Here is a 71885-nt window from a genome sequence, read left to right as displayed (position 1 = left end):
TAAGATTACAGCCAAGAAAACCCTGAGGAGCACAGTTCTTCTCTGAAGTAAATGCGGTCACCATGAGTCAGAATCTACTAGTCAGTAACCGGTTTGGGTTTGGTTACAGAGCACTACATGGCAGACACCTGCTTCTCCCACACTCCATGCACATCTAATTCATCACAGGTCATGTTGGCTCCTCCTCACAAATGATTCCTGAATCCGGCCATTTCTCACCACCTTCCTGGTTGTCTTCCTCACTCACCTGGCTTACTGGAGGCCCCTTTACCAGTCTCCCTGCTTCCTCATTGGCAGTAGAGCAATCCTTTTTTATTTAAAAGCATCTCTGTCATACTTAAAATGCTCCAATGGCTTCCCATCTCACTCACTATAAAAGCCAAAGTCCTTACGATGGACCTTAGGATGCTTCCTGAACTATTCCCTCTCTTACCTGGCTGACGTTTCCCTGCTCTGCTCCAGCCATAGGACTCAGCTCTTTCTGGGACACACCAGCAGTCTTATGCCTCTTGGCCTTTTGCAACGCCTGCAGTGTTCTGTCTAGAACCCTGTTCTCCCAGAGTCTGCATGGCTTCTGCCCTCACTGTTCCTTCAAGTCTCTGCTGAAATGTCACCTCCTGAGAGGCCTTCCTTAATACCCCTCTGTCATCTCAAAGAATTTTGCAGGAGCCAGTTCGCTCACTGTCAGAAAACAGAGCTACAAACAGAGAAAACTAGAACGAATTCTGGGGTGAACTCATGGTTTCAATATAGAGAGACAGATATAGAAATAAGTACAGATGCAAATGGCATGCGTGTGTGTGTGTGTGTGTATTCTCTAGCTCAGAGTCCACTTGAGAGGTGGGCAGCAATAGTCCAATAGAAGCGAGCACTTCTCAGGCATACACAAATCTTGGCTTCTAAATACTATCCTCCACTAAAAAGAATCAGGGCCTTGAGGAGAAATGTTTGATCCTAGGACTGGGAGAGGAAAAGTACAACGCGAGCCTGGAACGTATTTTGTGCCAGAAAATAAGGAGGTGTGCAATAAATGATGGAACATGTCAAAATAATATAGGTGCTGCATGGGGTTGCCGTGAGTTGGGAGCCGCCCCCACAGCAGGCAACAACAACCACAACGCAAACCAAGCTTACTGAAAGAGTGTTTTCAGAGGAAGTGAAGACAACAACCCTAAAAGCTGGACCCTCACCTGGTCTCACCATTGAAGAGCACTTGTTCCCAAAATACACTATTCTTCACACTGACATTTTCCTGTTAACTTTCCACTGGGTGGCTGGGTGATTTTGCCTATTGTTTAGGCCTAATCAAGGGGATCCAGTGCCAATGCCAAGTCTCAGGTGGGTGACTTTTCCCGTCAGTGACTTGCTATTTAGCTGCTGAGGTTGAGTCTGGCCCCCTCATTCTTATCATTTTCAAGGAGTAAATGAATGGGAGAAAATAGAATCGTTGAATAAAGGGGTCAGCTTGAAGGGGCTTCCACTAGCCAAATCAGGGAAATTTGAGTATCAAAAGAGCTTATGATTAACAATCCATCGTTGAATAAAATAGGAATCCACTAGTCCATACAAATATAAATAAATTGATGAATGAATACATCGAACGTTTGATGAGGACCAAGATAATTTACATAGTTTCAAAATAACCAAACCAGCTGATGTCTAGTAGATTCCAATTCATGGCAGCGCTATGTGCGTCAGAGTAGAACTATGCTCCACGGGGTTTTCGATGGCTGATTTTCCAAAAGTAGGTGGCCAGGACTTTCTTCGAGGTACCTCTGGGTAGTCTTGAAACTTCAACTTTTGGGTTAGTAGCTGAATGTATTAACTGTTTGCACCACCTAGGGACTCCAACTTTTAAAATATCTTCCCATAAAATACATATTCATTACAAAGATAAGAAGAGTAACTTTACAGTAGAGAAATCTGGCCAACACCAACTTAATCAAGTGATTAAAGTTAATATCTCCAGTAACGAAATACTAAACGGAAATTCAGTGCCACCTGACAGGATGCAATGAGAAGAACATGACAAGATTTCTGTGAGATTTCTGCCAAAGATGCATAATCTGAATCAAATCATGAAGAAATATCAGACAAACCCAAAATGAGGAACATTCTACAAAATACTGGCCTGTAATCCTCAAAAAGGAGCCCTGGTGGAGCGACGGTTAAGCACTCAGCTGCTAACCATAGCCACCCATGGCTACACAGGAGAAAAGACCTGGTGATCTGCTTCCGTAAAGATTACAGCCTAGGAAAATCTATGAGGCAGTTCTACTCTGTCATACAGGGTTGCTAAAAATCAGAACCGACTCTATGGGACCTAGCAACAACGACCTTCAAAAGGAAAGTGAGGAACTGCTCTAAACTGAAAGACATTGAAGAAACATGACAACTGAATGCTGTGTGTGATTCTGGAGGGGATCTTTGTGCTCTAAAAAACATTATTTGGGGAAATGGCAAAATTAGAATGGAGTCTGAGGATTAGATGTGTCAGTATTGGCAGAATGACACAATTCTCCCACCAATCAGCACGAGGACCTTCATGACGCAATGATGTTTCCAGCAATGAAACCAATGTCTGGTATGGTTGCCACCGGGGCTGTCTCCCAACGTCCTTCTGCGCTATTGGCTGTGTCTTGTCCTCCACTTTCTCAATGAAGGGATTGGTCCCCACGTTAGGGGTGTGGAGTTTTGGTTTTCTTCTTGGACTTGGATTGTGCTTCTGGGGTTGCCCACGTGAGCTTCTGTCACACTCTGGGCTCTTGTTGGCAGCAGAGCCGGCAGCCCCGTGGTTCATAGAGTCCAACCACTTGCATCTGCAGTTCCTATGTCACCTTCCAGGCAAACATGAGGACTGGGAACATCCAGAAAGGTGGATTTCCTAAAACAAAAACTAGAACTTGAGCTGCAACATCTTTAATTTAGCTTTTTAGGGGTACAGCAGCTAGGGTCGAATTGGGGGATGTAAGCTATCAAATCTCGGGCTCAGAGTTTTGTAAATTGAAGCCCTAAAGTGAGGAATCATGGGGCTGGATGCAGAGGGAAACGCCCAAGCTCAGGAGCATTCCTCCCTATTGTTTTGCCTGTAGCAGTTAGAAGGGCTGGCTTTCCTGGGAAGCAAACTTCCCTGCTTCCAAAAAACACCAAGTGTAAGGGGGTAAACAAATGGTGGTGACAAAGTCACAATGACATCCTGTTGCGATGAATCCCACTCATGGCGACCCCATAGGACATAGTAGAGCTGCCCCACAAGGTTTCCAAAGAGCACCTGGTGGATTTGAACTGTGGACCTTCTGGTTAGCAGCCATAAGTTCCTAACCACTATACCACCAGGGCTTCCAACAAAGTCACGGGTACTGCTAATACTACTGAGTTTTGTTGACCACATCCATAATGAAAGGGAATGCTAAATTTCACTCAGAGGTTAGTGAATAAAGGTGTAATCCTTGTTTGTTTGTTTTGTTTTGTTTTGAGTCCAAGTTTACCAACTGATTGAGTTCTGGTTACAGAGCCAGGTGAAGGACCTCTGAGTTAGCATGTGGTGAGCTTGAAAGCTGAGGAATTCTTGTGGAGAAGACCCCTGCAGAAAGCCCAGGAAGGGAAGACGATGCGGGCCTGAATCAGGGCAGAGGCTGCGTGCACCGGGGTAAGTAATGAGGGAAAGCCTGCCAGACATGGTGATGGGTGGGACAGGGAGTTGGTGGTGGTTCTGGATACTTCGGGAGAGCAGTTCAGATGATGGATGTTTGCAATGTACATTGGTTTGGACAGGGGTGGGCCTGCTACTGTTTCAGCCCACCTTCCTTTAGGTTGTTCCCCCACAGCCACGTGGAGAGGACAGGGCCCTCTGGAAAGCATTGCCAACCCTCCAAAATACTCCCTCCACCTTTTTATCTCTGAAACTCCAGGAATAAAGATATATTCTCTAAAACTTCTTTGGTCCTTACCCTCATTAAAGTGCAAATCCCTTTGAGACAGCTGTTATTTACATCTTAATCTGAATGAGTTTATCCATTCTTCTTGAGAGTAATAGAGTTTGAGTTAGTGGTGAGGACCTTGGCTGCTAACCAGATGGTCAGCGGTTAGAATCTACCAGTCACTCCTTGGAAACCCCATGGGGCAGTTCTACTCTGACCTATAGGGTCACTATGAGTCGGAATCAACTCAGCAGCAATGGGTTTTTGGTTTTTGAGCTTAAGGGAGTGGATGGGTGCTAACCAGTTGCTGTCCAGTCTATTCAGACTCCTGGCGACCCCGCGCATGTCAGAGTAGAGCTCTGCTTCATAGGATTTTCACTGACTGACTTTCCAGAAGCAGATTTCCAGGGCTTTCTTTTGAGTCGCCTCTGGGTGGATTTGAAACTCCAACCTTTAGGTTAGCAGCCTAGCACATTAACCACTTGTACTGCGCAGGAACTACAGATGGGTGTTGTGAGGCTAAAAATGTACCCCCTCCCTAGTCACACGAGGCTGCATAAAGGGGTACCGCATGGAGCACTAACAGAAAATTTCCATTTCTAACACTCTCTTGCCTGGGACAGGCTGCACTACATACCCTCCCCAGCCCCCAGGGGTACTCTCTGGGTGGAGGGTGGAATGGGCCACACTGTAAGGAGGATTAGGAAAAATAGAATCAAAAAGTGATATCTCTAAGAAATTCGTGTGCAAAAGCACCTAGATGGAGTACAGCCAGTTGGATCCTAATTAACCTGTTTCAGTCACCTCTTCGGATCCCTGGTGGTGCAGTGGTTGAGAGCTATGGCTGGTAGACAAAAGGTCGGCAGTTCAAATCCACCAGTCACTCCTTGCAAACCCTATGGGGCAGTTCTTCTCTGTCCTATAGGGCCGCTATGAGTTGGAATCAACTCGACAGCAACAGATTTTTGGACTCACCTGTTTTGGAGCCCCTGGGAGTGCAAACGGTTAGCCCAATCAGCTGCCAACCAAAAGGTTGGAGGTTTGACACTACCTATGGGTGCCTTGGAAGAAAGGCTTGGTGATCTACTTTTTAAAAATCAGCCAATGAAAATCATATGGAGCACAGTTCTGCTCTGAAACACATAGGGTCACCATGAGTTGGAATTGACTCCATGTCAACTGATATTCACTTGTTTGGAGCCTCAAAGATGCCCAGAAGTGAGTCCTACATTCCATGTGGACTCCTTTTATCACAGAGAGAACTCAAAACCTACTCTTCTACCCTCTACCCACCTCCCTCATTTAGACGGAAAGCCCCCATTTAGCCCACAAGCTCTGTAAGTTTTTGGGTGGAGGGGAGTTAAGCAAGTCAAAGGCCTGCAAACCTGGTTATTTCTTCTGATTATAAAAGTAAAATCGTATGACTGTAAGACCCAAAGTGATTTACTATATTTCCCTCCAGTCCTTCTCCTATGTAGTTGTTACATGGCTGAGATCTTACCTACTAAATATGTATGCACTTTGGTATCCTGCTTTGAAACAAAGTAAAGCAAAGCAAAAGAAGAACCATAGGTTATATGATGCAATCATATTGCATAGAAAAAGGCCTGGAAAGATACACGCTAAACTGTGGAAGTGTGGAGGGCAATGAAAGGGGCTTTTCACTTTTTTACCTTTACTGACTTCAGAATTTCTTGAAAACATGTTCATTAAGTACATACTATTGTATGAGTTTCTTATTACTGCTGTGACAAATTACCACTAACTTAGTGGCTTCAAACAACACAAACTTGTTATCTCACAGTTCCCAAGTTAAGAAGTCCTGTAGGGGTCTTCCAAAACCAAACCAAACCCATTGCCGTTGAGTCAATTCCAACTCATAGCAACGCTGTAAGACAGAGTAGAGCTGCCTCACAGGGATTCCAAGGCTGTAGTCTTTACGGAAGTGGGTTCCAACTGCCAACCTTTTGGTTGGCAGTCAAGTGCTTAATCACTGTGCCATCAGGACTCCCTGACATGGGTCTTAAAAAAAAAAAAAAAAAACTGTTTGCCATTGAGTTGATTCCAACTCATAGCGAGCCTATATTGAGGAGCTCTGGTGGCGCTGTGGTTAAAGCTCTTGGCTGCTAACCAAAAGTTCACCAGTTTGAACCCACCAGCTGCTCCATGGGAGAATGATGTGGCAGTCTTTTTCCGTAAAGATTTATAGCTCTGGAAATCCTATGGGGCAGTTCTACTCCGTCCTATAGGGTTGCTAGGGTGACATGGGTCTTACTGGGCTAAAATCAAGGTGTGTTGGCAGGGCTGTGTTCCTTCTGGGGGCTCTAAGGAAGTATCCATTTCCTTGCCTTTTTCCAGCTTTTGGAGGCTGTCCACACTCCTTGGCTCATGGCCCCCTTCTTTCTTCAAAGCCAGCAATTGCATCTCCTTGCCCTCTGCTTCCACCGTCACATCTCCTTCTCTGTCTCCAGCTGTTCTGCCTTCCTCCTCTTTCACTTATAAGGACCCTCATGATTAATGCTGGGACCACCCAGATCATCCAGGATAATCTCCCCAACTCAATCTCTTGAATTTGATCAAAACTGCAAAGTCCCTTTTGCCATGTCAAGTAATATAGTTCCAGGTTCCAGGAATTAAAACATGGACATCTTTAGAGGGGCATGATTCTATTTACCGCACCTACTTTTGTAACTTAAAAAACAAACTTATAAAAAACCTTACATTGTAAAATTTTTCTCATCTTTAAAAATTCCTCATTATCATAATTTTTAACAATGCCTAATATTTAACTGTGGAGTCCCTGGGTGGCACAAATCGTTAAGTGCTCAGCTACTAACCAAAAGGTTGGTGGTTCAAGTCCACCCACAGGCACCTTGGAAGAAAAGCCTGGCAATATACTTCTGAAAGGTCACAGCCATTAAAAGCCCTACAGTGTGCAGTTCTTCTCTGAAACACATGGGGTCACTATGAGTTGAAATTGACTCAACAGCAAATTTTTTTTTTTTTTTAAATATTTCACTATAGGGATGTACCACAATGTACTTAACCAGACCCTCGGTCTGGGATGTTTCATTTGCTTCACATTTTTCACGAGTAAAAACGATGATTTTTGTGATGGACATCTTTGGGCCTTTTAGGAGATATACTGAATCAGAAAGGGGTTAGGAAAATGGACTCGGTTGTTGTCAGAAAGACCTGAGTTCAATTTCAGGCTCTGCCTCAAGTTATTAGCATCACTGGAGCCTTGGTTGTTTCACTGGCAAAAAGAAGATCCGTTCAACAGCTCTGACCTCATAGCATTTTTTAATAACAGCATCATTGAGATGTAATTCACATACCATACAACTCACCCATGTAAATTGTAAAATTCCATGGGTTTTAGCCTCATAGGGTTTTTGTAGGATCCAAGGTCTTGGTGTCAGGAAGAACCTGGCACACCAGACATACCGTAAGCACACAAATTGCCATCGCTATTAATTTTTTGTTTATAAGTTACATTATTTTCTTATATTCCTAAGAAGCAGTAATACAGGGTCAAAGCCTGTGAGCCTGTCAAACCTTTTGGAAATAGATCTTACGAAGATACAAGGTATTCTGATTGAGGGTTTTTTGTTTCTATTTGTTCAGTGTTTGGATAGAATTGGGAGAACAGGTGTTAGTATGAAATTGTTGAGCTATTTGACCCAAGATGTCCTCTTTTATTCCCTGTTGTGTAATCCTGAATTATGTGCACCCCCATACCCGACACAGAGTATTTGGGGGAAGTCAGTTCTGGTCCCCTGAGTTCCCTGCCCTGCAGGACAGCCAGCTCTCCCCCCCTACCCCCCACCCCCCACCGTCGGCAAGGGTTGCCTTGTTACCACTGCCAATTGACCATCCTAGCTCTGGCCAAACTGGCTGCACATCAGGCAGGCAGGAAGGAGAGGCAGTGTGTCTCCACCAGTTCCATGGAGCACCCAACCTACTTACTAACAAACCATAAAAACATATTCCACTTGGCCGTGGGAGGGCTGCCTGCTGATTTCAGGGTGAGTTAGTGAGCGTTAGCCAAATCCAGGAGTGTGTTGCACCAGAGTGGTGTGTGGGTGAAATCTCAGGTATCTTGGCAGGTGTGGGAGCAAGTTATGTGACATGGGTGTGGATTAGGTGGTGAGGAATGAGAGGAAGGTGCAGGGAGGAGGGGTGGGGTCAGAGGTGGGCGAGGGTGGAGGCGAGGGATGGGGCCCCAGCTGGACTGAGCATAGTAGTTAAACCTGTGGTTGGGAACCATTTTTGGGTCATGGCCTCCTTTGAGAATCTGATCGATGCTAAGGAAAGAATGCACACACAGAAGCTCATTCAGGAGCTGAAGATTAAGAACCTCTGATCTAGACTAGTTCATAGGGACTTGTCAGAAAAAAATCCTAAGACTGCGTTACCGGTATGAAAATGTTTGTGCCATCTTATTCAAGAGAAATTTAAGAATGTTTGCATGTTTGCGAATTAAATTCCAAAGTCTACTTATTTCCTAAGGAGCCCTGGTGGCACAACGGTTTAGCGATTGGCTGCTAACCTAAAAGTTAGCAGTTCAAACCCACCCAGTGGCTTCGAGGGAGAAAGACCTGGTGTTCTGCTGCCTTACAGCCAAGAAACCCTTATGGGGCAGTTCTACTGTCATATAGGGTCGCCTTGAGTTGGAATCAACTCGACGGCGACGGGTTTTTTTTTTTTTTTTTTTAATGAGTCAGAATCGACTCGACGATACCTGACAACACTTATTTAATAAATGCTCTATTTTCTTCCAGTTTTTATTTTGAAAATTTTCAAGTCTATCAACAAGTTGAAAGGCCCTGTACTCTTATCTGCACACTCACCAATTATTTTCATTTCTCCCCAGTTCTGTTCCTGCCCCCTTGTGCTTATGCCTCCACTCTCAGAGATCCATGTTTTTTTTGGAGAACCATTTGAGAGTAAGTTGCAGGTATTACGATACTTCATCCCTAAACACTTGGCATATAACACCTAAGATCAAGGGATTTGTCTGTATATGCACAATTGTCACACTCACAAAATTCAGCCTTGATACAATATTATTATGTAGCATACTCTGTCACATGGAGTCACTATGAGTCAAGATTGGCTCAACAGCATCCAATGACAGCACTATATCCTGTACTCAAATTTCCCCAGTAGTGCCAATAGTGCCTTTTTAGCTGTATTCTCCCTTCCTTCCTCCCTCCCTCCCGCCCCCTACTTTTATCCAGTATGTAATTCAGAATCAAACCTACTTCTAGTTAAGTCTCTCAGTCTCCTTCAATCAAGAATGCTACTCCAGGGTTTTTTTTTCCCCCCTGTGACATTGATGTTTTTGAAGAGTCCAGGCCAGTTGCTTTGCAGAATGTCCCTTAGTTTGGATTTGTCTGATTGTGTTCTGGTAATTAGATTTAGGTCAACATTTTTGGCAGGAGTAATACATGGGTGATTCGTGTTCCTTCTGGTACATCACACCAGAGGGTCAGTTGGTTCTATTTTTGATGATGTTAGTTTGGTCCACAGTTAAGGTAGTGACCTCCTGGTTCCCTATTGTAATTCCTAAGTAATCTATGGGGTAACATTGTATTCGTGACAACCTTCAACTGTGGCAGACACTGGGTATGCCAGCCGTGAGCATACAGACGCAGTCCTTGCTCCCCTGCTGTTTGGACAGTGAAGGAGACAGACAATAAGCTAGGAAATAAATTAATTAAATATGCAGTTTTCTGGAGGATGTGGATATAGAGAAGTATCATCTCTAGATAAAGTAGTCTTTAAGGTGAGACTTGAAGAGGAAAAAAGATCCAGTCAAGGGAAGGCAGGGGTCAAGGGGGGTAGAGGTGGCCCCTGGCCAATCTTGGAGGGTGGAAGGAACTAAAAGATGGGCGTGTGGTGGTCTTAGGGAGGAAAAACTGAGAGAAGAAAGACCCTGGGACTGGAAATAATGATACTGAGTAATTAGTGGCTATGAGTCAGAATCGACTTGACGGCAATGGGTTTGGGCTTTTTTTAAAAAAAAAATCCTAATTGAATGGTAGCAGGGGTGGTTTAGTGGTAGAATTTTTGCCTGTCATTCAGGAGACCAGGGTTTGATACCTGGCTAATGCACTCATGTGCAGCCCCCACCTGCCTGTCATTGGAAGGTTACATATTGCCATGATGCCAAACAGGTTTCAACAAAGCTTTCAGGCTAAGATGGACTAGTAAGACAGGCCTGGTGATTTACTTCTTAAAATCAGCCCAAAAAAGCCCTATGGATCACAATGGTCTAATTCAAAACAAATTCTGGGGATGGGGCAGGACTGGGCAGCATTTTGTTCTATTGTACGTGGGGCCGCCATAACTTGGAGGCCAACTTGAAGGCAGCTAACAACAATAACACCCTTACTGAGCACTTAGTATCTACCAGACACTGATCTAAATGTTTTACAAGGTTTAATTTAATTCTTCCCATGGCCCTGTAAAGTAAGTGCTCTTGTTGGCTTTGTGCTGTCAACTCTGCAACATAGTAATTGGCCCAAGGTCACAGAGCTTTTAAGTAGCAGAACTGGGATTCAAACTTGTATTGATCTGACTCCACAGTCTGTGCTCTTAACTATACCACAGAGTAGCGAGCAGTGTCTCACCTGGAAAACAGAATGTGAAAAGGGGTTGGAGTCAGAACAGCTTTGGCTGGGTGAGGAGGTTCTGTGATAGAAGACATGGGATGGCATAGCAAGACAGAAGGCCCAGAAGATCAAAGAGAAAGGAGGGTTCCGAGGTAGGAGGCAACAGAATAAAATAGGCCAAAGTTTGTTTGATCCATCCTCAGTCATCCTAAACCCCTGGCCTGTCCCTTCAGGTCAGACCCTCACACCTTTTCTTGCTCTCCCTCCTCCCAAACTAAAACAGGTATCTTCACAGTCTCAAACTATCTCCCCACAAATCACTTATTAATTACATAGGGGAAAATAGTAACTTTACAGTGGAGTAACCTGGCAGGCACCAGCTCAACCAAGTGACCAAAGTAACCATTCAGAGGGTGTTCAGGGAAAGTTCTGGAAGGGAACTGGGGGAAAAGTGTATGAGAAAGGTCTTGTGAGGAAGGCTTTGGATGAAGAGACACTAGGTCTGCGGGTGACAGTGCAGGGTCCAGAGGGGGAGTGGGTCCTCTGGGGGAGATGAAGTGACCTTGGGGTGGGGGGAAGTTCTGGGTGGGGAGAAGGAGTCACTGGGGAGAGACTTTATGGGAACAGTTTGGGTGACAGGAGGGTAAGAATAGGGTCAAGTATAGGAGGCCTTGAGGTGGGGAAACTCTGGGTGACTAGAGGGTGAGGGCTTGCGGTAAGGGTCTCCAGGACAATTTTGAAAGGGTCCGAAGGCTCCAGGGCAGCAGTCCGTGGGTGGGGAACGTCCTGGGGTAAGCGCGTCAGGACACCTGAGCATGGGGCGATTTGGACCCGGGAGGGGGGCGGCGGGTAGCCGGGGGCGGGGCCGGCGCCGCCCGGCGGGTCCCCCCGCGCTGCAGGGGGCGCTGTGAGCCCGGGCGGTGCCTGGCCCGGCGGCGGTCGCTCCTAGCGAGCGCGGCCCCTTTTCCGGGTTTCCTCCTCCTCTCCTCCTTCTTCGCCGCCGCCGCTGCCCCTTTCCCGGCCGGCGGCTGCCGCTGCTGTTGCTACCGTCGCTGCTGCCGCCACCTTGGGGCCACCAGCCGAACCGAGGCCGCTGCGGAGCGCGAGCGCCGCCCGCCCAGCCACCCCGCCGGCCGCTCCTGGGCCGGGCCGGCCAGGCCGGCGCCCCCCGCGCCCCCAGCCCGTCCGCCCCCGCGGGCCCGGCCTGGCGCGGCCGCCCGTCGCCACCGCCGCCGCGCTCCTCCTCCTCCTCCGGCGCCCCGCGGCCAGCCGCCGCCTCCGCCCGCCGCCCCGCGCCCCCTGCCGCGCCGCCGCCGCTGCTCTCTGCGCCCAGCGGCGCCCCCCGGTCCCGCCCGCCATGCCCGGCCCGGCCGCGGGCAGCAGGGCCCGGGTCTACGCCGAGGTGAACAGCCTGAGGAGCCGCGAGTACTGGGACTATGAGGCGCACGTCCCGAGCTGGGGGTAAAGCCGCCGCCGTCCCTCGCCGGCCCCCTGGCTCCCCCTCTCCCGCCCGGCTCCCTCTAGCGGGGACCGCACTCGTCCCCCGGCGATTCGCCGCTCCGCCTGCCCCTCTCCTGGGCCAGCTCTTCTCGGGTCTGGGGTGGGAGCAGCGTGCCTCCTCTCACGCATGTCCTTGTCCCCGTTTCCGACTCTCCCTTTTTTCCCACCTTTGCGAAGAACCCGTCTGCCTTCTCCAAGGAATGCTTTCTTCCTGGGGAGAAGTACAGGGTGCAGGGGCTAGAGCCTATGGAAGTGAGGGGGCAGCCCTTCCTCCTCGCACCTTTGGGTTTCTGCTGGGGTTGGAACTAAACAGCTGTCCCCCTGAGCTATTAAAATTCTCTGCTTTTTTCGTTTTTTCCTGAAATGGAGATAGATGGGTGAGAGAAAAATTTTTAAGGACGTCCAGATTCTCAAAGTAGGCGCTGTCTACCTTGAGGGTGTGAAATGAAGCAGGAGCGAGGGAGCCAGGGCTAGAGGGGCACCTTGTGGTCCTCCAGGATGGATGCTTTGGTCTCCCGCCAGACTGGCTCAGAGCGGTGCCTTCCTCCCTCATCCCCCCAAGTTATCAGGGACTAGTTAGGAGCTCTGTGCAGAGTGAAGGGAGCCAGGTCTATGTTGTGGCTTTCATTTAGGGATGTGTCGTGATGTGATGTATAGACACTTCCAAGTGCTTGATTAACGGAAGAGGCTGGATGAAGTGTATAGTGGACGTAGGCTTGGTTAACCCAAGTCCTGGCATTTATGTGTGTCTTTTGCCTTTCACAGTAATCAAGATGATTACCAACTGGTTCGAAAACTTGGTCGGGGAAAGTATAGTGAAGTATTTGAGGCCATTAACATCACCAACAATGAGAGAGTGGTTGTAAAAATTCTCAAGGTGAGTGTATTATGAGGGGCGTTAAAAATACTTTTTTTTCCACAGGTCAAAAGGATAGCTAGCCACTGCAGTCACATCCTAGAATAAGCAGTGCTGGCTCTCATTTTGCATATCATTTTTTGTCCGATGTCCCTCACTATTCCTTCCATCCCATTTTCCTGTGAATTTCCAAGAAAATATGCAGACTGATCTCAAATCTAAACATGATAGTTTAGGAACCATCCTTGATCTGAAATTTAAATTATGGGCTCCCAAAGCAAAAAATTCCAAAGGGACTCCATTTATTACGAAGTAAATGGATGTTCAGAGGAAAGAAAACCTTTTTCATGAGGCACCCATCAATCCAAGGGCAGCTGGAGCTTTTTGTCACCCTTGGTGCTCTGAGTTATTCCAGAAAGAACACTGGAAAAAATTGGAGCCACTTCAAAGATGAGTTTGAAGCTCAAGTGAAGGGAAACGCCTCAGTGGGTAGTCAAGTGTTTCTTCTACTTTAGTGGTAAAGTTTCAGGTGGGGTGGAAATGGTGAGCCAGTTATGCCGAAAAGGTTCATCGTTGTGTGTTAGCTAGTAAAAATGAAATTTGGAGCATAGGAGAGTGTATTTGTAATCACTGAGATGATAATTGGAACAAAATGGTCTTAAGATCTGGTTTAGTGGCATAAGTTTGATAACGATACACATTTTGTTATCTCATGAATGAAGACATTATCTTAATGAGCGTGAAGCATTGTCTAAACTTTCCTTTAGGTATGTGATCAGTTGTGTAGCTTTAATAATGTTTTACAGGGTGCACTGAAAAGTAACTCTTAAGATCTGTGATGGGCCCACATTATGGTCAGGTCATTTAATACCTGTACATACCATTTAGTGAAAGATTCAGAAGACTCAAGGGTAACATAAACACTTTACATACATGTAATTTCCAGTATGATCATTTTGCAAAGGTTTTGTCGAATAAGAATGTGAGATTAAAAATCTGTCTTAAGGGTAGTGGTAGCCCAGCTGTGTAGATAGTCCCTGTTGAATAGGAGGGGTCAGACTCATGGTGTCTGAAAATCACCTCTCGGCAAAGCGTTTGGCTCCATCACTCGGAACCATCCTAGTCTGGTGATGAAGGAGCAGAATAGCAGTAGAGAGAAATAGGCAGTTATTTGTGTTGTCAGAAACACTGGCGACAAGTTGATGTTAAAGGTGTGTAGTTGGACTTGCCTCTTCCCTAAATATGGGCTTCACCTAAAAAGTCACGGGTCCTTTTTTTTTTTTTTTTTTTAAAACAAATAAAATTTTCCCCAGAGGGGTCATCTGGGAAGCCATATAGTTTATTCCTTTATGTAGATAAGCCTAAATGTTTTTAATAAAAGCTGCTTCACATCTTTCTAGGAAGTAAGCAGGACATAAATTGAAATTAGAAATTTTCACATTCCACTACTATACATTCAGGAGAGTAAACTGCTGACTCTAAGGCAATTCTAGAAAAATGTCTAAACTTTTATGCAGTGACAGCACTTTTAGCATAAGCACGCAACCTCCCATGGTGTCCTTTTGAAAGAAATAGCAGTCAGGTGTAAGTGTAAATACCGGTGTGTTCATTTAGGACAGCATTACATTGCTCTTCTGTCGGCCTTCTAAAGAACTTCATAGGGCCAGTTGCTGGATTGTTTTTCCCCTGCTCTAAATATTTTCAGGATATGTTTAGGGAACCCAGTATGGAAGCTATAGGTTATTTTTACAAATGGGCAGCCTAGGCACAAAGAAACTTTTCTAACATCATTATGTTGAAATGACCCTTCACTCAAGCTCCTGTTCCCTATCTTTTCCTGTCTCTTACTGTTCTCTTTAGCACTGGTTTGTAGGGTCTTAACACTGGGCAGAGTCTTCTGGAGTAAAACTTGGGAGGCAGGCCCCCTTGATGCTCAAATTAATGGAGTGTGTTGTTTCTCATCTCATTTTGACGCATATTCTTTTTAGGGTGCAGTCTGGACCACCTCGTTTCCAGTGGTGAAAACTACACTCACTTTTTTCTATTTTTCAAAGCCTTGTGGCACTCTTATCCAGATTTTGTTCAGGGTGTAAAGATGGGGTAAGAAACCACTAATGGTATCGTTTGTGGTTTTGTTCTGACAGGCTGAATTAGAGTAAATTAAAAGCTTTTAAAAAAAAAAAAAGAAGGAAAGAAAGAACAGGGTCTGTATCCAAAGTTGTGCTCTTCTATTCACATCAGTTGGAGTTATGACTAAGATCTATACTGTTGTGGTGTTTGATGGTAGGAAATTAAGTCCTTAACAGAGTACCAGCTGCTAGTAATTTAGGGGAAGCAAGAAAAAACTTTATATAGGCCTACTATATATCTGCAGGAAGGAACTTGATGTTTTAATGTGCACATAGTGACAGAGAGGGAGGGTGCATTCCCTTTATATCAATAACACTTCCAGCCAGTTCTTGCCAGTACATGAGAGTGGTTGGATGATGAGTGATCACTGAGGAATTTTATGGCATTTACTTTTCGTCAGTAGATTTCCAAGTATTTTATTGATCGAAACATATTGGGGCTGTTAGGAGATTTTAGGAGTTTAGAAATTGGTGAGCAAGATTTTACTGTCTATCCTCCAGTGAAATTCTGAGGCTGAAATCAGTCAATAGGGAGGTTATATCTTCTTTGACAAATTGTTTCGAGGGAAAAAGAGAAGAAGAAGGGGAAATAGTACGAGTTTACATAGCAGGGCAGAAAGCCACTTTAATGCCTAGAGTTTCATCTTTTTATTCTAAAAAATCAAGTCTTCAGTTCATCTGTAGCACCTCTTAAGAAGATGTACACAGAAATAAAAGCATGTGGCTGCTTTTGACACCTTTCAACGTTTTGTGAGTACTGCCTACATATGGATTTCAGGCCTTCATGGGGTCCTTGTGATCCTTCAAATTAAACTGCTATTTCCTGAACAGAAGTTCAGAGCAATACCATTTTTAAAAATCAAGTGTACGGTGGTTTTGAACCGGTGTTACAGTGGCTTGGAAATTCCCATATAAGGCTGCCTGTTAATAGTCTTCTTTTATAGGCAGCCTGGCTACCAACCATTTTTCCCCAAAATTAATTCTCAAACTTTAAAAAAAAAAAAGATGGTAATACAAGTTAGTTTTTTAAGCATGTTTAGCATATTTGTAGAATTTTGTGTTGGTGGGAGGTGGTGTTAAAAGGGGGATGAGATGATGACAGATCCTTCTTAGTTACTTCGTAGTGAGCTGGGGACTGTTGGGGTTCTATCAGCTGGTGGTTTCCTTAAGCTGATAGTGTGCTTTCTCCTTTTATTTTTACTTTTTTTGGGTTGTAGGCTGTCTTATCCTCTGTTTACTTAGACATCTTCTTCCTGAAACAGGACATCAGTAATAAATTATCTAGATCTTGGGGTAATTCTAGTTTGCACACATGTTTTCATAATGATATATAAGTAGCTAGGACAGTATTATTAATCAAAGTATTACATTAAAAATAGAAATTTTAAGAGTTGTATGTGAACTAGTTGTTGCGGTTTCTAATATTGTGGGGTCAGAGATGAATAGTGTGGTTAATTTATCTATGTTGAACAGAATCACAGAATGTGAGGAGCTTAGAAAGCTTTAGAGCCCAAATTCTTTTTACATGTTATCCAGGACCCAGAAGGAGGATGCCATTTGCTCAGGGTCACGTGCTTTGGGTAGAAGCATTAGTTTTAGAACCCTCCGTACTCATCATGGAAACCCTGGTGGTGTAGAGCTGTGGCTGCTAACCAAAAGGTGGGCAGTTTGAATCCAGCAGGCACTCCTTGGAAACCATATGGGGGAGTTCTACTCTGTCCTGTAGGGTCGCTGTGAGTCAGAAGCGACTTGACGGCAGCAGGTCTGTTTTGGTTGGTTTATACTGGTCATAGAGTCTTGTTAAATGTGAGAAGCACAATTGGGACATTTGCTGGATATTTGATGTTTTGATGTAATGGACTGTACTAGAAGCGTTGAGGAACATTCACTAAAAGTCGACTAAAATTGATTTGTTTCTAATGATTTTTGGAGTTACTCTTCTGAAAGGGAATATCTGACTTTAGTAGGTTGCTAGTTGAAAGGTGGAATGGATGAATAGCCAGAGATCTATTGGGACCCAGACAGGGGTTCTCAGTGATTTAAATCTACAGCAGCATGTTTAATGCATACATGAAATTTTAATTTACTGTTCAGTATTTTTATGCTTTTTAAACTCGTACAGTTTTCCCAAGTTTCAACATGATAGCTGGCCAGAATTAGGACACTCGGTTTTTTTTTTTTTATAAGGTTTACCCATGTAATATATTAGAGTTCACTGGAGAATAAACCATGTCAAAAAGAATGTCTTGATTGAGTACCCATTTTTATGTGTAGAGCGTGGCCTAATTTCAGAATCTGCCACCTGATGGTCACGGTGATACAGTGTAAGAAGTACTATAAATGGGGGGCAAAGGACTTGGGTTCTAGAACCAGCTTCTCCATTTATATCCACTTGACCCTGTTTTCTCATCTGTAAAACGGCGGGTATGCCTTTCCTGGTTACCTCACAGTGTTGTTGGGAGAATCAAACGCGATATAGATAGATGGATAGGTAGGTAGAGGGATGACAGTGCTTTAGTAATCTACGAAGTGTTTATTCTTCCCAGAGGGAGTGTGTGCCAGAGAAGTAGACTGCCTGGATTTAGATGTTAACTCAGACACGTAGAAGCTCTATGACCTTGGGCAGTTACTTAAACTCTCTGTGCCTCAGTGTCCTTATGTTAAATGGCGTTCATAGTACTTTTATCTCAGAGGATTAAATGTGCTTAAAACAGTGCCTGGCACTTGGAAAGCAGTGAAATATAGTTCCAGTATTACAATTGGGCCAAGTGAATAATTTTAGAGGGCAGAACCACTGGTAGAAAGGGCTGTACCATTCTCTTGATAAGAGCCAAAAAGTCTGCTTCATGCCTGGCCTTTTTAATAAAATATTTTAAATGCTGAGAATAAACAGTTACTCTCAAGGAGTTTATAATACCATTGGAAAGATGGGACTTGAAAGAGGAAACGTTGCTGTGAATAAATAACATTGCTCAGATAATATGCTTACATTTAGGTTAGCTGCGGTGGGTTTTAGAGATGCTACCAAGGTAATAAAATAAATGCTGTTATCCAGGCTGAACTTTTCTTCCTTACTCCATCCTTCTGCATTCTTGGCAACCATTGTTTATTGTAATTGTTTATTGCAGGTGATGAAATTAGTATCTTGGGCAATAAAAGGTTGGTAGTGGGATAAAAGTAACCCTGGAATTGAAATTCTGAGCCATATTTCTGCCTGTCTTGAAATCATCGATTCCGTTGTGTTAATATTTGCCAGGTTTTATTGAGGTCATAATTCTTACGCCTTTGGTAGATATAAGTTTGCAAATTCCATCACCATTAAATGCTGGTAGTTCAGCTCTTTCTCAAATCTGACTTTTTTTTTTCCCTCCAAAGCAGCCCTGGGTAAATAAAGAGGACAGATAGTGCAGACTGTTGACTTTATCAACTTTTTACAAGCAGCCTGCGGCCTAATGTGTCTTCTGTTTTAGAATTTTAAAATGTTGGTAGATAAACAGTGCCTTACTCTTGGATTACTTGGAACAGGGTTTTCCTGAACAGCTGGCCTGGTCAGCACCTGGACAGAAACCTTCCAAAAAGGGTTTTTTCTTTTTAATTTTCAGAGCTCACACACAGAAAAAAACTTTATTATTATTATTTATTTATTTTTATTTTTATTGTACTTTAGATGCAGGTTTACAGAACAAACTAGTTTCTCATTCAACAGTTAGTACACCTATTGTTTTATGACATTGGCTAAGTACCCCACGACATGTCAACACTCTCCCTTCTCAACCTTGGGTTCCCTATTACCAGCATTCCTGTCCTCTCCTGCCTTCTAGTCCTTGCCCCAGGGCTCGTGTGCCCGTTTGGTCTCATTTTGTTTTGTGAGCCTGTCCAGTCTTTGGCTGCAGGGTGAACCTCGTGAGTGACTTCATTACTGAGCTGATAGGGTGTCCGGGGGCCATACTCTCAGGGTTTCTCCAAACTCTGTTAGGCCAGCAAGTCTGGTCTTTCGTTTTGAGTTAGAATTTTGTTCTGCATTTTTCTCCAGCTCTGTCTGGGACCTTCTATTATGAACCCTGTCAGAGCAGTCAGTGGTGGTAGCCAGGCACCATCTCGTTGTACTGGACTCAGTCTGGTGGAGGCCATGGTAGATGTGGCCCATTAGTCCTTTGGACTAATCTTTCCCTTGAATCTTTAGTTTTCTTCATTCTTCCTTGCTCCTGAAGGGGTGAGACCAGTGGAATATCTTAGATGGCTGCTCACAGACTTTTAAGACCCCAGACTCTACTCACCACAGTAGAATGTAAAACATTTTCTTTATAAACTGTGTTATGCCAGTTGAGCTAGATGTTCCCTGAGACCACAGTCTCCACAGCCCTCAGCCCAGGAATTCAGTCCCTCAGGGAGTTTGGATGTATCTATGGAGCTTCCATGACCTTGCCTTGTACAAGTGCACAGAAAATTTTAAATGTTTTTTCCCTCCCTTAAGTATTCTAGGAGCCCTCGTGGTGCATTGGTTAAGAGCATGGCTGCTAATGAAAAGGTCAGCAGTTCAAGTCCACCAGTCACTCCTTGGGAACTCTATGGGGCAGTTCTGGTCTGTCCTGTAGGGTCGATATGAGTCAAAATCAATGCGACAACAATAGGTTTGGTTTATTTTTGGTGTTAGGTGCCATTGAGTTGATTCTGATTTATAGTAACCCCATGTGACAGTAGAATGGTTGCCATAGGGTTTTCTCGGCTGTAATCTTTATGGGAGCAGTTTGCCAGGTCTTTCTCCTATGGAGCCACTGGGTGGATTCGAACCTCCAACCTTTTGGTTAGCAGCCGGGGGCTTAATTGTTGTGCCGCTAGAGCTCCTTATTTAATGGGTTACCCCCATACGAATTCACCAGTAGGAATGAAGGAAGGTTTTTTGGTGTATACGGGCTTCTGGTTACATTCATTTCTTTGTTACATTCCTACTGATCTGTAACTCCTTTCTAGTAGTGGATGACAGCTCTAGAATTTTATTACATTGAAAGCCATTGAATGATTTGGTAGCATTGACTGAGTTTATAGATAAAAGATGATGAGCCTTTGTTTTTCTTCTAACTTTTTTGACATAGTGTCAGATTTACAGAAAAATTGCATGAATGGTAGAATTCCTTATATCTTTTGCCCAGATTCCACAATTTTAGCATTTGCCTTATTCTTCTCTACCGCCCTTTCTTTCTCTCTCTTCTTTCTTTAATGTTGTATACGTACATACATGCATATAAATTAGGTACTAAAAAAAAACCCATTGCTGTTGAGTTGACTCCGACTCATAGGGACCCTATAGGACAGAGTAGAACTGCCCCATAGGGTTTATGGCTGGTGGATTTGAACTCCTGACCTTTTGGTTAGCAGCCAAACTCCTAACCACTTCACCACCAGGGCTCCACATATATGTATACATACATGTGAAAAATATTTTTTCCTAAAGTGCTTAAAAAAAGTGCTTAGAAGTATGTAAATTGCTTAAGTGTGTATTTCCTAAAAACAAGGACAATTTCTTGTATAACCCCAAGTTGCCATGATCATAATAATCAGGAAATTAACATTGATACAGTGCTATTATCTAATCTACAGCCTCCCTTCACTGTTGCCAGTGGTACTGATGATGTTCTTTATAGCAAAAGAAAATCTCAGATCCTATGTTGCAGTCAGTTGTCATATCTTTTTAATACGGAACAGTTGCTCAGTCTTCATGTATTTCACAAAATTGGCATTTTTGAAACAAATCAGAAAACCAAACCTGTTGCTGTTGAGTTGATTTTGACTCAGTGACCCTATAGGACAGAGTAGAATTGCTCTATAGGTTTTCCAAGGCTGTAATAATTACAGAAGCAGACTACATCTTTCCCCCACAGAGCAGCTGCTGGGTTCTAGCCACCAACCTTTCGGTTAACAGGTGAGTGCTTAAACCACTGTGCCACCAGGGCTCCTTTTTTGAAACTTATAGGCAAGTTATTTTGTAGTATGTCCTTCACATTGGGTCCCGGGGTATTTTTTAATCCATTTGTGCAGTGCTTTATTTTCCCAGAGCTCTGTAATTAGGAAGAAGGGAGTATGATTCTTAAGTGGAGATGGGGAAGGGACACAGCAACCAGACCTGCTTTGTTGAGAACCCTGACAAAGTGGAGAGAGTAGGCATGGTCATGGTAGCTGGCTTGGGAGGATGTGGCTGGATTCTAATCTCTCAGTTGAACACCTTGTTATAGGTGATACAAGTGGCTCCCTGTTTCATATTTTTCTCTCCCTTTTGTTACATGTTCAAAGCTGTATCTTCTGACTCACAGTGACCCTGTAGGACAGAGTAGAACTGCCCCATAGAGTTTCCAAGGAACAGCTGGTAGATTTGAAACTGCCGACCTTTTGGTTAGCAGCCAAGCTCTTTACCACTGTACCACCAGGGCTCCAAAGCTATATCTTAACCAAACCAAAAACCAAACCCACTGGTGTCGAGTTGTTTGCGACTCATAGCAATCCTATAGGACAGAGTAGAACTGCCCCATAGAGTTTCCAAGGAGCACCTGGTGTATTCAGACTGCCAAACTCTTGGTTAGCAGCCGTAGCACTTAACCGCTATGCCACCAAGGTTTCCAAATCTATATCTTAGTGACCAAGAAAAAATGAAGTTTCTCTGGTGCATGTATATGTTATGTCTCCCCCCACTACCACTGACACACACACACGCTTTTTTCGTCCTGTTAATTGTTTCATGGCAAACTCACTGGCCTGTTTTTGCCTGTGCTATTATAACAGTGTCCCGGTGATGGAATAGTCCTTTTCCTTCGTTAGCTTCTCCCTTTAGCCGCGCTTGGGAAACAGAAGCACAGTGGTTAATAGTGCGGCCTCTGGAGTCAGACCCACCTAGGTTTGAATCCTGTCCCTACTCCTTACTTGAACTGTTTGGCCTTGGGCAGATAGCTCAACTTTAGTTCCTCTCCTACATAGGGATTTTGTGAGGATTAAATATGCTTGTGTAAATTAAGCCCGGGTCCTACTGTTACTAAGTAAAAATTTGAAAATACTAAAGCTTACATTTCTTGGGTGCTTACTATGTTCCAGCCAATGTTCTAAGCGCTTTATCAAACATACTTGAATGTGATAGGCTCTTATTTTTCCAGAACTACCTTTATTCTTCTTCAAATTCTTTCACCCATCTAAGACAAGAAATAACATGTAATGCTGGTATTTCTAATTAAGTTTAAATTTTTCTATCAAGGAGATCACAAAGTTAGCAGATAACAGAGGTTTTCAATCACTGCTGTATCAGAGGTCAATATTCTCCTTCGCTGATCCAGCATCTCTTTCTCTTGGAGTGGGATCCGTTGGGAAATTTTACTGGCTGTGTGCTGATCTCAGATTCTGGATATTAAGGAAATGGGAGTGGCGACAGGAAACAGGAGCCAGCAGCTGGGAAACAAGTTTGTAACTCGATGTCAGTGAACTGGTCTTTACTCTTAGAGGACAAAATTACATGTAACTCATTGGAAGAGCAGTTGTCTTACCATTTTGTTTCAGTTTTTCCATTTGTGAGTGCCTGACATACCGCTGCTCAGAGCTATAACATTTTCCATTTGGCAGCTGTCAAGTAAGCAAGCATTTTATTTTTAAAGTGTGACATGGGTCTTCAGAATTTTTAAGTGCCCTGAATGTAGCTGCTTAAAGATCTGACAGTAAGCTATGTGAGTCTATAAATTATTTAACTTAATCTTAAGGCTTCTGTAGGCAAGCTCATTTTATCTCAGTTATGTTCTCTTCTAATAAAGGCATGCTCTTTAATACCACATGGTGCAGGGTACTACATTAACCATTTAATTGGCTAACATTGTTTTAAAAGTTTCATTTATTAACTTCAAAAGGAGTCTCACTTCTGATTACTCTTGTGTATTTAAGCCAGTGAAGAAAAAGAAGATAAAACGAGAGGTTAAGATTCTGGAGAACCTTCGTGGTGGAACAAATATCATTAAGCTGATTGACACTGTAAAGGACCCTGTGGTAGGTGCCTGATGGTTGGGGGAGTGCACTAGTGGACTGTTGTGTTTGTGTGTGTGTGTGTGTAAGTAACATACCGAAACGCAGACTAAGGAGGAGTATCATTAAATACTGGGATGATTGTGTTTGTCTTTGCTGCTGAATAGTTTTGAAAACCAGGAAAAATCCTGGTAGCCCGGTGATAACAGTAGTCATCACTGCTTTTGTGGAACCCTTCCCTGGGTTTGTAACCTCATAATTTGATTGATCCCACAAATGTTTGTTGGATATCTCCGTGCGGACACCTGGCATAGAGAGCTGGGCAGGTCACAGCCCCAGCGTGTGGGGAAGCAGTCTTGCTGTTTCTCATACTAGACTTTAACTGAGTATCTGCCACTAGGACTCATCTCATTTCTGCAGATAAAATGAAAATATTTTTGTTAAAAGGCTTAATTCTTAGGCATTGTAGACATCCTTATTAATGTTGTTTTCTCTCCCTGGGGAGTAACTTAACCTTAAGTTTTGTTGATTAGCCAAGGTTGAAGACTCCCCTCTCCACACTTTTGTAGCATTTCTTCTCCCATTTTTGTTCTCCACTTGCTCTGCCTCAGATATCTCCTTGCTGTCCTCCCGCGATAGCTTTTTGTTTATTTAAGACATAAGTCTTTGCTTCTGTCTGCTAAAGATACCCTCATAATAGCAAATATTCATTGAACGCTTACCACGTGCCAGGCACCGTTCTGAGTATTATAGCGCATCACGTAATCCTCACAGCACTCCATCAGGGTAGGCACCGTTATTGCCCACACCGTAAAGGTGAGAAAACTGCAGTCTGCAGAGGTTAAGTAAGTTGCCCAAGATTACACAGTATTGTCGAACTGAAGAATAAAGTTTTTTCCTTTTGGACCCTGAAAAGACTGAGAGGGATGGTTGTATGCCAGATTACAATTGACAATAAAAATAATATCCCAGCCTCATTAGCTCAGATTGGTCTTAAGGATGACTAACCCTGGGCTATATAATCTTGGAAAATGGTCTGCATTAAAAATAAGCATTGTCCATTTAAAAAGGGCACTGCATAAAAATGTGGATTTTAGGAGAATTTTTTTAATGTGAGCCAGTATACCATATTATACCAGAAGCATCTTCAGTTTGCTTTTTTTTTTTCAATTAACAGAACTTAATGATACCTGTCTTCTGTTTTTGCAGTGTGCTAAAGTTTGTGTGTGTGTGTATTTTACATGATATGTAAAACCAGTAAATTGAGGTAGACAAAAATCAACAGGGAACCCTTTCCCCTAACTTTTAGAGAAACAGGCTTGTTGCTCCACAGCCTGCAGAGAGATCTAGTGGTCTTAATAAAACACTTTAACCTTTGAGCTGGTGATGGATCATTTGATCACGGCTGCTGCTGGCACTGCTGCTTGGGCTCTGAGTTGTCCTAGCAAAGACCTGTGTGCATGTGCTGTGGCCTGTTTCCTAGGTAACTTTCACCTGCTTCCTTGAGCAAAACTTGCCAGCTGCAAAGATTTCCAATATGTTTTTCCTTTTTGCTTTCTATAGCCCTCTGAGCCCCTGCTTTTCTGGCGCTTTTGAAAACTTATTACCTCCAATTAGCATTATTTTACCTCACTTAAGTAAACCTGGTATTTGAAAATCTAGATGTACGCAAGGAAAAATTGAATGTGAGTTCTCATGCATTAAAAATTATAGTGCTTTTAAAATATTTGATTATGTATGAGTTTTTGGGAACATGTCTGTTTTGTAAGGTCAGACATTGTGTAATGTTCTCTAGCCAAGGCAGTAATTTTACATGGTGGCTTATTGGTAGTTTCATAGATGATTATATGAAATATTCCCAAGCCCTATGATGTTTCTGTCAAATGCGTCTGGCTTTAAACCAAGGTGAATATGCGTAACTCCTTTCGTAGTTGGCAAACCAGAACACTGTAGAGGATAAACTTTTATACAGCCTGCTAGGCTCATTGACATTTTTGATAAGTTGTTCAGAGAATGCATTCTTTTTTTTTACAAAAAACTTAGGAAAAATTTACAAAAGTAAAGTGACTCTCCATGTACCTGTCACCCAGCTTTAGCAGGTAATCAGCTCATAGCCAACCTTGTTTCAGCTCTACCCCGCCCACTTCCTACCTCCCGCCATCCCCAGCTATGTTTAAGCAAATCCCAGGTATCGAAAAACATCCAGAGAGCACTTTCTCGTCAGCTTCTTCCTGATGAGTACATGTTCTTTTTCATCTAAGTGGGATTGGGTTCGGGGGTGGGGGCAGTGTGGCAGAAGCAAATTAGGTGTCTTGTTTGAGTATTTAAAAGCATTACTGTTCTCTCTTGCAGTCGAAGACACCAGCTTTGGTGTTTGAATACATCAACAATACAGATTTTAAGGTGTGTATACCTTTTCTTCCTGGGGGAAACGGGGCGGGGGGGTAGAGAGGTGGTGATGCGTCCTGTTAGTGCTCCAGAACACAAGGGGGCGGGAAGGGTTTGGTGAGAGAGTACAGTATGGAGGACGGACAGGATGCAGAAGATGGTCAGGGTTCTTGCATTTGGTGAAATTACTCACCACCCTTGCCTGGCTGACTCTAGGAGCAGCTGCTGGGCTGGCTCTAAGCTGATCTCTCATCTGTAACACTCCTGTTTTAGGCAAAACAGCTCGGTTGATGTTAACTTTGATTTTTATGTAAATCTTAAATTGCTCACAGTGATAAATAATGCAGGGCGTTTGTGCAAAGAAGCAGTACATTGGATTCAGGCTGTCAGATCGTGAGCGAGTGTGTTCGTGCTCGCTGTATACAGAACAAATGATACACAGCGGCTAGTTTAGAGTCACTGTGTTAAAATAGCCCTGTCCTGGGTTATTTACATATTCTCATATGTGCTGTACATGCTATTTTAGATTTTGAAGTGTTCTTTTCAAAGGATAGTTTTAAACTGGTTTTTCATGAATTTGTTTTTGTTGTGGTTCAGACACTGAACCTCAGCCTTAACTTCTGATGAGATTTTTGGGGCCAGGCATATGGGACATGGTAGAAACCCATTTCTAGAGCATAATTTGAAAATCAATATCAAAACAAATAGTGGTGTTCATTTTCAGGGGCATATTGGAGAACTTGTAGGTGATTATAACTTGTATCAGTGAACAAGAGGCTTGTGATTTTGTTCTGATGGAAGCTAGGAACAAAACCAACCCAGCAGTTGAAAAATCCTCACATCAGGAGTGATGCTTTTGGGTGAAAATAAAAGAACTTCATTCTCACATAAATTTTTCTTAGACTCTGACTCTAAAATAAGGTTAATTAGTGGGAAAGAAGCAAAACAGGATGTTTTGACCTATAAAACAATTAATAGCAAGTTTATTAGCAATTATTATAGTTTATTGTACTATATGTATAATAATAATGCATCGCTTTTTCCATATGTAACAGGTATCCTTGTTAATGTGACTCCTTAAAGGTTAAATCAACAGTAAACTCTAGAAAAGTGGGGTGTGAGTGCTTAGCTGGTAGGGTAACGTGCTGATACACGTAGCTAATCAGGCCTTTGCTGTGAATGACCCAGGCTTATCAAGGTGTATGTGAATGGGGATGTGTGTGCATTTCCTGAGAGAAATAAACAGGCTTTGATGAAACCAAACATTTTCCTAATGGCCAGTTGAAAAGCTGATCTCATGAAACTTCGTAATGAAATCTGTTTCAAATGCCTGTACGTCATGACCGAGTTTTTACCAGTTGTCCGTTCACACCCATAAAATTTCACTGCAGCATTTTGTATTTCCTAAATTGACATCTGCTCTTTTGATTTAACAATACTTACGCTCCATTTTTTTTTTTTTTATGCTCAGTTGTCAGGAATTTTAATTCTCTAGAGAAATCTTATTTCTCTGGGGTCTTAACCCTCAAAGGGCATGTTTTGGTGACAGACATCCTCTAGTAGCTTCCTTAAAGGGATTATGGGAAACTAATGTTTTGTAAGGCTGTGCATGTCTGAAAACATCATTGTTTTATCCTCTCATTTAATTGTATTTGCTGGGTATACAATTCTAGGTTATAATTCATAATTTCCTCAGAATTTTGAAAGGATTGCTCTATTATTGCCACTAAAGTTACCCTGATTTTGGTTTCATCTTATGTGATCTGTTTTATTTCTTCTGGAAGCTTTTAGAATTTTTTTCTTCATTCATAGTCTTCTGAAATTTCACAATGATGTGCCTTTGTATGGGTCTCTCTTTTGTTCTGGATACTTGCTGGGCTTTTTCAATCTAGAAATCCATGCCTTTCCGGCTTGGAAAATTATTTTTAATGTTCTTTGATTTTCTTCCCTTTCTTTCGTCTTTGTTCTCACTTTGTAGAACTCATTCAGATGTTAGACTTCATATTTTAGAACTCCATTTTGTTCTCTGAACTTTATATAATGATATCCTGCTCTTTTATGTAATATCTTTCTCTCCCTGAGAATAATATATTTTTCCCCTTAAGTTTTCTTCTTCATGCCTTTTCTCTGTTTTACTTCCAAATTCTTTGTGTGTGTGTGTGTGTGTGTGTGTGCGCGCATGTGTGTAAAACAGACTTCTGTCTCTCTTAAAATTTTCTGAAATGTCGTGGTTCTTGAATGTCTGTTCACATTTTAGAGAAATGCTCTAAAAAGCTGATTGTAATCTCCTATCTCAAGGATACGCGCTTGGCTGCAGTAACACCAAGTTGAGGAGAGCAGTCGGGGTGCCACATAGCATTTTGTTCAATTCTCCTGTTTTCACTGTGGTGTTAACAAACCTATTTTCCTGATTTTAGCCCAGTTTGTTTACCCTCTTAGTGATACCTGGGGTCACCAATTCCTAAGCCTTTCTGTAGTTCTTTAGTTTGAGGGTGTTTGCTTCTTGCCCCCTGTTAGCAGACACTGTTAGCAGAATTTTCTACTTTTTAGGTCTGCTTAGTCAGCTGGACATCTGTTTTCTAGCTTCAAAATGTTGTTGCCTCTTCCATTCTTAGTTCTTCTGAGTCAATCACACACACCCACCCCTTTACTGTTATTTTAGAGGAGCTTCAGGAAGAAGCAGTGAGAGGATGTGTTCAGTCTGCCATGTTTAACCGGGGGTCCCTTTGGATGTTAAAGGATCATTAAACTGCAGGTTGTTGTTGTGTGCTGTCAGATCAATTCCGACTCATAGCAACCCTATATGATGAGTAGAACTGCCCCATAGGGTCTCCTAGGCCGTGATCTTTATGGGAGAAGATTGCCATATCTTTTCTCCGGCGGAGCCGCTTAGTGGGTTTGAACCACTGACCTTTAAGTTAGCTGCTGAGTGCTTAACCATTGTGCAACCTGGCCTGTGTCAGATAGCAGATGTGTATTTTGTTAGAGCAAATCATGGCAAAAAATTTATTTTCATTTCCAAATAGTGTAACACGTCACAAACAGGGAAATCAGTTGATTTAATGTCCTTGAGGTTTTTTTTTTTTTTTTTGTCCTGTGTCCATCTGATTAGGAAAGCTTGTTTTTATTTTTTTCGTTTACTGTTAAGTGTATTAATAACTGCTTTTAAGGTACTACCCAGAGGGTGTTTACCCCTGGTTTAATATTAGAGGTGGATCAACAGTGATAAAGCCTGCAGCCTGTTCTTTTCAGTATATTTTACTGATAAAATTGATATTATATTTTGATATATAATTCCCTTTTGTTGTAGGGTCTGATTTTGGTATCAGGGTTATACCAACTTCACAAAATAAGTTAACTAGCTTTTCTTGCTATTGAATCTGTTTGGATACTATATGTTTCTAAAATTGTCTACTTTGAACTTTAATGGGCTAAAGTTATTAGAATTCTCTTAGGACTTAATCTAATGTATCTGTAATTATGCCCTCCTTTACATTCCTATGGAGCCGTGGTGGCACAGTGGTTAAAAGTTTGGCCATCAACCAAAAGGTTGGCAGTTCGAATCCACCAGCAGCTCATTGGAAACCCTATAGGGCAGCTCCGCTCTGCTCTGTAGGATCGCTTTGAGTTGGAATCAACTGGATGACAGTGGGTTTTTTACATTCCTAATTCTCCTGCCATGCCCCTTCCCCCCTTTTTTAATTAGACTTGCTAAATATCTTTTATTTACCCTTTCAAAGAACTAGCTTTTGGTTTTATTGCTTGGGTATTGTTTTTGTTAGTTTTTCTATTTCATTCTGTTTTTACTCCTGTCTTATTTTTTTCCTTCAACTTTCTTTGGTTTCACTGTTTTTCTCCCTAACTTCTTGAAGTCTGAATTTCTTTCATTTGTTTCTGTCTTTCTTGATTGATAATAAGTATGCTTAAGCCTCTACAACCCCAAACGCCATTTTAGCTGCATTCCACAGCTAAATGCAGAAATGCAAACATTTTATGTGGAAACCTTTTAAACTTACTGAAAATTTGAAAGAGTAGTACAATCAATACCCTTATAGACTTCACCTCAGTTCACTGGTTGTTAATATTTTGTCACTTTGTAGTTACTTTTCTCGTGCTTGCATGCACACCCTCTCATTCTTTGTCTTTCTCTCTCTTGCTGAGTCATCTTAAAATAAGTTGCAGGCAGGCATCTGGATGCTTCACTCCTAAATACAGTAGCGCTGAAGCTAGGACATTTTCCTACATAACCACAGTACTATTAATACTCTGAGGAGCCCTGGTGGCACGAAGGTTGTGCGCTAGGTTGCTAACCAAAAGGTTGGTGGCTCAAAGCTACCCAGCGGCTCTGTGAGAGAAAGACCTGGCAATCTGTTTCTATAGATTACAGCCAAGAAAACCCTATGGGGCAGTTGCACTCTGTTACATAGGGGGCGTTATGAGTCAGGGGCTGACTTGATGGCACCCAGCAACAACATTAATATCTGAGCAGCTTATTATTAAAATGCCCTCTAACGTACAATACATTGTCCATATTCAGCTTGCCCATTAATTATTGTCCCAGTAATGTCCTTTATAGATACACGTTTATGACTTTATGATCCAGGATCTAACTGGGTTTTTTTTTAATTGTTGATTCCTAATATGATTGCAGTATGTCCAGCGAACATGATCTAAATGATACTGATTTGTAATTTGTTGGTAGTTGCTTTGTGACCTTAGTACATGGTCTTTTTTTTTTAATAATTGTTCCATTTATGCTTAAAAATAATGTTTGGTTTTTTTTTTAATGTTATCGTAGTAGTATATATATAATAAAGCATTTGCCCTTTTAACCATTTGTAAGTGTACAGTTCAGCCACAGTAACTACATTCACCATGTTGTGCACCGGTCACCCCGAACAGGAACCAGGTACCCCTTGAGCAATATAGGGTTGCTTTTTTCTGTAGAGTTTTATGTTATATGTGTTAGATCAAGCTTGGTAATTTTGTTTAAATCACGTCTAGCCTTACTAATTTTTCCTCTTGATATTTCACTGTATGATAGAGATGTTGGTTTGGTCAGTTGCCTCTCAAAATCATCAGTTATACTTCATGTACTTTAAAAGAACGTATGATGATACTTAGAACAAAAAACAAACCTTCAGAACAGAGGAAATGCCAGTCTTCTAAAGTTGTAATGAATAGTTAGAGCACCCTCCCAAATGCAAAAATATCTCAAGCTATGGTACCATTTTGAGGAAGAAGAAAGTTTCTGTTGAGACTGTGCTTCTTAGTTTTCTATGCCTCTGAAAGAGTATAAATAAAAATGAATATACATGTTAAGTAAAGTATTTCATTTGGACAGTTTAAAAGATTGGTAAGATCCTCTGAATTGGCTCCATCCTGAGAAGGCCCTTATTGATTCTTGGAGAATTTGTAAATCACTAACATAGAGGTAGGCCTTGACAAGCTGAGGTGGTGAGTTTGATGTTGAGAGGGTGAGTTCACAGACCAAATCAGTGAGGTTTCCTTAGTTTGAGAAGCGCATTTACTGCTATTATAGGTCATTGACAGTATTTTGTCATTTCTTTCTAAGAAAACATTAAGAAAATAAGTTACACTTTCAGGTGATTTGTAGTAACTTTGATTTGCTTAATTAAAGATTTGTTCTCCTACCATAAATTTCTAAAAATGTTGACCTTGGTTTTATGCTGGATCTTGTGGCTCTGTATTAACAATGCTTAAGCTAGTGACTGCAGCATTGTGTACCACAGTTTGAAATGGGTGCTTGCCTTTCATTTGGCACCCCACTCCCCTGCTTTTCCTTTCCCTATATGGGGACCACTGGGATTTCTGTACATAGACTGACCTGTTGCGCAGGGAATGAGCAAGTTGCTTGTGCAGAATAGGAGCTTGCTGTGTTGGTGGTTCCCACGTCTGGCTGGTGATCAGAGCTACCTGGGAACTTTTTCAAAGTGTGGCGTCCTCCTGGCCTCTTGACTGAGAATTATTGGGGACAGGGCCTTTGAATCTGTAGGAGATCGTGATGTGGCTGAGCCACAGCTGGAGTTTGAAGACCTCTGTATGTGTACGACAGGACTGAGGCCCACCTGGGAGCATTCCATTCTGATATCTGTGGTTTTAGACCAAGGAGGTCCCTCAGTCCATTGATCAAATTGCATTTTCTGCCATTCTCTGCCTCAGATTTCAAGGGCTAATTAAAAGCCCCAGGAAATGACTCCAGAAGTTCTCTACCGTGGTCCCTTTTAGAGTGGTCCTAGGGTAGAACTGATTTTTAGGGACATGCCTGTGTGTTTCAGGCTTTCAAGCCAAACTGAAATTGGCGAGTGGTTCTTCCTTACCACCTTTGTAATGATCTCCTGGGAAGCAGAGACTTATTTTGTTTTTTTTTATAAATCACTTACTTTATGAAAATGTAAGCAAAGCTTATTCCTGCCAACGTTTTGCAGTTGGTTGGTTAATAATGTTCTCTACGTAATTGGCTAAGAAGAGTGGAGGAAAAGTGTGGTTCTTGTGAAATTTCCCTTTCTGATTTGTTATGGACTCTTGGAATTTCTTTTTCTTGGAAGAAAGTTTTTATTTTGTCCTGAAAGACAAATACTTATTGACTGTCTTTGTGTGCAGGCCACAGACTCACCATAGATGGTGTGGGGTACGTAAAGCATAGTCTCTGCTCTGTGAGGACTTGAGTATGGTTGAGGAGTTTAATGTGCAAAAAATGGGTACGATACCGAGTTGAACAGTGGACCCTTGACATATTTGTGAAAGGGCGGGGGTAGAAATACTGAGTCACAGAATTGGTGACTGCTCTTAGCAGCAGCACCACTTTCTCCCCATCTTATGTGCCTGGCCCATAATCAGGAAATGGTGGCATGGGACTCTTGGGGTGTTGGCACAGTGAAGCAGTCTCATGGTTTATAACAAAGTGAGGAAATTACCTTAAGAACTTCTGGTCACTCACCTGATCAGAGTAGAACTGCCCCGTAGGGTTTCTAAGGAGTGGCTGGTGGATTCAAACTGCCGACCTTTTGGTTAGCAGCCACTCTCTTAGCCACAGTGCCACCAGACAGACAGTAAATGGTGTGAGGGATGAGAATTCAGAGAAGGGAGAGAGCACTGTCAGCTCTCTGGAGTCTTGATGGGATGGGTTGGGCTTCACATGCTAAGGGTGGGCCTTGCAGGTGGGGGATATGGAGGAAAGAGTAGAGGTGGCCAGTGCAGGCTTGTTTGGTCTGTGTGGGGGACTCCTGAGGCTGCAGTGGAGAGCATATCTGCAAAAGTTGGAGGAAGCCAGACTGTAGCCAAGGTGGTTAAGTGTTACAGATGGAGTTTGGCCTCCCCCCTCCCCCCCCCAAAAAACCTCCTGTGAATAGCAGCCTGTCGTTCAGGACTTTGAAGCCCTGGTGGTGTAGTGGTTAAGAGCTCGGCTGGTAACCAAAAGGTCAGCAGTTCAAATCCACCAGCTGTTACTTGGAAACCCTATGGGGCAGTTCTACTCTGTCCTGTAGGGTGGCTATGAGTTGGAATCGACTCGGCGGCACCTAACGACGACGACGACAAACCACGCTACATACAACTAATGTTTTTTGTATTGAATAAGGCGGATGTTGGTTGTAATAAGCTAGAGATACTACATTGGCAGTCTAAGGACATTTATTTTTATGCCTTAGACCATTTACATTGATACTTGGTTTAAATACCATGTGATATGAGAGGAAAGCCTTTCATAGATAATGTCCAGATGATAAAATAGCTCATACTGGTTTTCTGGAAATAAAACACACCAGCCCTCTGAGGGTTGGAAAATGATCTTTTCCCTTTCATGGCCTGCTTATTGACTTGAGGTTCAGTTTGGCACAGCCTCTGGGACTGATCTCCCTAACTCTGAGGGGTGGGGCTGATTTGACACCCATAGAGATGGTGTCTTCAGCCTGTGTCTGTACATACCAATTGTGGGTGTGCAGCTGAGTACTGGCATAGAAGCTTCCTTGCAGTGCAGAGCTGGAGAAGAAAAAAAAACTTGGGCACTTGATTGTTATGCAGCTGAAGCTCTCCTGAGCAGAAGTGGTGGCATGTTTATGCCACTCTGCTTAATTGCGGTTCAGCCCTAAGTGGGGTCAGTACTTAGTACTGGAGGAGTTCCAAAGCACCACTAGTGTCCTGGCCTGTAAATTTTAATTCCCTACAGTGCCCTGAGCTAGCAGCTATCTGAGGTTGATGAAATCAAGTATTCTTACTAAGCTGGAAGGGAGAATTAATTACTCTTGCCTAAAATGGGAAATTAGAGAAAGAATCTAAGTCCTGGTGTTCTTAGAAAATGTTAAATTTGATTCTTTGCAAATTTGATGTTTTCTTAAATATGGAGCCCTGGTGGCGTGGTGGTTAGGAGCTCCGGCTGCTAACCAAAAGGTTGGTGGTTCGAATCCACCAGCTGCTCCTTGAAAACCCTGTGGGGCAATTCTACTCTGTCCCATAGGGTCGCTGTGAGTCAGAAACAACCCAACAGCAACGGGTTTGGTTTTTTGGTTTGTTGTTGTTAGGTGCTGTCAAGTTGGTTCCGACTCATAGCAACCCTGTGCACAACAGAACGAAACACTGCCTGGTCCTGAGCCATCCTTACAATCGTTGTTATGCTTGAGCTCATTGTTGCGGCCACTGTGTCAGTCCACTTCAGTTGAGGGTCTTCCTCTTTTCTGCTGACTGTGTACTCTGCCAAGCATGATGTCCTTCTCCAGGGACTGATCACTCCTGACCAACATGTCCAAAGTATGTAAGACGCAGTCTCGCCATCCTTGCTTCTAAGGAGCATTCTGGTTGTACTTCTTCTAAGGCAGATTTGTTTGTTCTTTTGACAGTCCATGGTATATTCAATATTCTTCGCCAACACCACAGTTCAAAGGTGTCAGTTCTTCTTCGGTCTTCCTTATTCATTGTCCAGCTTTCACATGCATATGATGCAGTTGAAAATACCATGGCTTGGGTCAGGTGCACCTTAGTCTTCAAGGTGACATCTTTGCTCTTCAACACTTTAAAGAGGTCTTTTGCAGCAGATTTGCCCAATGCAATGTGTCTTTTGATTTCTTGACTGCTGCTTCCATGGCTGTTGATTGTGGATCCAAGTAAAATGAAATCCTTGACAACTTCAGTCTTTTCTCCATTTATCATGATGTTGCTTATTGGTACAGTTGTGAGGATTTTTGTTTTCTTTACACTGAGGAGCAATCCATACTGAAGGCTGTGGTCTTTGATCTTCATCAGAAAGTACTTCAAGTCCTCCGAGGTGGTGTCATCTGCATAACGCAGGTTGTTAATGAGTCTTCCTCCAATCCTGATGGCCCCGTTCTTCTTCATATAGTCCAGCTTCTAGGATTATTTGTTCAGCGTACAGATTGAATAGGTATGGTGAAAGAATACAACCCTGATGCACACCTTTCCTGACTTTAAACCAGTCAGCATCCCCTCGTTCTGTCTGAACAACTGACTTTTGATCTATGTAAAGGTTCCTCATGAGCACAATTAAGTGTTCTGGAATTCCCATTCTGTGCAACTTTATCCGTAATTTGTTGTGATCCACACAGTCAAATGCCTTTGCATAGTCAATAAAACACAGGTAAACATCCTTCTGGTATTCTCTGCTTTCAGCCAGGATCCATTTGACATCAGCAGTGATATCCCTGGTTCCACACCCTCTTCTGAAACGGGCCTGAGTTTCTGGCAGTTCCCTGTTAGTATACTGCTGCAGCCGTTTTTGAATGATCGTCAGCAAAATTTTGCTTGTGTATGATATTAACGATATTTTTTGGGTTTTATTTATATATAATATTTTTATGGATCAAAAATGTAAAAAATGGTACAGTGAAAAGCCTTCTTCATTCCCCTACTCTCAGCTGCCCATCCCCCCCACAAATAAACATGAAACCCGTTTTTATTGGTTTCTTCTATATCATTCTTGCAGATACAAACAAATATGAATATGGCATTTTACTCCCAGCACTTTTACACCGATGATAGCACATTGTATACACTGTTCTGTGCTCCTTGGAGAGATTCCCTATACAGCTTAAAGAGAGAAGCAAAAACAGTTTAATAAAGGTGTGATGATTACTTTTTTAGAAGGTGCTGCTTGGCCTGATGGGGAAAGAGATTTACTTGGAGTTGATTGAGTATCAAAGCTAGTAGTATAGTTTCTGACAAGATTTTATGATGATTTTAATGAACCTTGATGTGTAAAGATACCTTCCGTCATAGAAAGTGAAGCTGTAAATCTCCCAGTGGTTGGGTCTTTGGATTGTCAGTAATGAAAGTTTTGTTTTTATGTCAGTTTGTCCTGTGATCATTTTCTGCACCCCTATCTTTTTTGTAACATCTCACTCCACCACCACTGTTCTTTCTGTGTTTTTTTTTTTTTTTTTTTAGTTTCCATCAGTTATTGCCTGTGAGATGTTCTGTTTTTTCCCAGCCTGGAATTGATTTGGGGAGGGGTGGGGTGGATTTTTAGAAAGTCTCTTGCCATCTTCAGATGTTGTAACCCCTCATTTTCCTCATGTTTCTTTCACAAGCAGCCTGTCTTGCTACTATCTTCCGTATCAGCCAATGAAGTGGTTCAGAGCTCTGTATCTGCTGAGAACTCAGCTTTCTAAGTGAACTGTGGTGCTGCAGTGGGCTTAGTTTGTTGGCTGTGGTGTAAGGATATGAGGACAGTTAGACAACTTAGACTTCATTCATCTCCATAATAATGCAGTCGTGGGTGTAAAATCGTAGAGTATAAACAGCTGGTTTTTTAAGAAGATCGAGTTGGCCTAAATGTTTTTCTCCCTTGGGGCTCCCCCCCCTTTTTTTTTCCCCTCTTCTCTTGGAAACACTGAGGTCTTCGGCCCTCATCTTTACTCTTTGTCCACATTTGTTCCAGATCAGGTAGTAAAAAAATTATGGGATTTTTTTTTTTTTTTTAAATGACTTAAGTACTAAGTAAGTTGACAGAGAATGGCCCACCTTTGGGATGACAAGATGCGATGAGACTAAATTAACTTTCATGTTTTCTGTAATCTGTTCCAGCAACTCTACCAGATCCTGACAGACTTTGATATCCGGTTTTATATGTATGAACTACTTAAAGTAAGTGGCATTTGTGAACAGTGAACTTTCTCAGGCCTATTCACGAAAGGAGGAATTTTTGAGAGAACAGAGAACCCCAGCCAAATACTTCTTGATACCCAAGGATTTAATGAGACCCTTTTTAGTTCTGTTGAGGCCTCCATCGTGGAATCTTTACATAGAAACTTCCCAGTGGAATTGAGAAAGATGACCAGGTCAAGGGGTACTAGGGACATTATACCAGAGATTAGAACCTCCCTCTTCATAGCTCTTGTTGGCACTTGGGTTTTCTTTTTGTTGCTTAATTAATACTTATTTTATTAGTTAGTTTTCGCTGTATTAAAAATCACCCCAAACTTAATTACATTTTTAAAATGATTTGTTTTTTCTCACAATTCTGTGGGTTAGTTGGGTGGTTCTTTTTGGCCTGAGTCCGCTTGACTGGGGCAGGGTGGTCTAGGATGGCCTTGTTCACGTGTCTCTGTCCACTGGTCCCTCATCCTCCAGGAGGCTGGTCTCAGGCTTCTTACCATGGTGGCCTCAGTTACCTTTAGCAAGAGAAGGGCAAACTGGAACATATAAGTACTTTTTAAGCTTCTGCTTGTATCATGTGTGCTAATACCCGATTGGCCAGAGCAGGTTGTGTGATCAAGCCTAGGCTCAAAGGGCAGAGAATAGACTCCACCTCAAAATAGAAAGAGCATCAAAGTCACATTTTAGGGGGACTTGCATACAGGGATGACAGACTTTGTGGCCATCTTTTTTTTGCCATCTCTCAAAATCTCTTTGTGTGATACTACCAACCCTTCCCCTCTAGCCCCAGCTAGTTAACCCTGACATGCAGGGAGAAGTGATAGATGGATGGACCTTCTAGGAGACTTAGTAATCTCAAGCACTATGAAATTTTGAAGTGTTACTGATTGATGGAGGAATGGTCTTTTTTAGTCTGCCTAGGGTCACTATGTCTCACAGTTGATTCAGTGGTACCTAACAACAACAACAGGTAAACACTTGGCTGAAGAATTCTAAAAAGGTTTGTAAGATGGAAGAGACTTGTAATTCCTAAGCTTTTAGAGTTATGGATCACTGAGAATCTGATGAAAGCTGTGAACTCTACAACAATGAATGTATAGACAATACGAAGTTTTGCATGAAATTTTAGGGGGCTTGTGGATCTCAGGTTAAGAACCTCTGAGATAAGATGAAGATGACTAAGGTATTGGCATTACTGAAAAAAATTAAAGATGGATCTGTGGTAGAATTGTGAACAGTTCCTTGGACAAAACACCAGGTTGAATTAAGACAGAGCTTTATGAAATGGGGGCTTTTGAGGAACTAGCTCTGAAGTGAGTGTGTTTTCTTATAAACACTTGCACAACCCGCTTGTCATTAGGGAGAGCCAAGGCGGTGGGTTTAAGGGTCACTCTTCTGTCTAGTGGGTCTTTTTTTTTTTTGTCAGTAAGAACAGAAGGACAAAGAAGATAGAGGCTGATTTGTTCGACCTTTCTCCATGTCCTCTCCAGACTAAAATTGCAGGGCTTGGTGTGGAAGAGGTTCGCAGGGCCACGGTCCCATGAACTGCCAGCCTAACATCTTTCTTGGAGGTTCTCCTCAGAGAATCTGTGCATTCCCTCCATGAGAACTGCAGTCCAGATTTCACAATTGATTTTTTTTGAGTAGGGTATTGAGGTTTTTAGCCAGCACCTAAGGAAAAGATTTATAACCTAGCACAATTATCCTTAGGTCAAATAAAGACATCCCAGCAGTACAGATCTTCACAGGCCGGTCATTCATATGCACTGGTGTCTGATGTCCTTTCTGCTTTCTAGAGGTAGCAGCTGGGCAGTAAGGGCGTACTTCTTTCTGCTAATGAGGTATAGACTCCCAGGTGAAACTTGAAAAACGTTTTTCATGCTTAATGGTCAGAACCAGATTTTAAAACTGAAATAATTCCCCAAGGAATTGAAAAGCTTGTCAGTACCTCCACGGGGAGTCTGACTAGTAAACTTGGCAAAAAGAATTAATTACCTTATTGTATTTGTTCAGCCTCTGCTTTCAGCAGGTATTTTTCATGTCCCAGGTATTGTATGTGGTCCTAATTAGTTTATTCTTTGGGCAGAGAAAGGCTAGGCAAAATAACAGAATCAACCCTTGCTGGATTTTTCTACTTGAAAAGGGGGTGGGGAAGACGAAATATTTAACTTCATTTAAACTATGGGAGAAACTGAGGCTGAGGGCTGTACACTGACTGCGCAGAGACTCACTGGGTGCTTGTGCCAGAGCCTGGTCTCCTGATGTGGAAAAGTCTGCCCTCAGGAGCCCTGGTTTCGTAAGGCAGTGCCACAGAGCCTCTTCGGAATCTTGCTGTTGTAAAACAAAGAAAAAAATCATAAAGTGAAGTGGAGCTTACGTAAGCAAACTGAACCAGTCTTAAGTGTAGTGTTTTGGGTTTTTACATATGCGAAACCTTCACCCAGATCTACATGGAACGGCACTGTCCAGTAGAGTAGCTACCACCCACAGGTAGCTATTGAAATTAAGGAAAATAAAAAATGCCCTTCCGTTTTCGCACCAGCCACATTTCAAGTGCTCAATGGCCTTGTGTGGCTAGTAGCTACCATAAGAGATGATGCAGATACAGAATATTTCTGTCACTATAGAAAGTTATATCAGGCAGGGCTGGTAGAGAATATTACGAACACCCCAAACGACTTTCTTGTGCCCCTTCTCTTCAGTACCCACTCTCTGAATGTAGTAGTCTCATCTCTATCCCCCTAGTTTAGTTTTGCCCGTTCTTGACCTTTATATAAATGGCATCATTGTGTACTCTTGTGTCTAGGGAAAACAAAATTTGATGTAGACCAGGGGAGCTTATTCCTGGAATGTTGATCCTAGGGATCATTCTCTAGCTTATGTATTCCCTCCCACATAAAAGACACCTATTACAATGCCCTTACTGCTCTGGTTCTCAGCTGGGTCAGATCTGCCCCCAGGGGACATTTGGCAATGTCTGGAACCATTTTTGGTTGTCACAGCTGGAGAAGTGCTGCTAGCACCTGTTGAGTAGAGGCCAGGGATTCTGCTGAACATCCTACAGTGCACAGGACAGCTCCCCACATCAAAGAATTGTCCAGCCGCAAGTGTCAACCGTGCCAAGATTGAGACACTCTAATCTTGTCCTGTGGAAAACTCCACCAAAGGGCACTCAGTTTCATACATATAGTAGGTACCATATGGTTACAGGCTGCTATCATTATTAAGGAGCCCTAATGGCACAGTGGTTAAAGTGCCCGGCTGCCAACCAAAAGGTGAGTGGTTCGAACCCACCAGCCACTCTGTGAGAAAAAGTTGTGGCAGACTGCTTCCATGGAGATGACAACCTTGGAAACCCTGTGGGACAGTTCTACCCTGTCCTGTAGAGTTGCTGTGAGTCAGAATCGATTCAGTGACAGTGGGTTTGGTTTGGGGTACATTTAAAAATTTTATCTGCATATCAGAAAAGGCATTTGACAAAGTCCAACACCCATTTATGATAAAAACTCTCAGCAAAATAGGAATTGAAGGAAAATTCCTCAACATAATAAAGGGCATCTATACAAAGCCAACAGCCAACATCACTCTAAATGGAGAGAGCCTGAAAGCATTTCCCTTGAGAATGGGAACCAGACAAGGATGCCCTTCATCACCGCTCTTATTCAACATTATGCTAGAGGTCCTAGCCAGAGCAGTTAGGCTAGACAAAGAAATAAAGGGCATCCGGATTGGCAAGGAGGTAGTAAAATTATCTCTATTTGCAGATGACATGATCTTACACGCAGAAAACCCTAAGGAATCCTCCAGAAAACTACTGAAACTAATAGAAGAGTTTGGCAGAGTCTCAGGTTATAAGATAAACATACAAAAATCACTTGGATTCCTCTACATCAACAAAAAGAACATTGAAGAGGAAATCACCAAATCAATACCATTCACAGTAGCCCCCAAGAAGATAAAATACTTAGGAATAATTCTTACCAAAGATGTAAAAGACCTATATAAAGAAAACTACAAAGTACTACTACAAGAAACTAAAGAGGACCTACTTAAGTGGAAAAACATACCTTGCTCGTGGATAGGAAGATTTAACATAGTAAAAATGTCTATTCTACCAAAAGCCATCTGTACATACAATGCACTTGCGATCCAAATTCCAATGACATTTTTTAATGCGATGGAGAAACAAATCACCAACTTCATATGGAAGGGAAAGAAGCCTCGGATAAGTAAAGCATTACTGAAAAAGAAGAAGAAAGTGGGAGGCCTCACTCTACCTGATTTTAGAACCTATTATACAGCCACAGTAGTCAAAACAGCCTGGTACTGGTATAACAACAGGCACATAGACCAATGGAACAGAATTGAGAACCCAGATATAAATCCATCCATATATGAGCAGCTGATATTTGACAAAGGCTCAGTGTCAGCTAATTGGGGAAAAGAAAGTCTTTTTAACAAATGGTGCTGGCATAACTGGATATCCATTTGCCAAAAAACGAAACAGGACCCATACCTCACACCATGCACAAAATCTAACTCCAAGTGGATCAAAGACCTAAACATAAAGACTAAAACGATAAAGATCATGAAAGAAAAAATAGGGACAACCTTAGGAGCCCTAATACAAGGCATAAACAGAATACAAAACATTACCAAAAATGACGAAGAGAAACCAGATAACTGGGAGCTCCTAAAAATCAAACACCTATGCTCATCTAAAGACTTCACCAAAAGAGTGAAAAGACCACCTACAGACTGGGAAAGAATTTTCAGCTATGACATCTCCGACCAGTGCCTGATCTCTAAAATCTATATGATTCTGTTAAAACTCAACCACAAAAAGACAAACAACCCAATCAAGAAGTGGGCAAAGGATATGAACACGCACTTCACTAAAGAAGATATTCAGGCAGCTAACAGATACATGAGAAAATGCTCTCGATCGTTAGCCATTAGAGAAATGCAAATTAAAACTACGATGAGATTCCATCTCACTCCAGCAAGGCTGGCATTAATCCAAAACACAAAATAATAAATGTTGGAGAGGCTGCAGAGAGATTGGAACTCTTATACACTGCTGGTGGGAATGTAAAATGGTACAGCCACTTTGGAAATCTATCTGGTGTTTTCTTAAAAAGTTAGAAATAGAACTACCATACAACCCAGAAATCCCACTCCTTGGAATATACCCTAGAGAAATAAGAGCCTTCACAGGAACAGATATATGCACACCCATGTTTATTGCAGCTCTGTTTACAATAACAAAAAGCTGGAATCAACCAAGGTGTCCATCAACGGATGAATGGTTAAATAAATTGTGGTATAGTCACACAATGGAATACTACGCATTGATAAAGAACAGTGACGAATCTGTGCAAGATTTCATAACATGGAGGAACCTGGAAGGCATTACGCTGAGTGAAATTAGTAAGAGGCAAAAGGACAAATATTGTATAAGGCCACTAGTATAAGATCTTGAGAAATAGCATAAACTGAGAAGAACACATACTTTTGTGGTTACGAGGGAGGGAGGGAGGGTGGGAGAGGGTTATTTACTGATTAGTTAGTAGATAAGAACTACTTTAGGTGAAGGGAAGGACAATACTTAATACATGTAAGGTCAGCTCAACTGGACTGGACCAAAAGCAAAGAAGTTTCCGGGATAAACTGAATGCTTCAAAGGTCAGCGGAGCAAAGGCGGGGGTTTGGGGACTATGGCTTAAGGAGACTTCTAAGTCAATTGGCAAAATAACTCTATTATGAAAACATTCTGCATCCCACTTTGAAATGTGGCATCTGGGGTCTTAAATGCTAACAAGCGGCCATCTAAGATGCATCAGTTGGTCTCAACCCACCTGGATCAAAGGCGAATGAAGAACACCAAGGTCACACGATAACTATGAGCCCAAGAGACAGAAAGGGCCACGTGAACCAGAGACCTACATCATCCTGAGACCAGAAGAACTAGTTGGTGCCTGGCCACAACCGATGAGTGCCCTAACAGGGAACACAACAGAGAACCCCTGAGGGAGCAGGAGATCAGTGGGATGCAGACCCCAAATTCCCATAAAAAGACCAGACTTAATGGTCTGACTGAGACTAGAGGAATCCCAGCGGTCATGGTCCCCAAACCTTCTGTTGGCCCAGGACAGGAACCATTCCCGAAGCCAACTCATCAGACATGGAAGGGACTGGACAATGGGTAGGAGAGAGATGCTGATGAAGAGTGAGCTACTTGTATCAGGTGGACACTTGAGACCATGTTGGCATCTCCTGTCTGGAGGGGAGATGGGCGGGTAGAGAGGGTTAGAAACTGGCAAAATTGTCACGAAAGGAGAGACTGGAAGGGCTGACTCATTAGGGGGGGAGTAAGTGGGAGTATGGAGTAAGGTGTATATAAGCTTATATGTGACAGGCTGACTTGATTTGTAAACGTTCACTTAAAGCTCAATAAAAATTATTAAAAAAAAATTTTATCTACATATCAGCTATCATATTAGGAAGCTGTTTTCTCGCATAGAATCACAGTTCTTAAAGGCCCACTGTCTCAGAGATTGTGTTTAAGGAGAACACTAAAGATTATTAGAATATTAGAATGCCTGTTAGTCTAGTAAACCTACGTGGGACATTATTCTAAAAGACAAGCCATATTGAGACATAGTTTTGAGTGTCGTTCTTCATGTCCACATGGATTTTACATGTCCTTTGGACCACTGTAAGAGGTGACTGCAGTGAGGTCCCCAAATCTGGTATTAAACACATCAAATTAAGCCAACAAGTAAATGTATGATTTTTAACTCCAGGTGGCCAATAAATTGCTCCTGGTTCCAAGTAGGAGAGGAGTACCTAAAGAAGTGTGTCATTCCCTTTTCTTCATCATAGCCCTTTGTGTTCCCCACATAGCCCTCTTTCTCCAAGCTGCCAGCTGTCGTGTACACAAAGAACAAGGGGTACCTTCTGAAGCATATTTTTTCTCTTTCAGTACAGACAGTAAGCTGCCCCTTGGGAGACTGTATTCAAGTCAAGGTGTCACAAACAGAAATAACAAGAATATGCTTGCATTGGGCGGTGGAAGAGGGTTTACTCACTTTTCTCTGTGCTTTCTTACCTAATAGGCTCTGGATTACTGCCACAGCAAGGGAATCATGCACAGAGATGTGAAACCTCACAATGTCATGATAGATCACCAACAGAAAAAGGTACCATTGCAGCCAGGCAGCAACAAGCCTTTCATTAGAAGGCTTAGAGCAGACCAGAATGCTCTCCAGGACCTAGGTGGTTTCTGTAGACCTGTGTGCTGTTGTCTTTGAAGGACTTGCGTTACTGTTGTCTTGCCAGTATCCAGATGCTGGTTTCTACTTTGTGTAAGCATAGTACACGAGGAAAGTAGACGGTTGACCCGAACTCTAGTCACTTGTTTTATTTTGGTCATGGTTTTCTGAAGGGCCTCAAGAAAGAAACTACAGCTGATGGTTTCTGCTTCATTTCTTAATGACCTTCAGACCAGTCTGCCTGGCCTTAAAAGTACACTTGGGTCCCTCCTATTTTCGATATCCGACTCTGATTGTCCCTGATTGGTGAGTAAATGAATCAAGTAGTATTAGATCACTGAAAAACTAGAGCAGTGCTTTAGTTCTGGATTGGGGCATATGTCCCCAACCCTTTGAGTTATGCTTCGAGCTTATAGTGAGAGTTATTACTGATGGGAGAATTTATTGCACATGGAAGAGATGTGGAGGCAGAAAAAAAAGTCTGAGCTGTCTTGACTGGAGAGAATAAGCCAGGGTGATTTTTTTTTTTTTCTCTTAAATAGAAGCTAAGATTCCGGGAGTTCTGCTTTGGAAACGACCCCTTACGCAGTTGCTAAAAGTAATTTTTTAGCCAGTGCACCTGCTAACATTTTTAATACGACTGAATAATTGTGATCTACCGTGATGTGGCTTTGTTCTAAGGCACAGGCATCTGGAAACACTCCTTTCACTTGCTTTATTTCTGTTGTATTTGTAGCTGCGACTGATAGATTGGGGTCTGGCTGAGTTCTATCATCCTGCTCAGGAGTACAATGTCCGTGTAGCTTCACGGTACTTCAAGGGACCCGAGCTCCTTGTGGACTATCAGGTAAAACGGTTAACAAAGCTGCCCTGGGTTCTTTATATACTTCCTTGGGGCTTTTCTTTGTTTGTGGTTTATTTAGTCAGTTCAGATACATTCAAAACCCAGTCTTTATTCTTTCCCAAGATGCTAATTTCAGATTTTTTCTCAATTGGCGTTTTGTTTGGTTGTTTTGGCTTTGAATTCTAAAATATCTGCCAAGGTGAAATGAAGACTAAATTTCGATAAGAAAAAGGAGTTTCTGACACCCTTGACGGACTGTGGTTATTCCCCCAGATGTATGATTACAGCTTGGACATGTGGAGTTTGGGCTGTATGTTAGCGAGCATGATCTTTCGAAAGGAACCTTTCTTCCATGGACAGGACAACTATGACCAGGTGAGCAAACACCATCTGGCCCTCACTGTTTTGGGGTGCATGTCAAGAAAGTAGTACCCTAAGATAGGCATACTGTCCTTGAGCTACTGAATATAACTGGTTGTCTGCATATACACTTCTCTGCAAGGTAGAGTATTTCACAGATTTCGATGGTGGCTACCAGGCCCCCAAGGCTACAGAGAGCTGATGCTGATGCTGCCTATTCCCAGCGTTCAAGGTGAGGCTGTGAGGCAGTCTGATGAGACAGATTCCAGTCAGAGGCTGTGACGCCCCTGTAAGCATCAGCCTTTAGAAGATTATGGTTATCAGCTGCGCTATCATTCTAAAAGCAGTTTGGGAATTTGGATTCTTGCAAACTTTGTGTCCTTGGGTCTGCTTGCCTGCCCTAGACTGTGGTCTGCATCAGGTCCCTGGGAACACAGTCCCTGGGAACACAGTGGTGAGGCAGTCTTCTGATTCTCTGGTACAGCGTCCTCACAGGCTTGCAGTGAGTTATGTGCTCAGTGCTTTGGTCGCTTTGTTTTGTGTTTCAGCTTGTTCGCATTGCCAAGGTTCTGGGTACAGATGAGCTGTATGGGTACCTGAAGAAATATCACATAGACCTAGATCCACACTTCAACGATATCCTGGGACAGTAAGTAAGAGAGAGAGAAAGAAAGAAGGCTTTGACTTAGGCTTTTCACAAGAGGAAAGGCTGGCCAAAATCACTTCCTCAAAAATCTTTTCCCCTTTAAATTCAGATGAAAATTGAAATAGCCTTCTTTTCTTTCGTGGATTTTTAAACTTACTTTGAGATACTCAGACATTGTTTTCATGTGTCTTCTAATCATTTTACTTCTCCGAGGGGTAACCTGTTTATCAATAGAAAATGGAAAACATTAAAATTGTAATGTTACTCAGAAAAAAAAGCTTTCTGGTACAGCACATGCCTGTTTTAATGGCAAATTCAGAAAGCTGTGATTCTACTTTGAATAAGAGATTGTGTAGTTTCTTACTGTGTTGTGTAATGGATGTCCTATAAGGTAGCAAATTTTAAAGGATGTTGTGTTCTTGGGTACCGTGCAGTGGTGCTAAGAAGTATTTGTTGACAGTTTCAAACAATATTTTATGGTACCTTTGGGTTTCTGAGGATAGCTCTTTCACTGCATCTGGTGACCAGTGAAAATTACTTAGTTACCTCAAAGCCTCACCCAGAATTGACTAAAAGCCTGGGGCTAAACAAGAAAGATTCCACAATTTCTAAATCAGATGTTAGACTTTTTAATTAGTTCTATTTGTCACACACGGAATATTCTTTCAGGACGCTGTGATGGGAACTAGGGGGCGAAGGGAGGGGTTGCCAGTAAGAGTGGGATATGGTCCCTACCTCAACAAGCTTGTAATCAGTGCACTATTCTGAGCTTTTGTTGACTGTAGCCCAAGTAGATAAGGATTCTTGTTGACTTTAGTCTCAGAATACTAATGCTTCCCTTTTTTCCTCAGACACTCACGGAAACGCTGGGAAAACTTTATTCATAGTGAGAACAGACACCTTGTCAGTCCCGAGGCCCTAGATCTTCTGGACAAACTTCTGCGATACGACCATCAACAGAGACTGACTGCCAAAGAGGCAATGGAGCACCCATACTTCTGTAAGTCTCCAGCAGCTGTTTTCAGAGGGCATAGTTTATTAAACGGAAAAAAAAAATCATCTGTCCTTTACTGTTGAGGCAAGTTGAGAGAATTTTAGGCATTTAGATTGGACCATCCTTGGAATTTGGTCTCATTAGGTCTAGACTATCAGAACAAGTTTGAAGATGAGTTTCCTAGTTTTAAAGGTGTTTGCTCATCTGCTGCTGAAGCCCCTTAAGTCCTGTCTGTTTGACCATCCCTGTGGCCCTGGGTGAAGAGATCCAGGCACCTAGTGTTTGTTCTCCAGTGTATACATTTGTGTGGAAACCTAATCAAAGATTATTTTTCACCTCCAAAAAGCAAGTAATTAGCTAAGGTAGCCAATATGCTAATTCTAAAGAAGGAAATAAATGAAAGGAATTTGAGAACAGAAAGACCTCACTAAAATCTTAACTGACTTACTGTCCTGTGTCTCACTTAGAAGCATGTGTGCATGTTCAGTCTCTGTGGCTGCTTATTCTGCATGCAGATAACACTTGCCACTGATACAGTACCTTTCGAATAAACTTTACTCTTTTCAGCAAAGTGAGATGATGCAGTCCAGTCTGTGAGGAAAGTGGGGAATAAGGAAGGTTAAGTGACTCATCTCCATTTACTCTGGATCAAGATGAAAACTTTTAACCCTTAAGTTTTTGTCTCTTGCTTGACCACTGTGCAGTCTTTCCTTCTCCTTTTTTTCTCTGGAGACTAAATTCCTGCCTGAAGAATTCATCACTAATGGTCTTGAACTTCTTGGTCTGTTTGTTGTTGGTCTTGGTTGTCACTGACTTGGCTCTGACTCATGGTGACCTTGTGTATAACAAAACAAAACGTTGCCTGGTCCTGTGTCATCCTCACAATTGTTGGTATGTTTTAGTCCATTGTTGGAGCTATTAGGCCATTTCATCTCATGGAGGGTTTCCATTGTTTTCGATGACCCTTTTTTTTTTCCATAAGCATATGTAAACAGCAGATTTAAGAGGTTTTTTACCCTTCAGCCTTGTGGACCTCAGCCAGGTGCAACTCAGATGTCCAATTTCTGGCACAGAAAGCTATTTTTTACCCTTTGCCAGGTGCAACTCAGATGTCCAATTTCTGGTACAGAAAGCTATTTTTTACCCTTTGCATTAGAATGAATTAATAACACTGATGTTTATAATATGGAATTCATAATCTGCCTTAATTTTCTGTGTATATGTCATCCTTCAGTAAAAAGATTTTTTAAATCACTGTTGCTTAAAATTGATGCATCTTAACAACTTAGAAAAGGAGGGTGAAAATGGTTTCAGGACTCGAAGAATGTAATCAGTGTCACTAAATTGTATATGTAGACACTGTTAAAAAAAAAAAAGAACTTATGACAGGTCTTCTAGTAGCTCTTTTTATTCACTCTTTTCCTCTAAAGTGCTTATCGCACATGCCAAATAAGGGCTTGAATTTGATGTTAGTATTCAAAGAAAATAACATAAGAAAGTTGGTAGAAATTTTGGACAGTGGGAGACAGGGTTTCTGTGCCTCTCTTTTCCACGGTTCTCAGCAGCTGAAATTGTGCTCTCAGGAAGTTCAAGAGCTGATTACAAGAATAATCCTCCTGGTCATTTTTCAGTGTCTATTTTTTTTTTTTTTTTAGTTTTTATATAACCTTTATTCTGTGACAAATATTTCTCTCTTTTTTTCCCTCTTACCCTGGCTTTTCTGGCAGTCTGCATCTCTCTCTCTTGGTGGGTGGAAGCGGGGGTTTGGGGTGGTGTTTTCTCCTGCACTGTCCAGCCCTGACCCAGCTGACCTTCGCCCTGTTCTCTTACAGACCCTGTGGTGAAGGAGCAGTCGCAGCCTTGTGCAGATAATGCTGTGCTCTCTAGTGGTCTCACGGCAGCACGATGAAGACGGGAGAGCGATGGGTAATGCGGCATTGATGCTTGCCAATAAAACCAACCAACCAAACACAAACGTTGAAGGAAAACTACAGTGTGATAAAAAGAAATTCTAATCATTCCTCCTAAATGCAAAGAAGAGAGTAAAGACCTGAAAGTCAAAATGAAAGAAAGAAAGAAAGAAACTCCCCAGTCTAGTCTACAGGGAGCTGCCATTGTGCAGTGTGATGATGCACATAGTTCAGGATCTGAGGGAACTCTCCCTTTGGAATGCATGGGAGATGAGAGACTCGGAGTTGTTGTCCATTTACCTTTATTTAACAGGAGGCCACTGTTGAATTAACCCATTCAGCCGACAAGCTCTGAATATCTGACTTCCTATCTATTCCATTGTGGTCTGGGTTTCCTTTGGTGAGATTCAGGCTCAACGTCAGCAGTCTGTACTGACACACCAGCCTCATTTATGAAAAGGAGATATTAAAACAGTGACAGTATTTTTTTTTTAAGCTCTTTTACAAATTCATGTTTTATGTATTTTTTTATGATATGAGCTCTCCAGGAAATGTACCTCATCCTTGCAGTTTCCCTCTAAGTGGATTCATTTGGGAGCAAACTGCAATCACTTTCTCGAAAGAACCCTCTCTGATATCAGGTGGCATCACTGTAGACCTTGGGTGCCACAGACAGGTCCATCACTCTCATCAATAGATAGATGCTAAGTATCTAACTTGGAGCTCACTGTAACCTTTGTTGATTTGCCTAACCATAAAATCTTGTTGCCCTTTTTTTCGTTTAGCCTTTTTTTTTTTTTTTTTTAGCAGCCTCGTAAGGAAAACTCACCATTTTCCATATGTCCCTGTGTGCACCTATCTTAACACACCTCTCTGAAACAAAGGCTTTTTGTTCACAACCATAACTAAAGCTGGAAAGTCAGTCTTCAGGCAGGGTGGAGAGGGAGAAAAATGTCCTGGTAGAGTTTATTCAAGAAAGACTTTTGGGTGCAGGAAGTGTACTCCTCCCGTTTGTCCCCTTTTTATCCCCGTGAGAAACAATTCCCCACTGTAATGAGGGTCATGCATTTTTAAGCTCCAATATGTTATACGTGAATGTGATGGAAAAGATAAGTCTTTTTCGCATGCAGGTACTGGAGTTGTGTGGGCCAGGCCACCTAATAACCCAGGCAACTGAAAGGAAAAGAGTGTGCAAGGAGCTTGGGTGAAGACATGGAGCTGCTGGAGCAAGTATTAAAGCTTCGGATTCATTGTGCTAACCCGCACATTAGCAAAGGAAGCTAGATTTTGTTTAAAAAGAAAAAAATTAGGGCTGATTTCATTTTGGGGACTTGTCACCAAGATGGTTTGCAGGTAGTCAGTCCCCTTACCCCAGCTGCTGCCCCTTGGAGTCCCAGCCGAAGAGCCTTGCTATAGCTGTGGGGACTTCATACACCTAGGTTAGAGCTAGAGGTGTCTGCCACCACATCACACTTTAGGATTTCTTTATTAACTATTTAATAATGCCATACATTTTCATAAGGTTAGATCGTTTGTTTGGACATCTGTTTACATTCCATATTCCAATAAAATCGTATTGGTGTTGGTAGCAGGTCCTATCTCTAAATGTAGATTCTATTTTTGTCGTTTGGTCTGTGGGAAATTAAAAAGCAAATAAAACTCTTCTCTTATTAGAGAGTTGAATTTACAAATTAAAAAACAAAATAAGATCCCAAAGTCAGGAAATGCATTCAATTAAGGTTCTCATACCAATCCTGCCTGTCTACATTGCACATTCTGTATTTTAGCGTGTACATTTGTTCTAACTGAAACTCAAAAACAAGACTTAGATCTCGACTGAACCTCTATCAGTTTGTCAGGCACCAAAACTCAGTGTTTGGATTATCACAAGCCTTTGAATGTGCCCTTGTAGGTAATACTGACCCGTTGGTTATGATCAGGGAGATGTGCCACTGTGTCTTTCCTGCCTCCCTACCTCTCATCTCCCTTCTCACCCATTCCTCCGCACCAGCCCCACTTTTTTTATAAGTTGCCTGTCTGGACCAGGCAGGAGGAGCCTACTGGAGCACCTGGTGAAGCAGTAACCCCGTTTCTAACCCTTGGCTCCCCCAGAGGCAATAAAAGCATCTGAAGGAGAAGAGTCACCTGGTCCATCTTCGGTTCTCTTTCCTGTGATCTTGATTTAGTGTAAACAGCTAGTCTGCTTGTTCTGGGGTTCTTACCTGCAGCTAGGTCATTCTTCCTTTTATGCATACAGTGTACTTTTCCAGCGCTTGTACATTTTACCTCTCCTCATGCCTTAGACTTAGAGCATAGCTGGGTATGAGATGCTCACCCCCTTCTGAGTCTGATCTTGACACCTGGACTTCCTGACTATCCAACACCAGCCTGTTCTTTCCCAAACTGAAGTGAGTCTCGTCCAGACCTTTTTTCTCTCACCTGTCTCCAAAACCATTGTGTGTCCAGAAGGACCTAGCTCCCCTGAGATTTTAGGGTATTTATCTGGGTGAGGAGGTAGACTTGGAGAGCCCCAAAAGGGATGAGGGTGGGAGGGGGGCATGTGTATAGGAGGGGGAGTCTGTTTTGACTAAACTATGGTAGATTGACCCATCCGATAACCTTTTTAGTTAGCATATTATTTCTTCAACTCATCTCAGTAATTTTTTTTTAGGCATTTTGTTTGGTTCATTACCTTGTAACAGGTTAAAAGTGCCTACGATAGGACTTAATTATTTCCTAAAGAAAAGCAAAAAAATGGGGAACAGGGTAGTGTTTCACTATCATCTCAGGTACTGCCTATGTTCGAGAACATAGACCCGGTGTGGTGAGAACAAAAGGTTCCTATGCCAAGAACAGTTCGCTGTATCACAGTTTATTGGCCACAGGTGAGCGTAACTGCAAGCCTTTGCTTGGCTGAGAAGTGGCCATGATGAGAGCAGAAATAATGAAGTGCTAAGTAATGTCATCTGTGGCTTGGTTGCAGTTCACCCTCCTCTAGATCATGTGGCCTTGCTCCTCTCCTATCCCTGTGGTAGGCGGCTGGGGTGGGAGAAGCCTTGGAGAGTATAACGCAGACTAAGCCTTCCTGGGTCTTCTTCCCAAGTAGAGGGGAGCTGGCTCCAGTCAGTGAGACATTTAAACAGAAGTCACTCAGCTGGGTCTCCTAACAGACATTCTGTAGCACGTCAGTACCCATGAGGCTCAAAGCAAATGTATTCCCTTGCAGAGAAGGAAGATAATCTCTGACTGATTGAGTAGAGGGGACAAACAAGAGCTCATTATCTTTTGGGGCTTGGAAAGAGTGGCTGGGGGAGGCAGCTGTTAGAAAAGCAACCAGTAAGAAAATAGTCTAAAGGTGTAGATGTCGGGGAGCAGTATCCCCAAAACCAAACCCATTGCCGTCGACTCAATTCCGACTCATAGCGACCCTATAGAGGAGGAACATACTGGGGATAAAATTAGGAGGCATCAAGCTCATGTTCTGGATTGTGCCCAGAGGTGGGCACTGTCCCCAGGATTGGTTCCAGTGGAACTGAAAGGTGGTGCTCTCCAGTCAGATGCTGAATCCGAGAGAGAGCTGGGTGCCATGGGTCTCGAAGTCTGTGCCTACTCAGGGAAAGGACTTAGGTTCTCCCAGGTGCTGCGTTGATAAGAATGGAAGCAAACTACTTTGAAACACAATCAACAATTGGAAGAGTTTTTTATATATGCATTGAAATAGATCTAAAAGAGCCCAGTTAAAGAATTCATTTAATGCCAGGTCAGATTAAACGGTTAGTTAGAAACCTGTGTTGCTCTGTGAGCACCTGCAGGAAAAAATAAACTTCCTTCCTACAAATAAATAGGAATGAGTAATAGCAGGTCAGAGTCAAAGTCGTTTAAATATAAACCCTCTGAAAGCAAAAGCAAGGTCCACGTGAGCACCCAATAAGCCAAAGTTTGTCAGTGAGCTTAATAAGACTGAATAATGCCCTGCCTTTGAAAACGAACCCCGGGGAAGAGAATGGGGGCGGGGGGAGGCAGTGGGGAAACATCTGGCCAAGAAAACCTGTAATAACCTGCTTTTAAGCTATATAGATGTGTTGATGCAAACAACCCCAACCAGGTGTTAGAGGCTGGGAAAGGGATGTCATGATGGGAGTATATAGATGATGCATACTTTTGTGTAGAGACTCAACCAATGTGCAACAAATGTGATAACTTAACCCTGAACTGCATGTATTGGGGATTGTTTTAAAAAAGAAAACTTTCATTGAATCAATAAATTAACAGTTTTTTACCTGCTGGCTCCTCTTGCTGTAAATGGTGACTGAGGTTGGGGCAGAAATCCTGACACCCAGCTGGAAAGCTTGGATAAATCTTCAAGAACCATGAAGCAGACTATTTCCTTCTGTTTGCAGAAGAGCAACACTGCCTGGGTTGTGATCCTTAACAAATGACTACTTGAGACACAATTGGCCACCTCTCTTTGTATCCCCGGATGACTGATGTATGGCTTATGTGCTGCTTGCCCTTAGAGGAAAGAAAAATGCCATGTTCAATCCTGTTTGCATAAATAAAAATGTTGACAATGACCACACTTCCCAAGTGGGAGACCAGCTATTGCTATGAGGACCTTAACTTGTGTTTCCTGTCTCCTGGGGGAGGGAAGGGATAAACCTTGACCTGCGAAGATACGTGTGCGGTGGCTTCTGCTAACTACCTGGAACAGGAGGAGTGGAACTAGAGTGGTGGCATGGTGGACATTGTTGTTTTGTGGTACTTTGGAATTACACCACTCAAGACACCTGCTGCTTGGGATTGGCGTGGTTTATTGCATGACTCTAACCTTTGTGGCAGATGTTGTGCATTTATGGAGAGTCCCTGACCCCCATTCCTTGCAATGCAAATATGCAGATTGTTTGACAAAGCGTGGGTCTTTAATGTGCTTTCGTCTTACTGATTGATCCCTCTGTGGAACTGGACACTTGAAAATCAGTTGCTGAAGTGCTTAAAGTAAATACAGTAATTTCTTTTGTAATCTTATGCACCATACAACCTTTCCCAGATACGAAGTAGAACCCTTCCTTTACCCAAAGAAACGGTTTTCCTGTGTGGCAACTTCCCAGGTATAAGCATGCATCGTCCTTTCAGTGCTATGGAAGTGTTCTGTGAGACAGTGCTAGAATTCTGCTGCTGGCCTCTCACTGCCCACTTCTCTGTGGTGGATGTGGGAGGAGAAACGAGGTTTTGGGGCCATGCTGGACAGCTGTTTCCAGGGGAAAGTTAAAAACGTTTGAGCTCACTGAGTGCTCTTTGTTAGTAGACTGAGTACTTTCCCTGTGTAAACTCAAAATTGCCCTCTTATTCTTAGTCCCAAGACTTCCTCAGTAAATCTGGGGTGAGGCCTGATGAGCTAGACTGTACTGCTGGACTTGTGGATCCTAGGGCTGCTTCAAGCATATTCTGAAGCTCCTGTGAAGCTTGACTTCCCAGAATGGTCAAGAGGCTTTTGTGCTTCTAATTCCGTGCCCTGGACCTGAGAGAAAGGGTAGGAGACCAGGCCACACCACACATGTTGTGTCCAAAGCTTCAGGCACTCAGAGAAGGCCTCTGTTAATGGTGATCAGAAGAGGAAGGGAGAGGGTACGATTTGGAACCTGGTAGAAGGGGAGCTTCTACTAGGTTTCCCACATAGTGGCGTGAGAAAGTCAAGCTTCATACTGTTGCCAGCACTCCACGCAAACGAAGCCATACAGAAGTGGAGGCCTGTTCTTCCCTCTCAGTCTGATTAATGCCGTCTTTCCCCTCCTCCCGTCTCTTTCCCCAGGTCTGTTGCTGTTCCTCCCACTTTTCCATAAGCAGAGCAAGAACCAAATCAAACGTCTTAACGTGTGTGTAGAGAGATCACGTTCCGTGAGCAGACACGAAACGGTGGCAGGTTACGCGAGCATGAACTAGACCACCTGAAGGGCAGCCCACCACCGTATATCAAACCTCACTTCCGAATGTAAAAGGTTCACACGCCTTTGGCTTCCTGTTGACTTCCTCCTGACCCAGAAAGCATGGGAGATATGAAGGGTATGCAAATTGGTTGTTGGTTACTGTTGCTCCCTGCACCCCTTGACTCGTCCTGTGGCCGCCTGTTTCTCCAGCAAACCACATTAACTAGCTGACCACAGACTCCACAGTTGGGGGGCCGGGGGAAAAATGGCATGACGGGCAGTTACGTATTATAATTTTAAAAGTATATATTATTGAATAAAAGGTTTTAAAAGAAACGTATGGAGAGTTTTCAGTATGGAAGGAGCCATTAACCAAGACCTGTGGCCACAGAGGACCAAGTGAAGTAGAGCTTCTGTGGCAGGTTCTGGCCAGAGGAAGACGGGAGTCCCAGAGGTGAGGAGAGCCAGTTTTAAGGACACTTCACAGAAATGAGAAATATTCAGAGGTAGGGAGGGAGCTAATCCTGGGAATGGGGCAGACCCTGGATAATCGAAGTAAGTAAGAGACTCAGCCAGGGAAGCTGAACTTTGCCTTGAACACATTCCCATTGACCAGCGGCCTCCCTGGACCCCTCCCCCCAAAGCAGGGAGTCACCCAGTATTTTAGGTGGTAGATAAATGTCGCCTCTGGTGAACTCAGGAAGGTGTCTTAGCCTTGTCTTTCCCTTTGCTTGTGCCTGCCCGTCTTCCATCTCCCAGTCTTCTCTTCACCCCTGCCCTCTCTTCTGAAAAAGCATCTTTCTTGGAGCATGGTTGAATCTGTTCCCTGAGGTAGGGGAGGGGTCACGGCTCTCAGATCCCAGAGCCGCTTCTGAGCACATTCTGAAGCTCCTGTGAACTGGAAGGAAAGGGGCCCACTCATGTGAAAGAGAGGGTAAAGTGGGGGCACCATTGTATTTGTTAGATGGAAAAGCGAAACAAAACCTGTTTTACAAATGGGCCTTCGCCAGCTCCCTCAATCCTCCTTCCCAGGGCAGCAATGCCAGGGAAGGTGAAAGCTGGGACAACGTGGTGCCAGTCCAGCCTTGTCTCCAGCTGCTGGCCTGTCCTTCCCACAGCCTGGAGAGAGCAGAAGCAAAGGGCAGATCCTGACACTCAGGCAGCCAGGTAGAGTGCCCACTGGTTCTCCGCAAAAACCATTGGTCCACTTGGAGAACACCCCTTCTCCTGTCTTCTCTGCTGCTCGTTCTGAACAGGTGACTGTGTGAACCAAGGCGTGGATGCTCACAGTCTTTGAAGGGATTATGGGGGGAAAACAAAGGGACCACCATGGCGTCCTAGTGCCCCTTGGACCAGCTTCTGTCATATCCAAGCAGTTCCGCAGTTTTGGGACCTTGAGACTATGCATGCTTCTGGGACTACAGCCAGCGAAGACCCACAGGGCCACTGCCACCAACACTGCAAGGCCCACAGGACACTGAGCAAAGGGACTTGGCGTGCTCCAGCTCCATCCCAGGCCTTGTTTTCCGAAGCTCCTGCTCTGGTGGGGTCCCCATCTGATTCAAGGCTTTGCAAGTTTCTGCTGGTCTCTCAGATCTCTGCAAAGGCACAATAGATACCTCATTATAATGAGCACGTCTCTGAATGATTTCTGTTCCCTAAATTCCTATGAAATGGTGCTCTGTATGCGTGTGTTTATCTCTGTGTTGTCCTGCGGGTGTTTGAGGTTCCTTCCAGATATAGAGGATCTTGTCTGAATGATACACAGTTCACCAGTTTGGGAACACTCAGATGTCACGTAGAACTTGATGCTAGCTTTTTCCTCAAATTTCCCTCTCAAACAAGACTCTCTTTAACTTCTCAGTGTGAAAGTCTTATTTCCCAGAAACCTGTGAAATGTATCAGGCAGCTCTGGGTTTTGTGGATGGTAGTTGCTGGGTGGGAAACTGGTTGTAGCAAGGAAGGGAAAGAGCAGTTTTTGTTTAGGGTTTTTTTTTTCCTTGCTAGACGGGGACAAAAACAGTCTAAAGTTAACCCACATGCTCGGAAATTCGGATCAATTCACTTCCTCCGATAGTCCTGTTTGCTTTTTTTTTTTTTTAAGTAATATTTATTGCATTTTCCTGATTACCAAAGTAATACATACTTATGGTAGAAAAAAAAGAATTCAAACATTACAGAAAATTAAGTGAAAGACTTCCCTAACACCACACACACAGACACAAAAATCCCCCCTCCCCTGAGGTAACCACTTTACAATTTGGTGTATATCTTCAAATGTTTTCCCTGTGCATAGGAAGAACATGTTTCCTGTGCATGTTTTTAAAGTATTATAATTTTTATTTTTATGGAAGTGTAATGAGACTATATATTCTATCCTGTGACTTGTGTTTTCACTTAGTCGTGGAAATCTTCATATGTTAGCATGTATGGATCTACCTCACCCCTTTTCATGGCTGCATGGTATTCCATTGTGTGAATAGTACGGTGGAAGCAATCCTTTGTTGATGGACTTTGGGCTGTTTATAGTTTTTCAGTATTGCCAGTAGTGCTGCAATGAGCAAATTTGCACATTTTTGCACAGTATGTATGTCTGCAGGATAAAATTTTTAAGTATTAGCTGTGCCATATGATTTTTTTAGAAAGAGTATTTTTATGATTCCAAGAAAGCAGCCTTCCCTGCCTCTATTCACTGGTGTAGGTTGGAACTGCGATGGCTTTATCTAGTCATGATATTCTTGCAGGGCTGTCAGGCATGGGAGGCATGGCGCCTAGGGTCTGAACTTTGCAGAGGCCTACACAAATGTTTGAGACTTGAAAAAAAATGTGTTGACTCTAACATAAGAAGACTGCAAAATAAAAGTTAATAGATTTAATTAAATGTCTTAGAAATCTGCAATCCTGTAAGCTTCATTGTTAAATTCGTACAGTCATGTGTTGTTTAACATCCACGATACATTTTGTGAAACTAGACGTTCTGTGATTCGGATGTTGTGCAGACACCATATTATATGCTTAGCAAAGCTATATGGGACGTTGTAGTGTACCTGCATTGACTAAATAGCCAAATACTGTGTACATACAGTTCTGTATTCCACCTAATGTATCTGGCAAGGCAATATAGGTTATTGTATGTACTGTATCATTATACACCTGGCAGTGCCAGATACCTCCTCCTGCTCAGATGCCTGGGTCCCTGCTCCAGATGCCTCCTGCCAGTCCCAGCTCAGATGACCATCCATCTTTCCAAGGCTTTGACTCCCAGCAGGAGTGCTCATTCCTTGCAGGGACACCCAACTGACAGCTCTCAGCATGTAGACACTTGGGCCCCACCTACTCACCCAGAACCTGGGTTCCAGCTCTGACCTCTGACCCTGGCCTGAACTACCAGCACCACAGCATCTAGAAGGCCCTCCTGGATGCCTGGTGCCTGCAGCAGGGCCTGCTACTCACTGCTCAGGACCACTAGGAAGCTCTACTTGGACCCAGAAGCCCTCAAGGCAGAGGAAGAAGTGGCGTCAGTCGCCCCACCCCACCCCAACGTGCCCCCGGCACCTGCTTGACCAAAAGACATAAGATACACCATGTGTTGCATGTGGGAAGCTGTTGTGTTCACTGTGTCAGGTTACAACCGCCACGTCCCATTCTCCGATGGGATTTCTGAACTGTTATAACCTTTATGGGACCACAGATGTGTATGTAGTCAGTTGCTGCCCGAGTGGACGTTATGTGGCGCATGACTATTTGCTTTTCAAGATGATTTTTTCCTCATGATAATTAGTGATGTCACAGCCAGTCATAAAATAACCAAGTCATTTCAAAAGCAGATTCTAGAGCTCCTTTCAAAAGCTTGATAGGAAATAAGTTACCTTGAACATGAAAACTAGGCGCATTTTGATATGTTTGAAGGGCTGTGGGAAGACTTACAAAAGTAAGGATACCAAGGGCCGACAAACGTTTTAAAATAGCCTTGGCCAGAAGAGGCCGGGTGTCGGAATGGGTGAGCAACACTTTGTGGACACTGTTCTACAGGCCGTAGCTAATGTGTTGGTGGTGTGCATCTCAGATGTATACTGCTGCATGACAGAAGCCAGACTCAAAGGCTACATACCAAATGATTCCACTCACATGACATTTTGGAAAAAAAACCAAACCTATAAGAATGGAAAGGAGCCGCAGTGGTTAAGCGCTCAACTGCTAACCGAAAGGCCGAAGGTTCAAATCTACCAGCTGCTTCTTGAAAGATGTGGCAGTCTGCTTCCATAAAGATTACGGCCTAGGAAACCCTAAGGAGCAGTTGTACTCTGTCATATAGGCCTGAAAACGTTGGCAATTCAAACCCACCAGCCGCACCACAGGAGAAAGATGTGGCAGTCAGCTTCCATAAAGATTTATAGCCTTGGAAATTCTATAGGGTTGCTATGAGTCAGAATTGGCTCAAAGGCAGTGGGTTTGGTTTTTGTTCGATAAGTTGGAATGAACTCCACAGCACCTAACAACAACATATGGGTGGACAACAGATCTGTGGTTGCCATGGGTTAAGGGTGGGGGGAATGTTTGACTACAAAGGGGTAGCATGAAAGAATTTGGGGGTTGATGGGACTGTTCTGATCCTAAATGGGGTGGTGGTTATATGACTTGGTGCCTTTGTCAAAACTCATAGGACTGTCTGCCAAAAAGAGTACATTTTACTGTATGTAAATGCAATAATAAATTTGATAAAATAACAATAATGTGCCGAGGCCCAAGAGAGTCCTATCTGGATTTCATTCAGATTAGCACAAACCTCATCAGCCCACCAATGACTCTTTCACCAGCTTTGTCTGAGCTCATGGTCTTTGGGTGCAACCGCTGGGGCTGGCAACTCCATCTGCCCCTGAGTGCCCTGTCATTTGGGGGCACTCTTCCATCTTTGCTCCTAGCTAAGGGGTGATTGTCCAGGCACAGCTCCTCACCATGTTGTTATACCTCCCCATCCTTCTCAGCCAGGAGAGATGGGAAATACACTCTACCTTAAGGTGTATGGCAAGGCCCCTGCGGCTCTCAGAGGCCAGGTGCTCTGAGTGAGTTTCTGGGCTTGGACTGACAAGAACAAAGGCTGTGCACGGTTTTGGCATCTGACGGGGTTTTGCACCCTGAAAGAGGTGCTTACCATCACTGGTGTTTTAAATCTTATATCCTAGCTATTAAAGCTAGACACTTTAACTTGTCTTGTGTTTTTAAAATCAATTTACAAATGTTGTTATAGTTATCACCTACTTGGTTTTGTATGTGAATATAAACACTTAAACTTTAGCTTAACCTTTGAAGTATAATTAATTGAAAATTTTATGGTTTAAACTGTCAACAGTGTGAGTACACACTTAATCTGGTTTCCTTAGATATTTCAAACTCACATATTTAATCTGTCTGATTTCCACAAACACTTCCAATAGCTAATAAGAAAGAGCTAAAATCCAATGAAATCTTCATAAGCATTCAAATGCTACTTATGGAGCATTTTAAATGTTTCTTGTCTACAAACTTAATTAAATTTTTTTTTTAATTTTTAAATTAAAATCACGAGTCCCTGCCTGGGTGGCACAAATTGTTAAAACACTCAACTACTAGCCAAAAGGTTGGCAGTTCAAACCCACCCAGAGGCTCCTTAGAAGATGGGCCTGGCAATCTGCTTTCAAAAGGTCACAGCCTTAAAAACCCTATGGAGCAGCAGTTCTACTCTGCACATATGGGGTCACTGTGAGTCAGTATCAACGCCACAGCAACTAACAACAATAACAGCTAAAAATTAAAATCATGAATCTAATTTCAAATTCCTTTAAGCATTTCAAATTAAATTCAAAGTATTCGATCCTCTAATACATTAAAAACAAAAAACCCGCTGCCATCGAGTTGATTTTGACTCATAGCAACTCTACAGGACAGAGTAGAACTGCCCCGTAGGGTTTCCAAGGCTGTGAGTCTTTACGTAGACTGCCACATCTTTCTCCTGAGGCACAGCTGGTGGCTTCAAACTAACAACCTTTGTGTTAGGAGCCAAGTGCTTAACCACTGCACCACCAGGGCTCCTTTCTAATACATTAGATTCTCTTAAATACTTCAAATATCTTCAATAATAAAATACAGTAATAACTACACGTTCCTCAGTTTGACACGGATTGTTGATATCATGGTTTGATTACTTTCCATAATCTCTATGCACGCTTTGAAATTTACCCAACCAAGGTGACATATTCTAACATCACGACGGAGACACTGTGATGAGCCCTGGTGGCACAGTGGTTAAGCATTTGACTGCTAACCAAAAAGTCAGAGGTTCAAACCCACCAGCTGCTCCTCGGGAGAAAGATGTGACAGTCGGCTTCTGTACAGATTACAGCCTTGGAAACCCTAGGGGGCAGTTCCACTCTGTCTTATAGGGTCGATAGGAGTCAGAATCGACTTGACAGCTATGGTTTTTTGTTTTTAATGGTACAGGGCACAGGACTGGGTACTACTTCTGGGATGGTTCAGCCCAAACTGCAGGTTAACAAGCTAAGCCCTCCTTGTAGTGATGGGATTTTTAAGACCACCCATTTCTTGCACCTCATGCAATACTTTATCTTCTACAGCTTGTATTGCCCAACTTGGATCAGTTGAGCTTTAGTGTCTCTAGTAGTTTGGTCCTTCCAACAATGAATTCACTCAGTTTTTCTTTGTTAAAATAGATATTTTACTGAATGCTTTGAAGGTCAGCGTAGCAGGGGCAGGGGTTTGGGAACCATGGTTTCAGGGGACATCTAAGTCACTTGGCATAATAAAATCTGTTAAGAAAAAATTCTGCATCCCACTTTGGAGAGTGGCGTCTGGGGTCTTAAATGCTAGCAAGTGGCCATCTAAGATGCATGTATTGGTCTCAACCCACCTGGAGCAAAAGAGAATGAAGAACACCACAGACGCAAAAGAATTATGAACCCAAGAGACAGAAAGGGCCACATAAACCAGAGACTACATCATCCTGAGACCAGAAGAACTAAATGGTGCCCAGCTACAACCAATGACTGCTCTCACAGGAATCACAACAGAGAACCCCTGAAGGAGCAGGAGAGCAGTGGGATGAAGACCTCAAATTCTCATAAAAAGACCAGACTTAATGGTCTGACTGAGACTAGAAGGACCCCGGAGGTCATGGTCCCCAGACCTTCTGTTAGCCCCAGACAGGAACCATTCCCAAAGGCAACTCTTCAGACAGGGATTCGACTGAACTATGGGATAGAAAGTGATACTGGTGAGGAGTGAGCTTCCTGGATAAAGTAGACACATGAGACTATGTGGGCATCTCCTGTCTGGAGGGAAGAAGACAGGGCAGAGGGGGTCAGAAGCTGGCCAAATGGACACGAAAATAGAGAGTGGAGAGAAGGAGTGTGCTGTCTCATTAGGGGGTGGGCAACTACGAGTATATAACCAAGGCATATATAAATTTTTGTATGAGAGCCTGACTTGATTTGTAAACTTTCACTTAAAGCACAATAAAAATTAAAAAAAAAAAAATAGATGTTTTACCTTAATTTTTTTGAAGGTTATTTTGTTTAGGCATAGAATTCTAGGTTGAACTGTTTTTCTTTCAGCATTTGAAAGATGTTATTCCATTATCTTTTGGATTCTATTGTTACTCTTGAGGACTCAACTGTCATTTTTATTGTGATTCCCTGTATGTAATGTGCTTTTTGCCTCTAGCAGCTTGACAATGGTGTAAGTAGGTGAGTTTTTTTTTTTTCTCATTTTCTTAAAATCCTGCTTAATATTCATCTAGCTTCTTGAATCTGTAGGTTAATATTCTTCATCAGTTTTGGAAAATCTTCAGTCAGTGTCTTGTTAGATATTTCTTCTGTCCCATTCTGTTTCTTCTCCCCTCCTGGAACTCAAACTACAGATATGTTACACATTTTTCCACGTCTCTCACTTTCTGTTCCCTATTGTTATTTTTTTCTCTTTGTTCTTCAGTTTGAATAATTTTTATTGACCCATGTTTTAGTTTACTAATCCTTCTGTGTTCTATTACATCTATTCAATTAATTCTTAATTTTGTATATTGCATTTTCAGTCTAGTTCTAGAGTATCCATTTGCATCTTTTTAAAGATTCAGTTTCTCAGTTGAATTTCTCTATTTTGTCTAATTTTCCTCTATATCATTTATTGTATAAATTTTAAAACATATGTATATACATTTTTTCTAAACAAATTTATTTATATATACAACAAATTTATTTGTGTTATGTGTATGTGTGAACAACACAGGAAGCATCAAAAGAAGATGGAAGGAATACACAGAGTCACCGTACCGAAAAGAATTGCTTGACATTCAACCATTTCAAGAGGTAGCATAGGATCAATAACCAATGGTACTGAACGAAGAAGTCCAAGCTGCACTGAAGGCACTGGCAAAAAAACGAGGCTCCAGGAATTGACAGGATACCAACTGAGATGTTTCAACAAACAGATGCAGCGCTGGAAGTGCTTATTCATCTAAGCCAAGAAATTTGGAGGATACCTGCCTGGCAAACTGACTGGAAGAGATCCATATTTGTGCCCATTCCAAAGAAAAGTGATCCAACAGAATGCAGAAATTATCGAACAATATCATTAATATCACATGCAAGTAAAAGTTTGCTGAAAATCATTCAAAAGTGGTTGCAGCAGTGCATCCACAGGGAACTACCAGAAAGCCAAGCTGGATTCAGAAGAGGACGTAGAATGAGAGATATCGTTGCTGATGTCAGATGGATCCTGGCTGAAAGCAGAGAATACCAGAAAGATGTTTACGTGTATTTTATTGACTATGCAAAGTCATTCAACTGTGTGAATCATAACAAGTTATGAATAACATTGTGAAGAATGGGAATTCCAGGACACTTAATTGTGCTCATGAGGAACCTGTACATAGACAAAGAGGCAGTCATTTGAACAGAACAAGGGGACACTGTGTTTAAAATCAGGAAAGGTGTGTCAGGGTTGTATCCTTTCACCATACGTAGTCTGTACGTTGAGCAAATAATCCGAGAAGCTGGACTATTTGAAGAAGAACAGGGCATCAGGATTGGAGGAAGACTCATTAACAACCTGAATTATGCAGATGACACAACCTTGTTTGCTGATAGTGAAGAGAACTTGAAACACTTACTGATGACGATCAAAGACCACAGCCTTCAGTATGGATTGCACCCCAACACAAAGAAAACAAAAATCTTCACAACTGGACCAATAAGCAACATCATGACAAATGGAGAAAATATTGAAGTTGTTAAGGACTTCATTTTACTTGGATCTACAATCAATGCCCACGGAAGCAGCAGTCAGGAAATCAAAGGATGTCTTTCATTGGGCAAATCTGCTGCAAAAGACCTCTTTCAAGTGTTAAAAAGCAAAGATGTCACTTTGAAGACTAAGGTGTGCCTGACCCGAGCCATGGTATTTTCAGCTACCTCATATGCATTTGAAAGCTGGACAATGAATAAGGAAGACGGAAGAAGAATTAATGCCTTTGAATTATGGTGTTGGCAAAGAATACTGAACATACTATGGACAGCCAGAAGAATGAACAAATCTGTCTTGGAGAAGTACAGCCAGAATGCTCTTTAGAAGCAAGGATGTTGAGACTTCATCTCACGTACTTTGAACACGTTATCAGGAGGGACCAGTTCCTGGAGAAGGACATCATGCTTGGTAAAGTAGGGAGTCTGTGAAAAAGAGGAAGACCCTCAACAAGATGGATTGACGCAGTGGTTGCAACAGTGGGGTCAGACATAGCAATGATTGTGAGGATGGCACAGGACTGGGCAGTGTTTCATTCTGTTGCACAGAGGGTTGCTGTGAGTCCAGACTGACTCAACAGCACCTAACAACAACAACAAGAAAGAGAGACAGAGAGAGGGGGAGAGAGAGTGAGAGAGCCGAGTTGGCGCAATGGCTAAGTGCTCCAGTACTAACTGAAAGGTTGGCCTTTAGAACTCACCCAGCAGCTCTGAGGGAGAAAGGATAGGGCGATCTGCTTCCATAAAGAATACAGCCTAGGAAACTCTATAGAGCAATACTACTCTATCATACAGGGTTGCTCTAGGTTGGAATTGACTCAACAGAGCACAACAACATAAAACCAAAAACCAAACCCATTGCTGTAGAGTCGATTCTGACTCACAGCAGCCCTATAAGACGGAGTAGAGCTACCCCTGGTGGATTTGGACTGCCGATCGTTTGGTTAGCAGCCATAGCTCGTAACCGCTACACCACCAGGGTTTCCATGGTACAACCAGAATGCTACTTACAAACAAGGATGGCAAGACTAGTTTCACATACTTTGGACCTGTTACCAGGAGGAGTCAGTCGCTGGAGAAGGACATCATGCTTGGTAAAGTAGAGGATCACAGAAAAGAGGAAGACCCTCAATGAGATGGGTTGACACAGTGGCGCAACAATGGGCTCAAGCATGGCAACAATTGTGAGGATGGCACAGGACCAGGCAGTGTTTCGTTCTGTTGCGCGTAGGGTTGCTATGAGTAGGAACCGAATCAATGGCACCTAACAACAACAACTATGTATTTTTTTTTCAAAAGAACTGCGCTCTCTCCACCAACAAACCCACTGGATAAGGTTTAATATTTCTTTGTGACTCTTTTTTCCTCAGAGTATATCCTACTAGAGATAGAGTTTGGTTTTAAAAAAATTTTGAGTTTTTCTTATAGGGTTTTGCCACCAACAACACACAGTAGGATTCATTTTTTTATTTTTTTAAATTATTTTTAGGTGTTGCTTCTTAAAAAGTTCATTTTGTTTTTTTAATTACACAAAACATTTCCACGATCCCAAAGCCAAACTATAAAATAAGTTTCATTCAGACATATCTAGGTTTTTGCCTGTACTCTTTTCATTCTTTCCTCTCCTTCATTCATTGGTTAACCATTTCTGTTGGTTTTTATGTTATGTTTACATTGTTTGTTAAAAAAAAAAAGCGTTTATTTTCCATAAACACTCTATCACGCCTTTACAATACAGTATAATAGACTCTTCTGCAGCTTGCTTTCTTCATTTAAGAGTACATATGGAGACCACTCTTTAATAGTAGTTAAAATAATCTTCCTCACTCTTTTTATAGATGCATAGTACTCCACTGAATGGATCACTGTAATTTAAACACCCAGACTGCCATGATGGACAGGTGGGTTGTATCTGGTCTTTTGCTACAAACAGTGCTACAGTGAATAGTCTTGTACGTACATCATTTCATATTTTGGCCTGTGTATCCTTGGGATAGATTCGTGGAATTAGGATTGTTGGGGTAAAGGGTAAGTGCATATCTATTTTTCTCTACTTTACCAAAATCTCTTTCATAGGAGTTGTATTATTTTGCATTCCTACCAGCAATATGAGAGTTTCTCTTTCCTCACAGCCTTGCAGTTGAAGTATATTGTCAGATTTTTTTTGGCCAATTTAATAAGTGAGGAATGGTATTTCAGTGTAATTTTAATTTGTGTTTCTCTTTTCACCTGATTAAGGGCCATTTTGAATCCCTGGGTGGTGCAAATGATTAAGCACTTGACTACTAGCCAAAAGGTTGGCAGCTCAAACCAACCCAGAGGCTCCTTGGAAGTGGGTTCTGGAGATCTGCTTCCAAAAGGTCACAGCTTTGAAAACCCTGTGGAGCAGTTCTACTCTGGACACGTGGGGTTGCCACGAGTCGGAATCAATTCCATGGCAACTAACAACAACAACAAGGGCCATTTACATTTATTTTTCTGTGAAATATCTATTTGACTCCTTTGCTCATTTTAAAAACAGGACTGATGGTTTTCTTTAATTTTAGAAGCTTTTCATGTTTGGGATATTAGACCTTTGTCTGGGATATAAGTTGTATCCCTTTTCAGTTAGTCTTTTGTCTTTTTACTGTGCTTATGTTAGCTTTTGCCAGATAAAAGAAAAAAGGAGAAAGGGGTTGCCCTTGAGGCACACCACAAAGCCATACTAATAAAAATCTAGACAATGTTGGTACAAGCATTTTAAAATAGACCAGTGGAGTATAAGACAGAGGTCAGGAAGAGACATATGCATGTCTGGGACATTAATACATGCCAAAGGTGGCCTCATAATCAATGGGGAAAGGATATGCTATTGATAAAACATGCTTACTCTCTGGAGAGATTAAAGAAACTGATTTTCTTCCCAACACCATGTACAAATATAGTCTCCAGAAGGATTAAAGCATAAATGTGCAAAGTAAATCCTTATTGTTAATAGAAATGCAGGAGAATATTTTTCTGACCTAGGGATGCTTAATGACTTCTTAAATCCCCTAAAAGCACACACATCATAAGACCAAAAAAAAAAAAAAAAAATTTTTTTTTTTTTTTTGTTAACTTGATTAAGTAAAAATTAAGAGTTTCTGTTCAACAATGGACGTCATAGATAAAATTAACAGATGATAGATTGGGAAAAGATATTTGCAGTGTCTAAAACCAACAAGGGATTGATACAAGAGATGCAATTTACTCCTACAAATCAGTAAGAAAAAGAAAGGAACCTCAATAGAGCCTCGGGCAAAGGATACAAACAGGTAATTTAAAGAAAAAGAAACCCAAATGCATATGAAGAGATAAGCCAGCGCGTTAGTAATCAGAAATGCAAAATTAAAAAAAAAAAAAACTCTTTACGTATATTAGACTGGCAGAAACTGAAAAGTGCATGGAGGATGGGAATGTAAGTGGGTAGAGCCATTTTGAAGAGCCGCATTTGTTGTTAGCTGCAGTCCAGTGGGCTCGGATTCATGGTGACCCCGTGCACAAGGGAATGAAATGCTGTCCAGTCCTGTGCCATCCCCGTGATCAGTTGTGGACCGAACCATTTTGATCGATATGATTTTCATTGGCTGAGTTTCAGAAATAGATCACCAGCCCTTTCTTTCTAGCCTGTCTTAGTTTGGAAGCGTCGCTGAAACCTGTCCAGCGTTGTAACGACACACAGGCCTCCAATGACAGACCCAGAGTGGCCGCACTCGAGCTGCATTGGCTGAGCATTGAACAGGGTCTCCCGAATGGAAGACAAGAATTCTACCACTGAACCGCCAATCGTTGTTAGTCGCCTTGTTAAGAGTCAGAACCAGCTCTAGGCAAGTCCATGTGTGCAGGGTAGGACTGCTTCACAGGACTTTTAAGGCTGGGAAGCAGATCATGAGGCTGCCTTTCACCAGACCTACTTTCCAAGGGGCCTCTGGGTGGGTTCCAACTGCCAACCTTTCAGCCAGTAGATAAGCGCTTAACTGTTCATGCCACCAGAGACTCCTGAACCACCACCAAATTAAACATATGCATATATGATGACCTAGCAATTCTGGTCCTGGACATGTATGCAAAAGACATGCCCACACAGGACCTTAAGGGGACGTGTACAGGGTGTCCATTACTGGGGGAGCGAACAGATAAAACGTGGTGGGTGCATATCATGCAGGACTGTGCAGCAGTGACAAGCCATGGATGAGATATTCACCAGTTCATCGGATGACTATAAAAAACCACAGAGCTGAATAATCTGTTTGGTCTGCATCTATTCTCTAACAAGTGAAAAAGCCCCTATGGATATCTGTATGTGGTTGCATATATTTGGAGTCAAGAGGATGGTTATGGAGGGCAGGACATGAGCATGGTTCCCGTCAATTCTGACTCATAGCAACCCATGTTGTTGTTCTTAGGTGCCGTCGAGTCGGTTCCGACTCATAGCAACCCTATGCACAACAGAACGAAACACTGCCCGGTCCTGCACCATCCTCACAATCCTTGTTATGCTTGAGCTCATTGTTGCAGCCACTGTGTCAATCCACCTCGTTGAGAGTCTTCCTCTTTTCCGCTGACCCTGTCCTCTGCCAAGCATGATGTCCTTCTCCAGAGACTGATCCCTCCTGACAACATGTCCAAAGTATGTAAGAGGCAGTCTCGCCATCCTTGCCTCTAAGGAGCATTCTGGTTGTACTTCCTCCAAGACAGATTTACTCATTCTTCTGGCAGTCCATGGTATATTCAATATTCTTCGCTAACACCACAATTCAAAGGCATCAATTCTTCTTCTGTCTTCCTTATTCATTGTCCAGCTTTCACATGCATATGATGCGATTGAAAACACCATGGATTGGGTCAGGCGCACCTTAGTCTTCAAGGTGCCATCTTTGCTCTTCTGCACTTTAAAGAGGTCCTTTGCAGCAGATTTACCCAATGCAATGTGTCTTTTGATGTCTTGACTGCTGCTTCCATGGCTGTTGATTGTGGATCCAAGTAAAATGAAATCCTTGACAACTTCAGTCTTTTCTCCGTTTATCATGATGTTGCTCATTGGTCCAGTTGTGAGGATTTTTGTTTTCTTTACATTGAGGTGCAATCCATACTGAAGGCTGTGGTCTTTGATCTTCATTAGTAAGTGCTTCAAGTCCTCTTCACTTTCAGCAAGCAAGGTTGTGTCATCTGCATAACGCAGGTTGTTAATGAGCCTTCTTCCAATCCTGATGCCCCATTCTTCTTCATATAGTCCAGCTTCTAGGATTATTTGCTCAGCATACAGATTGAATAGGTATAGTGAAAGAATACAACCCTGACGCACACCTTTCCTGACTTTAAACCAATCAGCATCCCCTTCTTCTGTCTGAAAAACTGCCTCTTGATCTATGTAAAGGTTCCTCGTGAGCACAATTAAGTGTTCTGGAATAGCCATTCTTCGCAGTGTTATCCATAGTTTGTTATGATGCACACAGTTGAATGCCTTTGCATAGTCAATAAAACACAGGTAAACATCCTTCTGGTATTCTCTGCTTTCAGCCAGGATCCATCTGACATCAGCAATGATATCCCTGGTTCCACATGTCTTCTGAAACTGGCCTGAATTTCTGGCGGTTCGCTGTCAATATACTGCTGCAGCTGTTTTTGAATGATCTTCAGCAAAATTTTGCTTGGGTGCGATGTTAATGACATTGTTCTATATTTTCCACATTTGGTTGGATCACCTTTCTTGGGAATAGGCATACATGGATCTCTTTCAGTCAGTTGGCCAGGAAGCTGTCTTCCATATTTCTTGGCATAGACAAGTGAGCACCTCCAGCGCTGCATCCATTTGTTGAAACATCTCAATTGATATTCCATCAATTCCCAGAGCCTTGTTTTTCGCCAATGCCTTCAGAGCAGCTTGGACTTCTTCCTTCAGTACCTTCGGTTCCTGATCATATGCCACCTCTTGAAATGGTTGAACATCGACTAATTCTTTTTGGTATAATGACTCTGTGTATTCCTTCCATCTTCTTTTGATGCTTCATGCATCATTTAATATTTTCCCCATAGAATCCTTCACTATTGCAACTTGAGGCTTGAATTTTTTCTTCAGTTCTTTCAGCTTGAGAAACATCGAGCGTGTTCTTCCCTTTTGGTTTTCCATCTCCAGCTGTTTGCACATGCCATTATAATACTTTACTTTGTCTTCTCAAGCCGCCCTTTGAAATCTTCCGTTCAGTTCTTTTACTTCAACAATTCTTCCTTTTGCTTTAGCTGCTCGACCTTCGAGAGCAAGTTTCAGGTCTCCTCTGACATCCATCTTGATCTTTTCTTTCTTTCCGGTCTTTTCAGTGACCTCTTGCTTTCTTCATGGATGATGTCCTTGATGTCATTCCACAACTCGTCTGGTCTGTGGTCACTAGTGTTCAATGCGTCAAATCTGTTCTTCAGATGGTCTCTAAATTCAGGTGGGATATACTCAAGGTCATATTTTGGCTCTCGTGGACTTGCTCTGATTTTCTTCAGTTTCAGCTTGAACTTGCATATGAGCCATTGATGGTCTGTTCCACAGACAGCCCCTGGCCTTGTTCTGACTGATATTGAGCTTTTCCATTGTCTCTTTCCACAGATGTAGTCAGTTAGATTTCTGTGTGTTCCATCTGGCGTGGTCCATGAATATAGTCGCTGTTTATGTTGGTGAAAGAAGGTATTTGCAATGAAGAAGTCGTTGGTCTTGCGAAATTCTATCATTCGATCTCCAATATTGTTTCTATCACCAAGGCCATATTTTCCAACTACTGATCCTTCTTTGTTTCCAACTTTCACATTAGAATCACCAGTAATTACCAATGCATCTTGATTGCACGTTCGATCAATTTCAGACTGCAGCAGCTGATAAAAATCTGCTATTTCTTCATGTTTGGCCCTAGTGGTTGGTGCGTATATTTGAATAATGGTCATATTAACTGGTCTTCCTTGTATGCGTATGGATATTATCCTATCACTGACAGCATTGTACTTCAGGATAGATCTTGAAATGTTCTTTTTGACAATGAATGCAACACCATTCCTCTTCAAGTTGTCATTCCCAGCATAGTAGACTATATGATTGTCTGATTCAAAATGGCCAATACCAGTCCATTTCAGTTCACTAATGCCTAGGATATCGATGTTTATGTGTTCCATTTCATTTTTGACAATTTCTAATTTTCCTAGATTCATACTTCGTACATTCTGGGTTCTGACTATTAATGGATGTTTGCAGCTGTTTCTTCTCATTTTGAGTCTTGCCACATCAGCAAATGAAGGTTCCGAAAGCTTTACTCTACCCACATCATTAAGGATGACTCTACTTTGAGGATGCAGCTCTTCCCCAGTCATCTTTTGAGTGCCTTCCAACCTGGGGGGCTCATCTTCCAGCACTATATCAGACAATGTTCCGCTGCTATTCATAAGGCTTTCACTGGCTAATACCTTTCAAAAGTAGACTGCCAGGTCCTTCTTCCTAGTCTTTCTTAGTCTGGAAGCTCAGCTGAAAGCTGTCCTCCATGGGTGACCCTGCTGGTATCTGAATACCAGTGGCATAGCTTCCAGCATCACAGCAGCACACAAGCCCCCACAGTACGACATACTGACAGACACGTGGGGGTAGCAACCCATAGGACAGGGTAAAACTGCCCCATAGGGCTTCCAAGGAGCAACTGGTGGATTCAAACTGCTGAGTTTTTGGTTAGCAGCCCTAGCTCTTAACCACTATGCCACCAGGGTTTCCCAGGACATGAGAGAGGAATGAAATGATCAGCCTTAGGCATCTTCTTTTGTTACAGCAATTATGCATTACATTTGTCATTTAAAACATGTCCAACAGAATTTTAAAAAAATGGACAATACATAAAAGAGTACAGTTTTTTTTTGTGGTGGGATTATGAGATTGTAATGTTATTTTTCATATATTTATGTATTTTTCAGTTTCTTAAATTAACCTATATTATATAATTTAGAAAAAAGAAAGTTCACATGAAATAATTCTCTAAAAAGAATCAAAAGGAGCCCTGGTGGTGCAATGGTTAAGTGCTCGGCTTCTAACCGAAAGGGCCCAAGTTCGAACTCCCCAGCCACTCCTCGGGAGA

At 42.5% G+C, this 71885-nt stretch overlaps 1 protein-coding gene across 5 annotated transcripts; it reads left to right on the top strand.

The window, feature by feature from the left end:
- The first annotated feature begins 11830 nt into the window (after positions 1-11830).
- CSNK2A2 (casein kinase 2 alpha 2) lies at positions 11831-56510 on the top strand. 5 transcript variants are annotated; one of them, XM_049864503.1, is made up of 12 exons: positions 11832-12001; positions 12806-12917; positions 22937-23038; positions 25367-25417; positions 36458-36517; positions 43648-43731; positions 44540-44650; positions 44921-45022; positions 45556-45656; positions 46505-46653; positions 48480-48573; positions 54367-56510. In XM_049864503.1, the coding sequence occupies exons 1-11, from the start codon at positions 11898-11900 to the stop codon at positions 48554-48556; spliced, it is 1053 nt and encodes a 350-aa protein (XP_049720460.1). In that variant the 5' UTR covers positions 11832-11897; the 3' UTR covers positions 48557-48573; positions 54367-56510. The 5 variants fall into 5 exon arrangements, with proteins under 5 accessions (XP_049720461.1, XP_049720462.1, XP_049720460.1 ...); XM_049864502.1 differs by lacking the exon at positions 54367-56510 and adding an exon at positions 49688-52836; XM_049864501.1 differs by lacking the exon at positions 54367-56510 and having other exon boundaries at positions 48480-52836.
- Positions 56511-71885: the final 15375 nt, after the last annotated feature.

The sequence above is a fragment of the Elephas maximus genome, chromosome 21, assembly GCF_024166365.1.
Source record: "Elephas maximus indicus isolate mEleMax1 chromosome 21, mEleMax1 primary haplotype, whole genome shotgun sequence".
NCBI lineage: Eukaryota > Metazoa > Chordata > Mammalia > Proboscidea > Elephantidae > Elephas > Elephas maximus.
The sequence above is the reverse complement of the archived record's forward strand: the minus strand, read 5'-3'. Positions and strand labels throughout refer to the sequence as shown.

Excerpts from the sequence above, each read along its gene's own strand:
- CSNK2A2 (XM_049864503.1), top strand. The coding sequence starts at position 11,898 with ATGCCCGGCCCGGCCGCGGGCAGCAGGGCCCGGGTCTACGCCGAGGTG. Across the intron at positions 23,039-25,366 it reads ACACTGTAAAGGACCCTGTG|TCGAAGACACCAGCTTTGGT; the intron begins GTAGGTGCCTGA and ends TCTCTCTTGCAG. Across the intron at positions 43,732-44,539 it reads TAGATCACCAACAGAAAAAG|CTGCGACTGATAGATTGGGG; the intron begins GTACCATTGCAG and ends TTGTATTTGTAG.